General features: G+C 33.0%; 9 protein-coding genes across 12 annotated transcripts in view; 5 read left to right on the top strand and 4 right to left on the bottom strand.

The window, feature by feature from the left end:
* Positions 1-14,022: 14,022 nt before the first annotated feature.
* On the top strand, positions 14,023-15,196 carry LOC105112283 (protein LURP-one-related 8-like). The gene is made up of 2 exons (XM_011007928.1): positions 14,023-14,439; positions 14,566-15,196. The coding sequence occupies exons 1-2, from the start codon at positions 14,161-14,163 to the stop codon at positions 14,932-14,934; spliced, it is 648 nt and encodes a 215-aa protein (XP_011006230.1). The 5' UTR covers positions 14,023-14,160; the 3' UTR covers positions 14,935-15,196.
* A 10,414-nt stretch (positions 15,197-25,610) lies between these two features.
* Positions 25,611-30,428, top strand: LOC105112284 (2,3-bisphosphoglycerate-independent phosphoglycerate mutase-like). Of its 4 annotated transcripts, none has more exons than XM_011007933.1 (10): positions 25,611-25,742; positions 25,837-26,021; positions 26,114-26,241; positions 26,411-26,561; positions 26,669-26,872; positions 27,591-28,015; positions 28,574-28,766; positions 28,854-28,949; positions 29,679-29,834; positions 29,970-30,428. In XM_011007933.1, exons 2-10 carry the CDS (start codon positions 25,857-25,859, stop codon positions 30,132-30,134), a joined length of 1,683 nt encoding a protein of 560 aa, XP_011006235.1. In that variant the 5' UTR covers positions 25,611-25,742; positions 25,837-25,856; the 3' UTR covers positions 30,135-30,428. The 4 variants fall into 4 exon arrangements, with proteins under 4 accessions (XP_011006235.1, XP_011006231.1, XP_011006233.1 ...); XM_011007929.1 differs by having other exon boundaries at positions 25,611-25,739; positions 25,827-26,021; XM_011007931.1 differs by having other exon boundaries at positions 25,611-25,738.
* Positions 30,429-33,212: 2,784 nt separating this feature from the next.
* On the bottom strand, positions 33,213-35,404 carry LOC105112285 (serine/threonine-protein phosphatase alpha-3 isoform-like). Its single transcript, XM_011007934.1, has 3 exons — positions 34,571-35,404; positions 33,634-34,193; positions 33,213-33,499 (listed from the first exon to the last, which is right to left on the bottom strand). The coding sequence occupies exons 1-3, from the start codon at positions 34,776-34,778 to the stop codon at positions 33,323-33,325; spliced, it is 945 nt and encodes a 314-aa protein (XP_011006236.1). The 5' UTR covers positions 34,779-35,404; the 3' UTR covers positions 33,213-33,322.
* A 2,044-nt stretch (positions 35,405-37,448) lies between these two features.
* LOC105112286 (uncharacterized) lies at positions 37,449-41,314 on the bottom strand. Its single transcript, XM_011007935.1, has 8 exons — positions 40,789-41,314; positions 40,500-40,647; positions 40,223-40,373; positions 39,985-40,110; positions 39,819-39,899; positions 39,324-39,516; positions 38,970-39,240; positions 37,449-37,938 (listed from the first exon to the last, which is right to left on the bottom strand). The coding sequence occupies exons 1-8, from the start codon at positions 40,996-40,998 to the stop codon at positions 37,694-37,696; spliced, it is 1,425 nt and encodes a 474-aa protein (XP_011006237.1). The 5' UTR covers positions 40,999-41,314; the 3' UTR covers positions 37,449-37,693.
* A 1,972-nt stretch (positions 41,315-43,286) lies between these two features.
* LOC105112287 (mediator of RNA polymerase II transcription subunit 33A-like) lies at positions 43,287-51,528 on the bottom strand. Its single transcript, XM_011007936.1, has 12 exons — positions 51,084-51,528; positions 50,882-50,992; positions 50,101-50,454; positions 48,671-48,990; positions 48,385-48,476; positions 47,912-48,299; positions 47,562-47,772; positions 47,370-47,484; positions 46,935-47,096; positions 45,765-46,434; positions 45,347-45,553; positions 43,287-44,601 (listed from the first exon to the last, which is right to left on the bottom strand). Exons 1-12 carry the CDS (start codon positions 51,404-51,406, stop codon positions 43,508-43,510), a joined length of 4,047 nt encoding a protein of 1,348 aa, XP_011006238.1. The 5' UTR covers positions 51,407-51,528; the 3' UTR covers positions 43,287-43,507.
* Positions 51,529-56,552: 5,024 nt separating this feature from the next.
* Positions 56,553-57,487, top strand: LOC105112288 (uncharacterized). Its single transcript, XM_011007937.1, has one exon. It carries the CDS (start codon positions 56,560-56,562, stop codon positions 57,241-57,243), a length of 684 nt encoding a protein of 227 aa, XP_011006239.1. The 5' UTR covers positions 56,553-56,559; the 3' UTR covers positions 57,244-57,487.
* Positions 57,488-59,205: 1,718 nt separating this feature from the next.
* Positions 59,206-60,436, top strand: LOC105112289 (uncharacterized). Its single transcript, XM_011007938.1, has one exon. It carries the CDS (start codon positions 59,484-59,486, stop codon positions 60,090-60,092), a length of 609 nt encoding a protein of 202 aa, XP_011006240.1. The 5' UTR covers positions 59,206-59,483; the 3' UTR covers positions 60,093-60,436.
* A 570-nt stretch (positions 60,437-61,006) lies between these two features.
* LOC105112290 (unknown protein 1-like) lies at positions 61,007-62,502 on the bottom strand. The gene is made up of 2 exons (XM_011007939.1): positions 62,302-62,502; positions 61,007-62,026 (listed from the first exon to the last, which is right to left on the bottom strand). The coding sequence occupies exon 2, from the start codon at positions 61,999-62,001 to the stop codon at positions 61,357-61,359; it is 645 nt and encodes a 214-aa protein (XP_011006241.1). The 5' UTR covers positions 62,002-62,026; positions 62,302-62,502; the 3' UTR covers positions 61,007-61,356.
* Positions 62,503-69,854: 7,352 nt separating this feature from the next.
* LOC105112291 (probable calcium-binding protein CML43) overlaps positions 69,855-70,629 on the top strand; it is a 1,018-nt gene continuing 243 nt past the window's right edge. The window contains exon 1 of the mRNA XM_011007941.1: positions 69,855-70,629. This exon is cut by the window's right edge and continues 243 nt beyond it. Coding sequence (XP_011006243.1) covers positions 70,128-70,629 — 502 coding nt within the window. The 5' untranslated portion in view covers positions 69,855-70,127.

Raw genomic sequence — 70,629 nt, forward strand, 5'->3', positions numbered from 1 at the left:
GATTGGTCTGAATACTACCGCAGCAACATGTTCAAAAGAACCTATCATGACTCAAATCCATATATTCTCAAATTGCAGGATGTATACGTTACACGTTTCTATCCCTTTTCTTCTCTTCCTTGAGTGGAGACAATCTCTTGTGCTTTGGATGATGGTCCTGTCTCTCGATCTGTTGGTTTCCTTACTATTTGTGTAATGATAGTACCAATCCATACACAAGAACCTGGTCTTCAGCTAATTCTTTGGTTTTTGAGATGAGTTTTTTAGAAAGTAGCATGTTAAAAGGATGGACAGTTTGATCTTCACCCTTATTAACAGACTTCAAGATGAAAACAAACTAGGAAAAGTAAGAAATCAATGTCATAAACCTAGCTTTGGAGTATATTATTTTGTAGTGCAGCTTCTGTACAGAAATGTAGCACTCCATCCTGCTAATCAACTTTAAACTTGGAAGACTGGCAACAAATCCCCTTCCACTTACCTCTTTTTTTACATCACTGCTTCTACCTTTCCTTTTACTTGGATTTTCGTGAACATCTTAGCTTTAAATTCTCTGAATTTGAGCTTTTGTCAGATTTCCTTGTCTTCATTCTCTGGCAATTGTTCTCTACAGTGGAACTTGCAATTCGATTCAACTTCACAAATTGAGCCACTGTAATATTGTTGCACAGTTATAATTCATTTTGGGGTCTTCTATGGTTACATTCTGCATTTTCACATCACTACTGGTCTCTAATTTCGACAGTCCTTTGATTTTCTTTTCCTCTTATTAACCATCTTTTTGCACCACTCTCCTCCTTCAGCATTTTCATATAAGTGTAATTTCACATTCTATTTCTTGATCATGTACCTGCCTGCCTGTACAGACTTTTGTTATTATCCTATATACCATCAAATTGTACTCAAAGGACCCTTTGTTTTGAACCCCCCCAAAAAGGAAGGATCTTACTGTCCCAACTAATTTTGTCTATCACTGTCCTCAGCTTGTGCTTCCTTAAAACTTCTAAAATGATGCTTTTCTGGAATGTGTCGATTATTATCATTTTACTCATCTATCCTGACATTCTTAGTTCTTCATTTGGCCAGTGAATATTAGAATCATTTTGTGTTTGAAGTCTTTCTCCACCTGGTCCTGCACCATTTCTCCGCCTGTGGTCGCTTGAATCATTATTGATTTTAGGCTCTTCTGTGTTTCTGAATTTTTTTCATAACTATAAATTTCTTATTTTGTCAGTGCCCATTCGGCACCACCTTTTTGCACCGCTCTCCTCCTTAGGCATTTCCATATAATTGTTATTTTAAGTTCGTACTCTATTTTTTTATTTTTTTTTATCTCATGTCAGTAGGTGCTTAGATACTTCTGTAACTATCCCATGTAATTCCGCACCAACTGGATTATACTCGAGGGATCCTCTGTATTTGTTAATTTGATGTTCTTTTTTTTTTTTTTTTCCTAATGAAATACCTGATTTTGTCAGCTAGTTTCCTCTATCACCGATCTCAACATGTACTGCTTTAAAACTTCTTAAAGGGTGCATCTTTTAGAATTTTTCAGTCGTTATCATTTTACTCGTCATCTCCTATATTCTTAGTTTTTTCATTTGACCTGTGGTCATTTGAATCATATGCTCTGTTCCAAGGCTTTCTACACCTGTGTCCCAAAATATATGCCTAGGTTGTGCACCTGGTTTGCCTGTCGTTACTTAACTTGCAATTCTTGCTTGCTATTAACTCCTAGCAAACATTGCTTAGCATTTTTCATCTTCCATACGTGGTAAACATTTTAAAACCTGTGAGTGATGTGTGTCAATCTGCATGACTGTTTATCATGTACAAACCATTGCCTTAGATGAGCTTTACTTGGCATAGAGTGAAAAGGAAAAGAAAGAAATGATATGACTACAGGCTTTCATTAAGATTAGAAGAGATTAAAAACAAAATGTCAACAAAGGTTTAGCGAAATCCAAACCGTTAGGAACTTAGAGTGTAGCTTAATGATGTGCATGTAAAGATTCTTTTGATGTCTGAGCCGTGAAAACTCCTCCATCTAAGCTTTTTGGCGCACTTTTCTTATGCTTTAGACATTTGGTCTCAGAATGTCTTTACATCTGGTACTTAGCTTTCTATTCTTTTACTTGTTCAGTTGCATGTTTTTTTAATTAATTTGGTTAATCATAGGATTTATTAGATATCGGATTCCCCATGGTTTCTCTATCCCCCAATGCCAACAGGAGAGTCTTTGATTTGTCATGTTGCTAGTGAATGCCTTTTGCATGGTGATATGGTATGGGAAACTTTGATGCGGGGGAAAAAAAAAACACTAATGAAAACTAAAAGAAAAGAAAGAAAGAAGTAAGCAAAGAATTAAAAGTAGAGAAAAAAAAAAGCTCGCAAAAAGAGAAAATTCAGATAAGAAATAGTATGTTATTTTATCAATTCATCAAAAGAAAAAAAAATGATATAAATAATAAACTCTAACTAAATCAAATAATTGTGATTATATTTCACTAAATAAAATATCAATAAATAATTAAATTAAACCCAACAAATAAAATTTTAACTAAAAAATTAAATAAATTAAACCAAAACATAAGTTAAAGCTTAATTTTTCAATAGTTTGGACAGTTTTTTATCGTCTATAATCACACGTGTTTAAAAAGTGTCTTGGGTTTGGTGTTTTCACAAACTTTCTTGAAATTTGAGAAACTCAACTTTGTTGATTGTAGTTCAAGGAGACTCCAATAATGCTCTTAACGATTACGATCAAGCTATTATGATGTCTCTCTGATAATTCAAGTATAATTTGAATCTAGTTGTATAGCTCATATATTAAGATTCATTAAAGTTCATCATTCCTAGTAAAAACTTGTATATTCAAAGTAGCATTCATTTGCAACATTTTGAATGGTGTAAGATTATTCACTTGAAATTTATGATTGGTTTTTAAAGAATATTGTTCATGGCTAATCTATATCACAAAATAATCTTCAACATTAAGTACATCATGATATTTATATATATCAGCTTGAAATTCGTATTGTTTATTACTTGCTTGAATTTATTTTATGATCTCAACATGTAAATTATAAACTCTACATGTAAAAGGCTCAATTGAATCATATATTTTAAATAGAGGAGACATGGAAAGAAATCTTCAAGTTTTAAGCTTTCTAGGTTCATAACTATGAACACTATATGATTTAGAATGTGAAGTGAAACAAACATTATTTGAAGTCTTAATAGATATAATTTAAACATGACCTACTAAATTAGGATTATCTTCGTTTTCTTCATCAAATGCCAAGGATAAAAGATTAGAGAGCTCAATATGTTGTTTTAAACCTATGATATGTTGAACATTAAGCATGGAAGGCAGAAAATCAGGTAGTTTAAGAGGACTAATATCATGAGACTTGTCTAATACCATATTTACCTTTTTAGGCAATTCCATTATAGTTTTCTAAAATTTCTTCCTCTACCACCAAACAAAAAATATTATATTCTTTATTAACCTCTTTTTCAGACCGATTTGGATTAATAGTGTTAAGCTCATTTTCTTGCATATTCTCTTTATCTAGGTCACCAAAGTTTTTAGTATTGAGTTCATACACTTACACACAGTAATTATAAATCTCAATTACTATAAAAATTAAATAAAATGATAATATAGTCAAGAGTGACTGACCATTAGGGAAAAGAAAGAGAGGGAATGTTTTTGCCAAATTTCTTTAATTTTTCTTTAAAAATCTCAAGCAAACACTTGAAACAAAAGATAAAAAAAGGGTTAGAAAGAGATTTAGCTAGGAAAGTGAAGGAAAAACTATGAAAATGGTTGCTTCAAAGAAAATGGTTTGGAGAAGAAAAGGAAGGGAGAGAGAAGGAAAGGGAAAAACTTGTTTTCTTGCCATTTTCTTCCTAAGAAATTGTGGTTAAGAGGTGAGGAATCTTAATCAAAGCTTAATTTAAAGTTTTAGTATGTATTTTATTGGATTATGTATTGTTTAGCATTATAAAAAATTGAATTAGAGGAATTAATTGTTTTAATGACTAGTTTAATGCTTGAAACATGTTTATTAAACAATGGGTAAAGTATCAATTTAAGGCAAAATCAAGAAAAATCTTGCCTCTTTTATTAGCCATAGGTTCAGTCAAGTAGTCATGATAGGAGGGAGAGAATAGTTTTTTAAATTGGCATATAAATTGTATTGTAGGTTGTTCTAGTACCTAACGATGACAAATTAATGCAGAAAATTAAAGGAAAATGAAAAGGAACTCATTGTTCCTTTTATGGCATATTTCCATCATATTAGGCCATAAAAGGAGAGGGAGGAAAATTATTTAAAATGCGTGTGAAATGAAAATGTGACTTGAAGTTAAATTATGTTAAGTAGATATTGAATTACCAAAAAAAAAAGGAATGAAAATTGGAAAGTGTAACCTAGGGAATTCTGTGTAAAGGTTCAAAGATTTTGAAAAATGAAAAATAATTAATAAAGATAAAACTATCCTATGTTGGTAGAGGATACCATTAATATTGACATTACCTAAACTTAATTAGTCGTTTCCGGAATTAGAAGATTAATGATAGGAATGAGAGTCATTGATGTTAGCATTCTTTGAACTTGATTAGTCATTTTTAGAATTGATAGACTAATAATATCAATAATAGTCGTTGATATCGTCATTAACTGAATTTGATTAGTCGTTCTCGAAGAATGAAAGACTAATTATATCAATGATAGTCATTGATATTAGCATTAATTGAACTTGATTAGTTATTTCTGTAAATGAAAAACTAATGATACAATGATAGTCATTGATATCAGCATGAGCTAAATTTAATTACACTATTAGAAAATTGATAAATACAAATAAAAATACTTTTTTTCTATTGGTAAATTTTAGAGGGATTTTATTGACAAAACAATTTTCTCGATATATATTGAGGGAATTACAATGGAAAAAAAATTAAAACAAAGCAAAAAAAATGATGATTTACCAATAGAATTACTAATGAAATTTATTCTATCGGTAAATTTATTGGTAAATTGTGAATACTGTTCATTATGTCAATTACAAATAGAATCACCAATAAAATTTTCTGTCGATATTTTCCAGAGAGCTCTAGAACTGTTCACTTTCCAATTGCACTATTAATTGTTGTTCTTTACGAATAAAATCACTGACTGATTGAAAAATCATCAGTGTTATTTGAAGTTTTTCTGAAAAAATTCAATTAATTTAAATTTTTTGTTTAAATATTACAGACAGAATCACCAACAGATTAAAAAATATCGGTGATTGTTGGAGATTTCTGAAATTTTTTTATGAAATTAAAAATTAAAATTAAATATTATAGACATAATAATTAAAAAAAAATTAATATTTAATTATCCATTAGTAAAACCATCGCTAATGCACTACAATAAAAAGCATGAATCTCCTAATTTCACAAGAGATAGACTTATTTCTTATTATTCTTTTACTTCTTTTCTTCTTCTTCTTCTTCTTCTCTATATTTAAAAAACATCAATATCTATTTCTTTCTCTTCTCTTCTTACCCCATCTCCTTCTCTTCTCCTCCATGCTCGGATATTTCTTCTTCTTCTTTCTTCTTTTATCCTCTTAGTTTTTTTAATTAATATGTTTTATGGAATTATTTTTTCTCTACTTAGCTTCACTTGCAACTACATTTATGTAAGATTTTTTTTCATGATTTTTTTCACTACATTTGTTTTTTATTTTATTTTTAATTGTTTTTGTTCTTAATAATTGTATAAATGTTGTTGTGAGATTTTTTTCATGTAAGATCAATTCTTTGTTGATTTATTTATAGGATTTTTAAATTTTTAGCAATTGCAACTTCATTTCTTTCGTATGAATTTTTTTAGTTGACTTTATTTTTCATTTTATTTATTTGTTGCAAATTTGTTTGAGTTGATTTTCTTATTCTTTTTTCCAAGCATTTTGAGTATATATTATAGAGTGTTGATTTATGTTGATTTAACTGTTTTATAATTTTATAAAATAGATTTTTTTAAAATATTTTTAAATAATTATTGACTGAATTAACGATGGAATTTTCAAGGGATATACCTACAAAATGGTAGGTATTTTTTTATGCTTCTCTTCTATCAGTAAATTTGTCAGTAATAATTGTTTTTATTACCAATGGATTTATCGACGAACAAAAAATTACCGATGAAAGATTCACCGACGGAGCATTTTCATCGGAGATTTCATTGATAAATTAATTACCGATGAAATATGTGTCTTGCACCGATGAAAAAATTTCATCGGTGAAATTGTTAAATGTTGTAGTGTTAATCGTTTCTAGAATGGAAAACTAATGATATCAATGATAATCATTGGTATCAACATGTTCTAATTGAATCATGTTTCAAATAATGATTAGAAATATCAATTTAGAATTGATATTAGCCTTGCTTAGTAAGCCTAAGTCATTTATTGATTTATGATATTGTGATGATTGATGTAATTGTTAGAAATAAGAATGAACATGAAATACAAAGGAATTTATTTATAATCTTAAATGTTTTTAACTACTCATTTGATTATTTCCTAGATGTTGTATTAAATATTGCTTTTTGTTTCAAGATAATTACAATCACATCGAAAGTAGATTCACTTTAGATCTTTTAATTATATATACTAAGCATAATATTAGCATTTTGAATTTTGAATTGTAATATTATTTTGTTTTAGCATGTAAACATAAATGATTATCTTTTGTTGTTGTAGTTACTTAAACTAAATATTCTCTAATATCTATACAGGATGGATTTTATATTGAATTCTTAAGGATTGAAATTATTGCATTATATAACCTTATTTGATGTTGCTTGAATAGATATAAATGATTACAAAACATTGATTCATGTGGTTTATGATCCAAGAAAGATGGATTAAGGATTTAGTTTGTGTATGGATTTGAAATAGGTTTAAGTTGATAACTTAAGTCTTTTCGTTATAAAGAAAATTTTGCTAAAATTTTGGTAGAACCATAATTTTTAAATTGAGATTTAAAAAGGGTATTACAAGGATCTTGACATTTTATCCCTTACTCATTATAAGTAACTCATAATCTTGCACTATAAGTCTAACCTCTTTTCTAAAATCATCTTTCAAACATTTACAAAAACTATATAAAGTCATGACTTCATTTTCTTTTCTGGCACATCTCATCAGATAAACATCAAATAATGTTAGATACTCATTGACATATTTGTTCCCATACCTTATATTGTTTTATTGGTCTAATAATTTATTCCTATAAGACTGAGGAAAATACTTCTCCTGTAGTTTTTGTTTTATTTTGGTTCAATTAGTTATGAGAAGTTTACCTCTTTTCTCTAAATAATCCCTAACATCTCCCTAATAAAATTGAGTTTCACCAATGGAAATCATCTTAGAAAATCTAACTCTCATATTATTAAACAAGTTGTGTCACTAAAAAAATTGATCTATATCACGAATCTATATATAAAAAATCCATGAGTCATGATGATTGTAAAAAATAGGGGCTTTTATTTTGTTAAGGCTCATGACTAACTCATCAAGGTCATCATGTTTAGAGTAACCTAAATGATAGTCAAATCGATGACTCTCATAGTGAACTTGTCTATAATGGTTATTCATGTAATATTTATTGTTCTTCAGATGCCTTATTTAAGAATTCTCTTGGGGTTCAATTCTTTTAAATATATTAATCATCTAGGTATACAGTTCCCCTTAAATAACTTTATGAGTATCACTAAGGATCGCGTCTACGATAAGTGTAGACTTAAACTTGGATACTAGATGATCTAGACACAAATACATGTAACACCAACTTAAAAATGAAATTGAGATCATGTACAAAAATAAAGTTAGTTTTATGTATTTTTTTATTTTTTTAAATGTAGAGATTAATCACGAACAAAAATCACTAGAAAAATTTTAAACATGCAATGTTAGACACTTGAATATAAGTGAATAATCAAATAAATTTTGTAAATCTTTACTAGTTTTGATAAGCTCTATAGTTATTAAAAAGAATTAATGAAAAAAATGAATGACGATATATAAAATGAGCAAATAATATAATGCAAAATGAGAACAAAAGAATACTATAAATTATAAATTGAATAACAAGTATATTGTAAGAAAAAAATAAAAAATAAACTTCAATAAATCAAATCAAATCAAATTTGAGTAATTTACTAACCAAATTACTTAATATTAACGATAGACTACATGGAATATGTGAGGTATCATTGATGTTATAAAGCTATCACCGTGATGTCTCTAATAATGTCACTTTATTGCTTTCACTTATTCTTTTTTTATTTATTTATTATTTTCTAACTATTTTTTAATCAAGACAGAAAAATTGCAAATAAAAGTTACAAAGAAAGACATTGTGGAATTGGACAGAAGGTGAAAAGAAAAAAAATAAATAAAGAAGAGATTCCTATTTGTATTTTTTAAAAAAATATTTTTGAAAAAATTTAAAATTTTTTTTATTTAAAATTAATAATTTTTTTTTAAAATTATTTTAAATATATTAATATTAAAAATCATTTTTTTTTAAAAAAATATTTTTTTAACATTTTTAAATAAAAAATACTTTTAAAAATAACTCCATCCATCCTCCAAACATGCACATAATAATGATGCGGTTGAAACCATCTAAGTGGTGGCTAAGTGGTAAAGACTTGGGATTAAGGGGTTTGCTCCCTCTGTGGTCTCAGGTTCGAATCCTTGGTTGCTTATATGATGGCCACTGGAGGCTTACATGGTCGTTAACTTTAGGACCCGTGGAATTAGTCGTGGTGCGCGCAAGCTAACCCGGACACCCACATTAATCTAAAAAAATAATAATAATGCGGTTGGTGTCCGATTGCTGGTTGTTGAACATGACTCTTTGTTTATTATTATTATTATTATTATTATTAGTGGTTGGTGTCCGATTGCTGGTTGTTGAACATGACTCTTTGTTTATTATTATTATTATTATTATTATTATTATTATTATTTTCACAAAAACAAATTGCTCCACCGCTTTTATTTCGCCTCCCACTTGTTAGCATCAAGAACAAAAAACGCTTAAAACATACCCCATCAATGTCTCTCTTTCAAGACGTGAGTATCAAAGAAATCAGCCCCTTGCATTTATTTCTCTGCAAGACAAATTGATGTCTCTGTACTTTTTCTCTAATGGTACTCTTGTTATTGCGTGTCTGGCCAAAGATTTTAGGTGGGCAAGTGGGTCGGCTAGAGGTGGTTGATCCACTGGTGTGGGGTGGCAGAAACCATGGTGGATAGCTGGCGCCGGAGAGGATGGATGATGGCTAGGGTTTGGGGGAAAATTAATAAACATGAGTGTGTTTAGCTGAGTGTGATTTTTTTTTCCAGCTATGGATTGCAAATAAAAAGATTAATTTCTTTTTAAGTGTTGATCATGATTCTATATAATTTCTAGGGTTTAGAAAGTGTGTGGATTGAATTTTAAAAATTTTCGCAATCACTGAGAGATTGATTAATTGAAAGAATAATTAAATGCTTGTGTCATGATATCAAAGCTGATGCAGAACCATAAAAACAAAATCTAAAAGCAAAGAAAGAAGGAAGGAAGCCAATAATTGAGAGTAGGGAAAGAAAAACTAGGAAGAAGAGACAATTCAAATGAGAAATAATATATTATTTTATTGATTAATCTAAATTGTCTAATATTTTAAAAAATGTTATATAAATATCAAAATCTTAAATAGAGAAAATAATTAAGCTTATATCTGCTGGATAAAATATTCCACAATAATTAAATCAAGCACAACAAATAAAATTTAATTTATAAAATCTTAACTAAAAATTCAAATAAATTAAACAAAAAAATATAAGTTACAACTTAACCATTTAAGTTATTTTCCAATTATTATTTATGATGATACAAGGTGCATAAATAAATAGTATTTCAGGTCAGTGTGCCCCCAAACTTCCATCCTACTGGCTGTCGTAATCCATGCTTCTTTAATTTTTCCTTAAAGATACGATGTTGGTAATTTCTCCTCCAAGGAGTCAAACATGCATGCTAGCTTTCATCCAGTTTTGAAATCTTCCTTTTCCCGATTGACTTGATCAGTAACAACTATTGCTGGTCATATGACAACATATACATGCATGTGTGGAAGATGTATATATACCCCTGTATGTTTCATGGGCATGGTTCGAATGCTGGTTGTGGTTGTGATATAATTATTCGGTTGTAGCTAGGAACTTGAAGCGCATGGAAAATGAGGAAGGATGTCCTCCCTCCGCGTAAAATCTTGTCATGGTGTATATATAGACAGGGGCGGAACATTTGCACCCGATCGACTGAGAAGTATACACTAGGACCTCGAAAAAGACTAGTCTAAATTAAGCGCGTATCTTTCAGGGTTTTTTTAGAATCTTCATCGTGCATTCTGCTTGTTTTATTGCAGCTGTTGGAATTGCGTCCCTGTATTTCCTCACAACTTTGGAATAGGATGGGAATCAAGAGATCAATATCAGCTTAATTTCGGTGGGTTAGTTGGTTGGTGGAAAACTGAGGAGATCAGCCAGCAAAAAAGTAGTCGGAGTACTAGCTAGCTAGTTGGGACGTCGGTGTGATTTTTTTATGTGCAGTGCATCCATTGGTGCCGGGGGGGCATCAAGAAAGAAAGTAGATGTCGAAGAATCATCTTACAGGTGTCAAAGTTAACGCGGTCCTTGAGCATCAATGAAAAAAAGATTTCACGGCAGCTTGGTCCTTCAACAACAAGGAAATAAATCTGAATGTTGTGAACCATCGAGATCCCGTCATATATGTTGTTTCGCAGCTGATCGTTGAAAGCATTAATTATGCCATGCTCTTATTGTCAGAAGTTGGTGAACGTCGCCACCGCAAGGATGCGTGTCAACATGTATTTACCTCTTGGGTTAATTAGGGTTTAGTTAGAAAAGTAGGAATGGCATGCATGGGGTGATTGGTAGGGGAGAGAGAGAGAATAGAAAAGTAGATGGGAATCCTAGATAGGAAGAGGAGATAAAAAGAAAGGCGTTGCTTATTTGATTATGAAATGGTAGCCATAATTAATTAAGAATCTCTTCATCTCTCTACACAGTGTGGTGTCTGTCACTGGTGGCTGGCTGGGGTGCTAATATTATATAATTACCACGTGTACATCTCTGATCAGGAATGCAATGGTGGAATCAATGGTCCTCCTTCCTTCCCACTAAAACGAAAGCTCGTGTTTATTATTGTTAATAATAATGGACGTTCTCTAAAGCTTTGATGCCCATCACCATCGAAGCATAGGCCATGAGCAGCGCGTCTTCTCCTCTTTCCTCCATTTTCATTGCATCGAGGACCCTTTTTCTTCCTTGCTTTTTAGATGGCCATCAAAGTCAGGGACAGCCCCTGTTCCTCAGTACCCAGGAGCTGCAAATAAAGTATGAACTGATTGATATTCTGAGTGCAGGAGGCCATCTGAATATAAGAAATATTATGCTTTTTAGCTTGATTTGACATGTATCTCGTCATGGCCCTCACACTCTCTCGCACTGTATTAATTGTTGTTGGTTGAACAGTGCCACCCTCGCTCTTGGCTTTTCTGTCATTGAGTTTTTGACTCCTTTTTTCTTCCATTGATGGCTATGATTTGGCCGCACCTTCTCAGCCTTGAGCATGTGAATTGGAATCAAAGTCAGCTGAGATAGATCCTCTAATATTTGATGGGTCACTTGACTACGCCTCTTGTCGATTTTCAACTGCAGCATTGATAATAAATAATATCATGAAGCCACCCACACACATATTCTTTTCAACAAAGACAAGCTTCCAAAATACCTCTAAAAAATAAATTATAAATTTTTTAAATAAAATATTTTTTTTCTAGAATATCTCTTTATAGTATTATTATATTTTTTCTTAAAATATCATTAACTTAACTACTAAAGATTCTCTAAACTAATCAATATATTTCAAGTAATAGCCACTTGCTATCTTAATCTAAAAAAATAAATTAAAATTTTAAAACCAAGAAATTAACTGTCTATCAAAGACATGAATATTGACATGAAACTAGTTAGGACAGGATAAGAGAGAGATTAAAAAGGAAAATGAGAAACATTTTGGACTTTAGTAGCAACTCCTGTAACTTTCAGAATAATTTCCTCTCAATGCGACAGACAATGTATGATCATTTAGAATGTAAAACTCCAATTAAGTTGGAGAGATCGTCAAGTTTGAATGAATTACCCCATCACATACATATATTTAATCGGTAGAGTTTTTTAATGCTATCAGTTCTATCTAATTGGACCCCGATAAATGTAGAAATCAAATAAATAAATAAAAAGCAGAAGGTCAGAGGTGGTGCTCATAGAAAATGGCTGGGGGGGGTGACGACGTCGCACAAACCGCCCCGTTTTTTAATGCTATCAGTTCTATCTAATTGGACCCCGATAAATGTAGAAATCAAATAAATAAATAAAAAGCAGAAGGTCAGAGGTGGTGCTCATAGAAAATGGCTGGGGGGGTTGACGACGTCGCACAAACCGCCCCAGCCAACGCCAAGGGGATAACAAGTATCATGATTGTGATGTAGATTTTTTATTATTATCATCATCACAAAGGAGAGCTTGATTCGATTGTACATGTCAAACACGCCATAACAGGTGTTCGTGTCCCTCCTCCCACCGCTAATCAGTCTTCTCCCACCGCTAATTAGTCCTCAGCCACAAGTTCCCTGTATAATATAGCAATATTTGTATTTGTTTGCTTGCTAATTAATAAAGGTTTTATATATAATTAATTGGCTTAGAAGCAAGGACTGCAATAATTAAATAAGGAAATCTTATCATTGTTGTTGATCTGCATTTAGTTAGTGATTTCCATCAAATTCCATTAATTATATTTTATTTCGAAGAGGTAAATAGCTTTGTAGTAATCGCCTGTGCTAATAATAATCCAGTCTAAGTAATAAAAAACAGAGAGAGACATTGAGGGGTGTGGTGTGGTGCAATAGTTATTTAAATGGGTAATTGTGATTATTTTTTAAAATATTTTTATTTAAAAATATATTAAAATAATATTTTTTTATTTTTTAAAATTATTTTTAATATTAATACATTAAAATAATATAAAAATATTAAATAAAATATTAATTTTAAATAAAAATTAAAAATTAAAAAAATATTGTTTAACCGCATTCCAAACACTTTTTAGGAGGTGTGTCTCTTATCGTCCGTTTATTTATCTTTAATTTTTATATTTATGATGCAAAAAACACAATAAAATATTTGATAACACATTAAATAACATTTTATATTGAAGGACCTATTAAAAAATTAAATTTAAAACACAATTTTTATGAAGTGGTTTTTACATGTTTTTTTAACTAAGTTTCATAAAATGTTATTTGTTTTTGCATTTTAAAAGTACTTTTAAAAAAAATTAATATTTTTATTTATTTTAAATTAATATTTTTTTATGTTTTTAAATCAATTAGATACGTGGATATTAAAAATAATTTTTTTTAAATAAAAAATTATTATAATATATTTTCAAATAAAAACTATTTTAAAAAATAATTATAATTATATTTTCAAACACAATTAACTAAATATTTTATATATATTTTGTTGCTATGTATAAAACTCAATTATAATTTTTATCATATATATATATATATATATATATATATATAAAAAAAACCCCACCTAACCATAACTTTTTCAAAGTTTATTTTTTAAAACACACAAGTACAAAAACTCAAAAACAAATACAATCTAAATTAGTCCGTGTCAACGCATCCTCTGTTTTTTTTCCTTCTCCTTTTTTGAATTCTTGATTTGTCTGGACCGCCCATAGATAGCCGCAGGAATATTAGCCACACTCCATCCATTAGCCTTTCACCCCATTACCCCCATTGGCTAAACCTGCTGCTGCTGCTGCCGCTGTGTGTGTGTATATATATATATATGTTGGTGAGTGTTGAACCATTCACAGCTCAAATTAAGAAGAGAAACTACAGCCCCCGGCCCCTTCTGATCTCCTCTTCCTATCATCTCCTGATCCATCTCCTTTGCCGGGCAGTTAGCTAGCAAGGTTAATTTTGTCCCTGGATAAGTACTGGAATGATAAAGGTATACCCCAACGTCGCTCCCACCACTACTAATAAGAAGCAGCAGCTGTTCAATCCCAAGCCCGCTAATAACGCCTTGGATGTAGATCATGCGGTTGTCCTAACCGTGTGGAAGAAGTCTTTGCTGTTCAATTGCCATGGCTTCACGGTCTATGACGGCAGGGGCAACCTTGTGTTTAGGGTTGACAACTACATGGCCACTTCCGGTAATAATGGTGAGATCGTTCTCATGGATGCTGCTGGCAAGCCTCTCCTCACCATCCGTCGCAAGGTATACATGTAAAATAATAATAATAATAATCTCATTTAGTTGTAAATTTCTATACTTATTTTGATTACTTACTAGACAAATATTAATGGTCTTACTAATTTATATCTATATGTAATTAATTTGCAGAGGTTGAGCCTTGGAGATAACTGGCTAGTGTATGAAGGGGAAACAACCACCAACCCCCGGTTTTTGGTGAAGAAGCATGTTAACATCCTCAACACAAAGTGTTTGGCTCACGTTAGTCCGGCCTCAGGCAGTAATAAGAACGTTGTGTACGAGATAGAGGGATCGTATGCACAAAGATGTTGTGCCGTATACGATGAGAAGAAGAGAAGAGTGGCTGAGATCAAGCAGAAAGAGTCGGTGGGTGGGGTGGCTTTTGGTGTTGACGTCTTCCGCCTCATTGTTGGGCCAGAAATGGGAACCTCTGTGGCCATGGCCCTGGTCATCCTCCTCGACCAGATGTTTGGCTCAACGAGACGATTCTCTACCTAAGCACTAGCTATGACACTTGCCACAAACATGGAATCAAAGGCCAGGGTATATTAATTTATAGTACAGCACATAATTAATCTGGAAAGAATGGATGATAATCCCATTCTGATTTTGAATTTTGATCTGCTAGCTTTATCCAGCCTGAACACTGTGGGAACTGGAAAGTTAATTGTAACACCACCATCACCATCTCGTCCCCGAGGGCCTTTACCTTCTTGGATACGACTTTTTTACTTGCAAACCCCCACCTTTTCTTCTTTAATTCTTCTTCTTCTTGTTTTTAAGACCTTTTTACATGCAAATCCCCACCTTTTCTTCTTTAGTTCTTCTTCTTCTTGTTTTCTTTTTTTTTTTTACTGGCAATCAGAGCTAGCTTGGTTTTTTCCTTTTAAATAAAAAACCAAAGCTCCATGTGGGAGATATATCATGTATATACGCATGTATTTCAATAGAAAAAACCAAACCACAATAGTTTGATGTCTCATCTCTTCTTCTTCTTCTTTTTTGTGGGGCCAATGTTGCAGGATAAGTGGGGTGATGGTGATCTGCTATGATTTATTTTCCTTGTAATGATAGTTTTCCTTAATGGGAAATAAAAGTGTACATGAGAACAACCAAATAAAAACGAGTTATTGCATTTTCAAAAATCAGATTTGTGTGTTATGTACCAACTATGTCGTTGTTTTGATGCTTGACGTTGGGGCAAACTCTAAATTTGATACGTGATTAACCATCTACCTGTGATTTGTGAAGATCGATTGCCTTCTGATCTTATTCTATTCTCAGAATAACATGCTGTGTTTTCTCTTCTTTTTTTTCCATAAGACATTACGGAGCCTGCGTTAATGCTATAGCATGGATTTTACATCGATCTTTCAACCCGCATGCAGCTTCGCATAGGATACCTCATTCTTGTCTTCTCAGAATAGGAAGTGATGGTGTTTTCAGAAGATAATTTTGCCATATCGATCTGATGCATGGGGAATCCAACTTGATATGGTTCCAATTTATGATTTGATGAACTAGCACTTTTGAGATTTTAAAGCTCATATATATATATATATATGCTCATTAGAGCATGGCATCCGACGCCCCATGATCACTCCCTGCAAACTAATATATGTAAAGTGCTGAATGGTATAAATAAATATCTTACGCTGTTTGTTACTTTTATCAATGAATTCAATAATGGATGCCTTTCAGACTCTTTTATCTTTTAGCTTAATTTATCCTTAAGCTAGCGTTGTGAGCATGCATGCATGGCACGTTTTGACCCTACCATAGGTTTCTCTGTTTTTTTATTTATTTAAAAAAACCAGTTTATTTTCAACAAATTCTACCTCACTGTGTATGATGTTTTTACTAAACTCAACTTTAGCCATTAATTTTTAATTTAATTTTATGAGGTTTAAAATATAAAATTAAAATATCATAATTTTATTTTAATGAAAAATATAATTTATCAGTTTGTATGAAAATTACAAATTACAATGTGATTTTATTATTTTATTCTTATATTTAAGATAATTTTTACCTTTAAAATAATTCTTATCTTCAAGATAATGATAATTATCTGTTTTTGAATTCAATTTTAATTTGAACATAAAAATTATCTGTTTTCGAATTCAATTTTAATTTGAACATAAAAATAAATAAATTTAATTAAGACTTTACTTAAATTTTGCATTATAAATATTAATTTCAGTATTTTTTAAGAAAAAAATCCTAAAAAAATTATTATTAAAAACTCTAAAAAAAAATATTTATATAAAAAAAATCTCAATCAGCTGCCCCCACCCCAACTTTTTCCTTTTTTATTTCCCTGGTCTCTTGAACCAGCCGTTTCCCCCTCACGACCAGCCACCACAACAAGGTTCTTTGGCATAGTTTTTTCTCCTCCAGCGGTGCAACTTCTTCATACACCAGAACCATGAGACTCCAGCATTCCGACCCCAGCTGCTCTTCCACACCATTGAAGCAGCTGCACTGATCACAACCTTCAAAAGCCACCATACAGGTTTTCATCTGGTGTTGTAGAATACGCATTTGTCTCCTCTATCCCCCATAGTTCGGCAATGACAACAAACCGTCAACCAGCAGTAGCAGAGTATCCTTTCTTGAACAATAACTAAGTCTCCAGCCATGGCATAACTAGGTCTCCAGCCATGGCAGCCGAAAGGAAGTAATCCATCACCGTGCGTCTTCTCCCTTGCATCAGCTGCCCGTCCTGCCCTCGCCACAGGTTGTACCTTCATCAAATGATCTTCTCTGTACAGCACCATGGGCAAGCAACAGCAGTTGTCTCTTCTCAACCACAGTTTGCCCAGGACCAAAAATATAGAATAAACACCAGGGACGAACAACACGAGGGGAAGATAGAGGGCAACACGGATGCAAACACAAGGGAATAACAATGAAGAATAGAGGGGACACGAAGGAGAAAACGAGAATAAACACAGGAGATTAAGAAAACAGGTGATGAGAACAAGTGAAAATAAGAAGAAACAGGAGAGAGTATCCGGTCAACAAGTAACCCTCTCTCCCCACCATGCTCCTAAGGCCAATAGCCCCTGCTGACCAACCACTAGGCTGGCTGGCACAGCCCGTACGGCTGGGTTAGGTGTAGCTAAAAAAAAAGTTTTGAGATTAGTCTATATAAATAAAAATAAAAAAAAAAAATTAATTTTTGTTTCATTTAAAATATAAAATTTTATAAATTTATTTATTGGTATTAGAGTCAGACAAAACGCTTAAGGAGGGATAATATATTTCCTTTCGCGTAATCAGTCTCATATCAAAGAATCTTTATTGACCAGTTAGGGTTTCTAGTGACTATAATATTAGGTATCGATTTTTTGAACTAGACTGTTTTTTTTTAAAGAATAAAATGTTAGATATCTGTTTTTTTTTTTTTTCAATTGAGTGGTCATTTTTAATCGATCGCCATGATTTTCGGGTGTGATAGAATGACGACTCTGCTAGGAACCTCCAAAACTAAACTTTTCTTTTTGTATTTTTATTGTTAAAAATATATGTTGTACTATGTTTTGTTGTTGTGTTGTTTGTGTTTATCAAGTTTTATTTTTTGCTTTTTTTATTGTTTTAGCATGCATAGTTATTCATTGTTTATTATACATATATATTGAATATGGACCTATGGCCTTCATACATCACTTATCCCATTTTCAAAATACATGTGGTATCAACTTTAAGATAAATAGAGGAGTAATGGCCCCCCAATGGTTTTAGCCTAGTTAAGTCTCGTGAAACTATCCAACTCTCACATGATTGTTTACTTAACAATGGTCAATATGCAGAATTGATATTACTCAAGGTCTATATCTTCACGCTACTTGTAAACCTTATATCAACTTTTCGAGAACGATCACTGAGCATGTGAAAGACCTTTGAGGTTAAATATCAAAATCATCCTGATGCATTTAAATATGAGAACCTATCATTTAGGTTAATCTTGCTGTAATTCCACTGAGATAAGCTTAAACATGTAAGCATCTTTATTACAGGGGTTTCGGGTGATAAAATGATAGTTATTCCTAAGATAATAATTTATGAGTATAGACTCGAGTCTGAATCCTTGCATATGATTGAGAGAGACTCTCTTAGACTAAATGCCACTACTCAAAAACATTAGATGCATAATAAAAGACATCAAAAATATGGTTGAAAGTTCAAATGATAAAAGACTAAACAGATCTTCTTTTAATACTGCAATGAATATCGGATTCGAATCTAACCACATATCCAAAGAATAGTGATCGTTATGTCACCCTAAAAGGCAAATCCATACCCAATATGTTGCATTCATTTTCATGCATTTTTTAATATATATACTTATGAATTGTTATAATGTCACACATCAGGTGAAATATAGGTCCTCCATTAAAACACACCTATAACACTCAACTAAAAAAAACAAAGACAAATGAAAAACGAAGAACAAGCCTAATTGAAAGCCCAACATCAAAAAGAGATGAAAAGTTGTAGAGAAGAAGTCGCAAGGCTTACTAACCTCCTCAAACAAGCCTTGAGATCTAAACTTGAAGAAGCAAAAATTTACAGCATATCCTAAACCTATGCTCGTAAATCCACATAATATGGGGGCAAATAAAGTGTCTCAACATGCTATGTATTCTCAATTTTCTCAACTAGTATATCCTATAAGAATGTCATTTATCATTGACCTTATAATAAAGGAATATTAAACAAGCAAGATGGTAAAAGAAGATAGCCTAGACAAATAGGCTGCTCTGGAATAAAGGCTAAGGGCATTCGAGGGAACTATTCTCCATGACCATATAAAAGCTGTCGAGATGTGTTTGGTATTTAACATAGTCATTCCTAAGAAATTTAGGGTGCTAAAATTTGTCAAATATGGTTGAGGTAGTCTATAATGAAAAATTATTAATTCATTTCTATTAAGACAGTTTGAGTGATGTTGCCCTTACTTGGTAGATATAGTTAGATAATACTAAGATAACAAAGTGATAGGACTTAGTTGATGCCTTTATTACGAAATATAAGTTCAATATGGATGCAGGTCCTAATAGGTCAAGCTTGCAAGCTATGGAAAAAAGATAACAATAAGTCTATAAGAGAATATACTCAAAGGTGGCGTGAGACTGCCGTACAAGTTAATTCTCTTTAATTAGAGAAGGAGATAACCAGTCTGTTTGCCAACACTTTCAAGGCCCCATACTTTGAATATGTGGTTGGAAGTTCTGCACAATATTTTTCTGACCTTGTTGTTATAGTTAAGAGGATCAAACAAGTTATCTGTTTAGGAAAGGTTGTTGACTCAACTGAGAAGAAAATGTTTTCTTTCTTTGATTTACAATCAAAATATCCTAAAAGAGATTCTCTCTAAGCACTCATAAATACACTTCACTTTTGAAGCCTCATGCAATCTGATAGATTCAATTCATCTTTTTTTTTATCAAAATCAATTTTCCCATTAGAATTTTGAAAATTAAACTTGTATTTGATTTCAAAAATAATTTGGTGTTTATTTAAAATAATATTTATGATATTCTACTTGTAGAATGACACATAAATCAAGCAACTCCTTCATTGAGATGACTAAACTTTAAACTAAAATGCAAAAATAGAAAATGAATTGTCATCCTTATACCATGACTCTTGAGACATGTTGTTTTAAATATATGAATAATGGTATGAAGTGAACTCATTGCTCATAGACTCATGAAATACATCTCTTTATAAAGACCAAACCATCACATTGGACAAGGCTAAAGTTTATTGATTTTAATTGTTTGCGTTTGAAATAAGAAAAGACTATCTTTGTTCTTCCATTCATGTTCTAAAAAGTATATTGCAGTCCTTTTTTATGCCTGAATAATTTTTCTTTTATAAGAAATCTTGACTAGGATCACACCCCACATTTGGGGCAACATTATGTTTAGAAGGAAAAATCAATCCCTTCTAGAAAAAAAGATGAACATTTCCTATAATAAGACAATGGAGCATTATAAAAGGCAGTTTAATCCTTTCAGCAAGTGACAATGAATGTTTTTAAAAGTGAGATGGGGATTAATGAATGATCCTCTCAAATTATTTGACGAGACGAAAAATCTCTAGCAAGCATGTGAGTCACGATGGGCACCATGAAAGCTAAACTATGTAAACGAATCTTGAAAGAAACTTACATGAGCCAACTTGAATAGACTAGAAGCTCCATGATGAAGATGACCTAAATTAAAGATAGCAAGTCATCATCAATCAAGCAAACAAGAAGATTAAGAAAAAATAAAGGTTTATATTTCAAATCAGGTAAAAATGCATGCATATCATATAAACTTTGAGACATTTAACGAGTTTTACAAACTTCACAAGAGAAATCTCTGACGAGATCCATCAACTGAAAGGCCACCTTGAAATGACCAAATTTGAAATTGCTTTTAGACAATTTTCACATTTGAGAAATTTTAACATAGGTAGGCCGCCCGTGAGAATTAGGCTACAAATAAAAAATCTTTGTATTTTTCCACCACTCTTTCTCAACCATCCAAAGTAATGCATTTCCTAACCCTACCTCCTTTCGAGCGCACCTTTGAGCCCTCGCCTTCTTCCGAGTGTGCTTTCGAGCCCTTACCTCCTTTTGCGTGCGCCTTCGAGCCCTCATTTTCCTTTCTCTTTTTACTTGGGTAGGTCACCTGTCACAGTATGACAACTTCTAAAAAAAATAGCAAAATAAAACAAAAGGAAAGAAAAACAGGAAGGATTTTTACAATTACTCTTATTTACAAAACTTACTATACAAAGTTAAAAGAAAATAAGTTTTCTAATGCCTTTACACCGTAAACATTGTAAATAGGGGGCAACTGTTGTAACCCAATTTTGGCCCATTGGTTTTTAATTAATTTTACAGTGTTTAAAATATAAAATTAAAATATCAGAGATTTATTTATATAAAAAATATGATTTGTTAGCTTACACGAAAACTAGGGACTATAATGTGCTTTTGCTATTTTATCCTTATCTTTAAGATAATCCTTACCTTCAAAATAATAATAGTTATCTGTTTTTGAATTCGATTATAATTCGAACTTTAAAAAAATAATAAGTTTAATTGAAACTTTATTTCTTGCAAGTGATGAGATTTTTACACTATAAATACTGATCTCAGTGTTTACAAAAAAAAAATTAGGAGAAGGCTATTACCTGAAACCTAAAAAAATAAAAAATGACATTTACAAAAAAAAAAAAAAAGATCGTGGTCGAATCCTAAATTAGCTGCCATTACCCCTCTCCTAGTTTTTTCCTCTTTTCTTCCTTAGTCTCTTAAACCAGCCATTTTCCCCTCATGATCAGTCACCACAACAAAGTTCCGTGGCATAGTTTTTTCTCCTCTAGCGGTGCAACTTCTTCGTACACCAAAACCGTGAGACTCCAGCATTCTGACCCCAGCTACTCTTCCATCGCACAATCCTTTCCCTCCCTGAGCACAAGCCCTATCTTTACACCAAGTAAGCTTTTCTTGCCTTGCATGCATAATTCCCTTCGTTACTATGCAGGTGAAAATTAATTCACCAATCACTGTTCATGTATGTATACCTCCTACTGGCCAATCGCTGGGCTTTTTGGATTTAGCACAACCCGTACGGCTGGGTTGATCGAGCCTAAAAAAAAGTTTTAAAACAAGGCTACATAAATAATAAATAAAAAGAAAAAAAATATATTTTTTGTTTATTTTAAAATATAAAATTTTAAGGATTTATTTACTCATACCGGAGTCAAGAATACTATATTTTTTGGGTTGCGCTATATTTATCAATATCAAAATTATAAATATTCATAGGTAAATATTCATTGACGCTATAGTCAGGAATATTATAGAAAAATCATAAGACCATAACAAAAACAAATCTCTAGCAGTTTAAGACAAAATCAACAATATAACCTACCTCATGTAGGATACTCAAGGAATGATAATATCTTTTCTTTCACGTAACCAGTCCCGTATCAAAAATCTCTATTAACTAATTAGGATTTCTAGTGACCATAATACTAGATAATGATTTCTTGAACTAAACTGTTTCTCTAAAATAATAAGATGCTATATATCTGTTCTTTTTTTTAATTGAGTGATATATTTTTAATCTGTCACCTCGATATCCGGTGTAATAATTTAATTAAACATCTATAATTCTCAAGAATTAAGAAGGGAAATAAGGTTAACGTGTATAGGGTCTCTATATATATTGTTGATTTTATGGTAGGAAATAAGGTTAACGGTCTCTATATATATTGTTGATTTTATGGTTAAAATGTTGTTTTTTAACTCTTTCTTACTGGGATAATACTTCATTATTACAAATAAACCTTAATATACAAGCATGAGTCCAATAAAATTATTAAAAAAAACTAAAAAAAAATACATAACTTAAAAAAAAAAAACACAACTAAATAACAATGCCAGATAAAACCTACGAGTGCCACCCCGAAACACAGGCATTAACCCAAGGGAGATAGATAGATGGGGATTTAGGCATCAACTTGCCTGTATATGTTATGTGGGTTTAGGCTATGTTTTGTGGTTTGAAGGGTGTGGCCCAAGATTTATGTTCTTATGTAAGACATGGTTGGTGCATGCAAGCCATGCTTAGAAAATATATTAATATAATATATTTTTTATCTATTTTATTTTTAATATTAAAAATATTAATTTAAAGTTTTTTTAAAAAGAAATACGGTTCCAAACAGTACCCGGTAACATAAAGCTAGAGACAGGAGAGAGATGAATTTATTTTCTATTGTTAGTTCCTAGGCATCATGCTGCCTGCCTAATTAGGAATTTAGGCAAATAATTAGCACTCGGTAGCGGTACTTGTCAATTGTGGGAGTCATCTCTCTCTCTCTCTCTCCCCGCAGGCGTATAAACAATGGGTATTAGCTATCTAAATGATGGTCAAGAGGTAAGGATTTGAGATTAAGGGATTTGTTCCTTAACTTCAAGGCCTGTAAAATTAGTCGTAATGCGCGCAAGCTGACCCACACATCCACATTAATCTAAAAAAAACAATGAGTGTACTCATAGTTTTTAGATTCAGCCCGGTTCAATATTCAGGTTTTAGATTTTAATTACATTACTAGATTATTTGGATTAATTTTTTTAATTAAAATAATATTGGTTTAATAAAAAATAAAAATTAAATCACATCAAGTTTTTTTATTTTTTTTTTAATACAATCTAGGTCTAACCCTACATTGACCCGCCAGACCAGACTGATCGCAAAACTATGGGTGTAGGGGTCTACATGCAGGCGCGCCTGCCCTCTTCGGCGATCACACGCTGGTGGATTTAACAAGCTATTTATATTAATTAATAATAAAAAGTACATTTATATTCAAATATTATTTCCCCTAGCAATTTATCCCAAAACCTATTTCCTCTATGTATATTTAAATTCACAAGTTCTCTTCAGCGAGATAGAATGATTACGTGTTATGCACGTGTTCTTCGAATTCAAGCAAGTCGATTTTAAATATTCTATTTTTTTGTCAAGAATTATTTTCATTTACTGTTTTTTCTGTTATTTTTGTATTAATTATAATTTGAATGTTTTTTTTTAATATTACAAGTGAGTTTTATTTTATTTACTGTGTTTGACTTGCTTGTAAGAGTTCATTTCTTACTTTTTAAACAAATACATGGTGCCAACAGGTCAAGAGCCCGTTGTTTTTTACTTCTAAAATTATTTTTGAAAAAAAGTTATTTTTTTTAATTATTTTAATAAACTGAAATTAAAAAATAATATTATTTCAATCAATTTAAAATGCAAAAAACTCTCTTAAAAATATCATTAAAACCTTAATTATGTCTTCAATAAAAATCTATTAAACTTTTTTAAAAAATTACATTCTGTTTTTAAAATATATTGTATAAAAAATATTATTTGAATATATTTTTAATTAAAAAATAATTAAAAATAAAAAACATGTGCTCTGAAAGACACTTATTAGGATTGAAAAGAAATAAAATTAAGGTAAGGGCTGGGGCATGCGTTGAACGGCATAAAAGCAGCCATAAGGGATATTCCGTTACTTGACAACAGAGCCGAAATGGTTTAAATTAAATTAGAAGGAAAAAAAAACAAACTTCGAGAAGAATCGCGTGGCTGCCTGATGCACGTGGGGAAGTCGAGAGCGATCGGTTACTGCTTTTGAGTAAAGTGTTCTTCGGTCCCTCATGTTTCAATGTGTTTGTAGCATAGGTCTTCGTATTTGAAAATACATAAATTATCTCCTCCACCATTATTTTAGTAAAAAGCGTCATTGATCTTTCCTTTTAAGAACAATGGATAGTAAAAAGGGACTAATTGATAATATATCAAACAAAAAGGATTAAGTTACAACCAGTCCTAAGAATAAGATACTAAAATTAACCTACTCAATCCATCCCTGCTCTTTCGGTAATTTTGTATGGAAAAAAATCACGCGATAGGAGAGGAGACCAATGGCGAAATGCTACGTGTATAGGTGGTTGGTATTATGGTAATACTTATTTTTTAAATTTAAATGGCTTTGCTGCGAAAACAGTGATGTAAACAGCGTCTAAGTAGATGTTTGTTATTGTGGTTGCTGGTAAGGTTATAAATAGTATTTTTTTTTTTTTATGGAATCCATTAATAATTCTGATGAGCCACAGGTTTTTGAGAAGTAGTATTTTACTGCTTTTCGTATGGATATTAACACCAACAATGAAGTATGATTCAACTGTTTAGTGAAATGTTTAACCATGCTCTGCTGTATTACTATTTACTAACATAAATATTAATTTTTTAAAAAATTTTGAAAATTAGCAAATGAATTAATTCAGTATACTGTTCATGTGAAAAAAAAAAAATTCTTCTAAAAAGCAGTGTAATTAATTAAATATAAATAATTTTTTTTTATTTTTTTAAAATATAGTTTAAACTGAATTAAATTTACTCGTATTATAATTTAAATTTTATTTATAATAATATTTTATCTAATTTTATTATATACTTAACAAATCTTAAAAATTATAATTCTTGTAAAATAAATTTTATATGTAATTAAATTATAAATTTTTAAAAAAAATTAAATTTTATTAAAAAAACTAATATTTAATATTATTTATAATATAAAATATCACGTAATAACGTATCATCTGGTGAGGAGCACAAGTGTTTTGTAAATCAAACGGCCAGAGACGTGGTTTCTGAGTATCAGATCCAAGTTCGGTTCGAATAAAGAGAGAAGAAAAGGAGAGCGTGGGAGTCTTCTCCTCCGAGATTGTCTGGTATCTTCCTCTATTCACCATAGCCATAGCATAGCATAGCTTAATCGCTGTGGTTCTTCGTCTATTCGTTATTTAATTGGTTTCTTTTATTGAATCAGAAAGAAGTTAGAAATAAGAAATGGGGAGCCCAGCACAGAACGCATGGAAATTGGCGGATCATCCTAAGCTTCCGAAGGGGAAGACTATTGCTATGGTGGTTTTGGATGGTTGGGGCGAGGCTAAACCTGATCAGTATAACTGCATCCACGTCGCCCACACTCCTACCATGGATTCCTTCAAAACTGTACCTTTCTTCTCCCTCCTTTTCTATCAATTATTCTTAATAACTACATCCATCAATTTCAGTGATAATGATTGTTGTTTGGAATTGGATAGACTGCCCCTGAGAAATGGAGATTGATTAAGGCCCATGGTACTGCTGGTGGGCTTCCAACTGAGGATGACATGGGCAACAGTGAAGCTGGTCACAACGCTCTTGGTGCTGGTCGCATTTTTGCTCAAGGGTATCTGACTTAACTAATCTCTTCACTTCACTTATCTTCTATTTTTTTCATTCTTCCTATGCGGATACTTGTCTCCCCCAATGGTGCCTTACGTAGTTGCTTCATTCTCTTAAGAGCTCACAGATAAAAAAAAAGCAATCTTTTTATATATATATACTTGTGAATGTAGAGCCAAGCTTGTTGATCTTGCTCTTGCCTCGGGAAAAATCTACGACGGAGAGGGATTTAAGTACGTTAAGGAATGTTTTGACAATGGCACCTTGCATCTCATTGGGTTATTGAGTGACGGTGGTGTTCACTCAAGGCTTGATCAGTTGCAGGTGAGTTTTGTTTTTGATCTCTTTCCTTATCTTGCTTGTCTTGTTCTCTCGAAATCATATTAGTATTCTTCCTAACGCTTTTTCTCCTCCTTTTTTTCTTTCTGCAGTTGTTGCTAAAAGGTTCTGTTGAAAATGGTGCGAAAAGAATCCGTGTTCACATTCTCACTGATGGCCGTGATGTTTTAGATGGGTCAAGCATTGGCTATGTGGAGACTCTTGAGAAGGACCTGTCAAATTTACGTGAGAAAGGTATTGATGCACAAATTGCATCTGGTGGTGGTCGCATGCGTGTTACAATGGATCGCTATGAGGTATGCTTGTAAATTCTGTTCTTTCTTGAGGAGAAGAATGCCTGTGATGCTTCTCATTTTATGGTCTATTCTTGTATGAATCTGTGTTTTTTTTTTCCCGCTCTATATTTTTGTTACTTAATTTCTATAGAAACTCAACACTTGCTTGATATCTTCACACCATTGGGGGCTTAAAAACATCTATTTCTTAATGGGTGGTAAAAAAAAAAGGATCTAGTCAAGCTGAGATTTTGGGGAGGAATGGATCACTCTTATCCGATCTGGTCTTTATGGGTGGTAACTAGTGGCATGTAGTTCGTATATTAATGATGTTCCTGCGAACCAATATGATGCAAATTAAGACTTTCTTTTAATAAGGTAAGGGTGAAAGAGGTAGGGGGAGTCTAAAAATTTACGTGGATGGAAGAGGCATCAACTACCAAATGATTTAAACTATCTTTTTTTATCAAGGAGGATTTAGTTTATGGTCTTGTTGAATGGTGTAAAAGTATAGCCTATGCTAAATAGTTTGAAACTAAGGCTTTGTTTCTGATGATGATAAGATGAAGTCTAAATGGATGTCTTTCCTTTGGAAGTTGGGAAGTAGCTTGCATGTTTTTCAAAAATGATCTTTTCTTTAAATGATGTTATAGATATCAGTCTGTGTGCCTCTTTAGAGTTATAGATTTAGCATCATTTCTTTGTGCATGTCTAAACATTTTCTGTAATCCTTCTGCAGAATGATTGGGATGTGGTGAAACGAGGATGGGATGCCCAAGTTCTTGGTGAAGCCCCATACAAGTTTAAAAATGCAGTAGAAGCTGTCAAGAAACTGAGGGAAGAACCCAAGGCAAATGACCAGTACTTACCTCCTTTTGTCATTGTTGATGAGATTGGAAATCCTGTGGGACCGATCAAGGATGGTGATGCTGTTGTCACATTCAACTTCCGAGCAGATCGCATGATTATGCTTGCTAAGGCACTTGAATTCGAGGATTTTGACAAATTTGATCGGGTTCGAGTTCCTAAAATCCATTATGCTGGAATGCTTCAATATGATGGCGAGTTGAAGCTTCCAAGCCACTACCTTGTTTCTCCTCCTGAGATAGATAGGACATCTGGTGAATACTTGGTGCACAACGGCATTCGCACCTTTGCTTGCAGGTGAGCTAGAACCATTGATAGAATGGTCTTTGCCTTCATCAAACTGTTTAAATTCTTTTTCTTGTTTCTATGTGTGTGCATCCCCAGCTATTTTAGCTGATTTGGTTTGCAAATAACTCGATTATAAATCAACAAGCAAACTCATTTTGTGACCATATTTTGGCAGAGTGATTAAACACGAGTCATTGGGGGGCTTTACTGTAGGCCTGCATCTTATAGTCTAGTAAATTCTGTCGATAATCATATGCTGCTTTCTATCAAGTAATGTTTGTTTGGATAATGCATTTATTCCATCTCATGACTCTTTGATTCCTTGGTCCAGCCTTGTGGCTTATCTAACTTTGGCATAGGAAAGTTGCATATTTATGAAGGTATAACAGATTCTTTAGGTGGCTAATTATCTGTGATGGAACATTTGACGCTTTTGCTACTTTTACTAGTTTTATAAATTTTCCTTTCAAGTATGTTGAGCATAAATCTATTTCTCCTCGTTGCTGTCTTCTGGAAAGTTTAAGTCCTAGCTATTTTCTTACATATGTTTGGGTTTTTGTACAACAGTGAGACTGTCAAATTTGGCCATGTCACTTTCTTCTGGAATGGAAATCGTTCTGGTTATTTTAATCAAGAAATGGAGGAATATGTGGAAATTCCAAGTGATGTTGGAATTACCTTCAATGTCCAACCTAAGATGAAGGCAATAGAGATTGCTGAGAAGGCAAGGGACGCCATCCTTAGTGGCAAATTTGACCAGGTAATCAATGCCTTATATAATGTGATGAATGAACTCTCATTTCTTGTTGAACAGGTGACTGATATGTTGTTTCACATGATTGTTCAGGTTCGTGTCAATCTACCAAATGGCGACATGGTGGGACATACAGGAGACATTGAGGCCACAGTTGTGGCATGCAAGGTTGCTGATGATGCTGTCAAGGTACAACTTCCTTGCTGTTAGATCTTTTTTTCTTTTCTTTTTCTTTGGACTTGATTATTGTATGGTCTATGCTACCATTATTTCTGGCTAACTTGTGTGCTGGTCCATCTGGTATCACAAATTCTAATGAGCAGTGAAGTTCTTAATTAGGTATTGAGATTTGCTGTTGATTGGGGTATGGTGTCATCCATCTGTGTGGATGCTTTTATTCTTATTAATTTCATTCGCTCATCATTTGGACAGCGACAATGAATTATTAGTTCTCGGGAAATCCCACCAGGGAATTTATTTCTCTTCAGAATAAAGCTAACACAATTAAATGAATTACAAGAGCCAGCCCACGTAGCAAAGCATTAGAGTACTTGGAAAGTGGTTAATAGTAACTGTGTTGCTGCCATTTTTTTTCATTTAAGACTTGATAGTGAAGGTCAAATAAAAAAGTAGTCCTCCAGTGCAATTTATGGGAATATGAAAGCTGCCCCCAACTTTGGACATATAAGCGGTAACTAGGGGCTGATGGAGGGGAAAAAATTAGTAAAAAGGTTTATGCACATCGCCTAGATAGAGATGTGAACATGAAATTAGTAACTGCATTTTCAATGAGCGAGTTGTATAATTTCTGTTTGACTCGCTGTCCCCTCTCTATCCCTTTTATTCCTGGCATGCTGTGTTTTCTTTGCCCTGCCATTTTGTTACCTTCTTGTTGACTGGAGATATGCTTTACCACAGATGATCATTGATGCAATAGAGCGAGTTGGTGGAATCTTTGTAATTACTGCTGATCATGGTAATGCTGAAGACATGGTCAAGAGGGATAAGTCTGGCAAACCTCTTTTAGATAAGAATGGCAACCTTCAGATACTCACTTCCCACACTCTTCAACCAGTAAGTAACAAACAGTGTCTATTATCCCCATTGGATTTAGTAACATGGTGGTTTCAGTGCTTATTGTTCTCCGTTTGCTTGATTTGATATAGAGATATAGAGTTAACCGATTAAATATGCCCCCTTCCTGTGTAGGTGCCTATTGCAATCGGAGGGCCTGGACTGGCCCCTGGTGCCAGGTTCCGCAATGATGTTCCCACCGGTGGACTTGCCAATGTAGCTGCAACCGTGATGAATCTGCATGGATTCGAGGCTCCTAGCGACTACGAGCCCACTCTGATTGAAGTTGCTGATAACTAAGCTTAATTAAAACACATCAGTAATCTCATAAATTTTGATTATAAGCAACTATAATTGCAGAAGCCCCTCGAGAACTATGTATTATCCGGTAAAAGAAGTTGTAATTTTGATTGAGACTTGAGAGAGAACATTGTAATTTCTGCCCCCTCGGTGGATGACAGAATTGTATTTCAAATGGCGGTCTTATTAGTGATTGTGCTCTTGTTTGTGATGATATCATGACATGCAGTTGCCTGTGAGCTGTGAAAGAGCACTACTGTCTGTTTTGGGAAGAATGCCATGTTTTCTTGTTTATGCCATGAAGATTTATTAGCAATACAATCTGTCTACTAAGAAAGTTTATGTAGTCTCTTGAATGCATTAATGTTGAAGGCATGAAAATTAATCGCGGCGTTATCATCTAGGCAAACGAGGCTTTACTTGTTGCAGCCCGTGGGTGATCTTGATCATTGACTCTGTTTGGTGCTTTGATAGTGTCAGCCAAAAAAGTGCTTGTTTTTTTTTTAAAAAAAAAAATATTAAAATCTTTTATATTAGATTTCCTTTAATTTTTAATATTATTATATTAAAATCATTAAAGAAATTTAAAAAATATTAATTTTATATTTTTAAAAAATAAACACTTTTAAATACAATCTTACACACAAAAATAAACAACTCGGACATCCGCCGAATGGGTCCCCACTTGGAACTCCATAATTAATTAGTTAAGGTGTCTTGCTTTTATTTTATTTTATTTTATTCGTGGATCGCTAGCCAACCATGGTGATGAATAATATATAAATAAAGTTGTTGGAAAATTAAAATAAAATAAAATATTTTGACCTCAACGTTATCCAACCGGAGGACGCCCACACGCACGCTCCGACCCTATGCGTTGGATTGGACCCGACGCAACCCTCCCTCCTTCCCTACCTTATTTGAATTTCAACTCAACCGGAGGGGATAGACGCCCACACACGCTCCTACCCTATCCGTTGGATTGGACCGGACGCAACCCTCCCTCCTTCCCTACCTTATTTGAATTTCAAAATAAAGCAGCAACGCTAATATGTAAGTGCATTCTCATACTTGACTCTTGATATACCAAGACCATATAAGAAGTATTTCTGGTGTGAAAGATCTATTAATAATGGCAATCACAGGGCATCCTCAACTCTTAGAATAGTAGCTCTGATACCAGGTTGAATTTAAGTGAAGGGAGTGAGACGGTACAAGGAGAATTGTAATGTGAAAGATCTATTAATAATGGCAGTCACAGGGCATCCCCAACTCTTAGAATAGTAGTTCTGATACCAGGTTGAATTTAAGCGAGGGAGTGAGACGGTACAAGGAGAATTGTATTGAATGGTATGATTTGTTTACGAGAGGGGTATCCTATTTATAGTCTAGTCTAAGGGGAGTGTTTCTCATTCTAACTGATGTGGACTAAACATACACATTGACATATAATGTAATAGTGTATATAATGTGTACATTAGCAACAGCATTATATACAACCTTGGCAATCCTTCAGCAAAGAAGTTCTTATCCTTTTCAAGCCAAGGTATATAATGTATATGTTCGTCCCGCACCGGTTGGAATGAGAATGTCTATAATATTGTTGCTAATGTATATGCATCCTCGTGTTATCTTGAACTGATTTTCAGAATATAGGGTGTGAATCAAGTCAGCTCGATGTTTGTTGATTATGAAAGTATATAGTTCACAATATAGGTGACACGACTGAAATTTGGCCAAGAAATAGTATAGGCTGATTTAAATATTTTTTAACAAATGGTTGATTTTGTCATATTACTGATATGCTCACACTGACAAATGACAACGTAGATCGTACTGTTTTTGAATATTGTCAGGATTTATGTATGTTCTTTAATCACTATTTTGCTCAAAAGAGCCGGATTATGACAATAATGTGGATGGGAACATGAAATCAAATTTTACAAGTGATGTGAGTAGGAGGAATATGCAAATTCGACGTTTCCATGATACTCTAATAAATTTCTTTACTGAATAGGTTGAGTCCTGCAACTACGGTTTCCAAGCTGGCTACTGATCCATCACTTTGGCTCTTCTTCCTTTGCCAATATCACCTTTATATTGGGATACTAATATCATGTTTTGTTGGATAATGCAGAAGATGCTCAAGTACGATCCAGCTGAAAGAATCTCGGCCAGAGCAGCTATGGATCATCCCTATTTCCACAGCCTTGACAAGTCGCAGTTCTGAAGCTACAAGGTTTTGGGAGATTTTGCTTTCTGCTTCCATCATGCATTTTCTAGGATTAGATACCTTTATGTAAAAGATGTTTGGTTCATCGTCTTGGTGATGTAACTTCTAAACTTTGTCACAACTTGTATGATTTTATTTTTTATTTTTTGCAATATATGCGTACAATTAATCTTTGCGCGCCAAATTTGCAAGATTTCATCCATTGTTCTTTGAAGAATGAAATTAATCTCTGGATAACTGCTGATCAAGTGTAAAATATCGCATGTATATGTGAATGGCGATTCAGTTGTTCACTGTTCATGCCTCTTTCGATGTTTTAAATGATAATTAAATGTTCATTGTTGAAGGAATGCGTCCAGGTGCTGTAAGGTCTTCTATATTGTAGACTTTCGTTAGTAAAATGAAGTGTGATGGACAATAAAATCGCTCATGCACTCAACTTTGTGTTCCCTGTCATATCTTGACTGTATGTAAATGCATTGCTAAGTTCTGATCACTATGTCTTCCAAGAACTTGGCAATGGAAAGGTCTGAGTAAATATATCTGTTGCAGTGAAATAAAACATGTCACTGAACATTACTTCTAGAAGCTAATTTGGTGCGTTCACATAGCATTATTTTTCAGGGAAGCTTATAATGTCTTAAAAGAAAGTATTTGGCTGGTTATGAATATAGCAGTAACTAGACTAGAGGTTTCCTGAGGAGTGAAGTTTGCTAGATTTAGTTGCACTGTTGCTGCATGCATACGCTTTCATGTGTTGTTTATATTGCAGCTAGTATTGCAATGCAAAATGTGGGAAAACATCTCCCACTTTTTCTTTTTTTTTTGGTTTTTTCGAAGCAGAATTTGTACATGAGAAGAAGCAGCAGAGTACTAGATAGAATATTGTTTGTGGTGGATGGTAGATGTCTTTCCTTTATTGGGCATCCAACGTTTTTCTCCCTTCACCTGGAAACTATTCAGGATGCCCTTCTCTCCCCCTCCATGGCTTGAGAATCTGAAATGAGCAGAGCAAACTAGCGTCAACACACATAAGGGCACCTGCATTGTTGAACTCTCCACAGTAGTTCGGTGCCGAGAATATGGTAACCAGCTGTCTGTCTGCGAAGAATTCATAGCCATCCTCGACTACCTGTCAATCATTTCCCATCGAAGAACACCTTGGGTTATTTATCACATTCTTATTCCTAGTACAAGTATTAGGGCAGGAAATGGAAGGTAATGGACTTTGATCTGATGAAAGGGGGAGAGCAATCAAGGAAATACCTGGTGAGCTCGGCATACGAGATCGAGATCATGTTTCTTTAAGAACTCGGTGACCCTATCGGCTCCGAAGGTATAGGAGACACCCCTATCATTATCACCCCAACCCTTGGTGTCTCTATCAGGATCAGACCAAAGGAGGTCACACAGAAGGCCCTGGTCTGGCACGTCTACTGGCCTCTCTATAGCTCTGATCTGATCCAAGCTATCCATTTCCGGTGAGAGTCCACCATGCATGCATAGGATCTTGTCATCGACCACTGCAGCCACCGGTAAACAATTGAAGCAGTCCGTGAAAGTTTTCCATAGACGGACACTGAAACGAGGCTTGCACTCATCATAGAATCCATATATTCTGTTGATAGAAGCACATTCATGGTTCCCTCGAAGAAGGAAAAAGTTGTCAGGGAACTTGATCTTGTAAGCAAGGAGAAGGCATATTGTCTCTATACTTTGTTTTCCTCTATCTACGTAGTCTCCAAGGAATAGATAATTGGAATCTGGTGGAAACCCGCCATACTCAAACAATCGCAAGAGATCTGGATATTGCCCGTGTATATCACCTGCATACAACCAGAATACAAACAGCAATATGTATCAAGTATTAAACAGGATCGGCATGTAATTCTTCTGCAGGGATATGCGAGTCCAAAAGGGTGTCATTTTTGCAAAATGTTGCCTTACTAATCAGCTCTATGAAATAACTCTAACATCTATCTAACATTGCAAATGGAAGTTGAGAGTTGCAGATAAAGATGGAATGCTTATTATAGTCAATGGCCAACATAAAGATGGAACAAGATCAAACAAAAAGGCAAGCAAATTGATATATAGATTGCATAAAAAAGAAGATAGGCCATTGATTGTGGAATTCCGATTGAACAGGCAGAAGAACAAGATGGGAGAGGGGGTGGATGAAGGAAGGAAGAAAAGGATGTACCGCAGATGTTGATGGGAGCTTCTAATGCAAGAAGAACAGGTTGAGCAAGAAAGACTTGCTTGGCGGTGACACAAAGCTGGTGGATTTCAGGTTCAGTCAGCTGGATGCGTTTCCCTCTATTATTCCTTCCTTCCAGCAACCTTTGTATCAGCCCTTCCAATCCCTCCATCCCAACCCTTCCCTTCTTCCTCCTTTTATCCACCGACATTCTGCTCCAACGTAGATTTGATCTCTCTCTCTCTCTTTTCTCTCTTTGTAATCAGTCTGGCATCCTAACTAATACTAAGATAAAATAAATAGATAGATGTACAATATCTAGGCAAGGCAATGAAATGAGGACGCAAACAAGTATCCCTTCATTCGTGATTAAGTTAAAACGTACATGAAAAGAGAAAGATGACCTGTTGGATGATATAGAGAGAGAAAGGGAGAGGGAGAGGGAGTTGGCGAAAGAAGCGCAAGAGTTGAAGATATATTTAGGGTGAAGAATTAGCTTCTCCCGACATCCATGCCAGCTGCGGACTGCTTCCATCCATTTTGTTCTCTTCCTTGAGAAGCCACCTTCCGCCTGTCTCTCTGCCTGCTGCCAAACCCAAATGCAATCCACTCATTAGATTAGGCAGCTTTCTTCTTCTTCTTCTTCTAATTAACACCTACTACTACTACTCGTAATAATCTTGCAAGGCATGATCATGTAGCCCTGTCTTCTTCTTCTTCTTCTTCTTTTTTTTAAAAAAAAACAGTTAATTCCCTAATTTATGGACAACGTGGGTATCCACTATTATACGCAAGCAGCACCAGTTAAAAAATGGCTAGACTTTTTTTGGTTTCGAATGAAACGTGATTCATCCGTTTCCTCAAAAAATCAGAAACAACAAAGCATGTTGTTCTTGACTTTCTTGGGAACGCGGACGGTACCGCGTTACCAGAGCCACTTCCACGTTTAAAGTATTCTTGAAGATGGATTTTGAGTAGCAAAATAAATTATAAATAAATGTCATGGTTTGCGAATTTGTGAGCTTGTACGTTAACAAAGCTTGTATATATATACATACACTATTTCATTGTTGGTTTTTTTTCAATCAAATTTAATATATTTTTTTATTTTGACAAGTTTTTAAAATTAATATTTTTTTACAATTTTATTTTTTAAATTTAAATTAATTATGAATTGAGCTTTTTGATTAAACTTTAATTTAGAATTTCATAGTGAGTTTTAAAAATTAGACTATATTTACACAATTCATCAAGATTTTATTTTTTTTGAAAGTTAATGTTTTTTTTTTCATCTTATTTTAGAGTTTTGTTTTGTTATTTTTTATTATTTATCTTTTATAAAACTAGTTTTGAATTCATAATCAAAGTCATGAGCTTGAAAATTTTTATTATTATTTTAATAAATTTTTTATCTTTAAATATTAAATTATTTAATAATCAAGTTTTACTTAGTGTTAAAACTAGAAAAAAAAATATAACCTAAACCTTATTGGGCTTGGATGAGTATTTTAATTTTTTTTTTATTTTGATGTATTTTAAATGTAGTTATCTTAGTGTTAACACTAGAAAAAAAAATATAACCTAAACCTGATTGGGCTTGGATGAGTATTTTAATTTTTTTAAAATAATTTTTTTAATTTTTATTTTTTAATATTTTATTTATTTAAAATTAAGCATTAATTAGATTTTTTTTTCCTGCTTTTATTCCTATAAGATCATCTTATTTTTATGTTTATAATTGTGAAGTTTGTGATTTAACTTGGTTAAATAGGGATTTGTTTTCTTGCTGCTTTATTTATTTATTTTAATTTAGTTTTTTAGACTTCAATTGTTTAATAATTTAGACTAGATAGATGGGGTTTTTTTATATTTTTTATTATTTTTTACCATTTGATTTAATATTTTTATATTTTATTATTTAAATTATTAATTAAAAGTTTTGATTTTTTCTAATATTATTTATTTATGAAAAAAACAAAAAGAATTGATCATCCGCAACAACTGTAGTAGATGTAATCTATAAATGAAAGATTATCATGACAGGTGATGCTTTATGCTCCAACAAATGGTGTGTAAACACGTACGTCCGTGACGAGGTTGTTTCAAGGTGGTCTGCTGGAGCTTTCGTAAATTTCAGTCCATCCCCCTTCCTTCCTTTCCTCTGGTGCTTGCTTCAGAACGCAAGTTAGTTTCGACAAGACATTTTCTTTTCAATTTGTCGGAGAAACATATGCTCAACACTTGTTTGTACTCTTTATATATATATATATATATATATATATAGAGAGAGAGAGAGAGAGAGAGATATTTTAAAATATATTTTATTAAAAAAATAAAAAAACTTATTTTAATATATTTTAAATAACTATTTTTAAAAAATATCCTAACATTGATACAAACACACACGTTCACTTGTGAATAAACACTTTATGAGAAGTTATATATATATATATATATATATATATATATACATATATATATAAGTTTTTCATTTTTCTGCAGAGTATTTAAATAAAAACCTCACACATGGATGCACCTTAACAAATTTTCTCCTTGCGTGTGCTTGTATTTGTAAAAACTAACAGGTATGATATTATTTAATATTATGATCTAATTATCAAAATTATATCTTTCTCGCGGTCCACGAGAGGATGTCAAAGAACAATGTGCACTTCAACACCTAGGCCAGGTATAGCCTGACCCCGGGTTAGTTTTCTTTTTATTTCCATGATGATTTAATTTTTTGGGCATTCCAAGAATTATTATCATTTATGTTCCATACAACCTCACAATATTATTTGTCATTTATTGCGAGTGACAACTTAAAATTATGTTTTTTTTTAAATAAAATAAAATAAAATCAAAACACAATTAGACACTGGAATTTAGAAAGGTACAATCTAGTATAATACATGGAGACAATATCAAGATTTAAACCTCCTCTTAAACTCAATCAAGAAGCCTATATACTAATGTACAAACAGCTACACGGCAGTCCAAGAATATCTACTGACACAAATAATTCCGATGCAATCTAATGATACAGTGCACTCAAGTTATGTAGTGCAGGCATGACACAACATCCCCTCCTTGCAGTTTCAAGATCAAAATAATGAAAACTCTTCTTTAGTTAGACCACACATGAACCAGACCATGCCTATTACCAGTGTAGATTTCATTGCGCTCTTCATCGTAAAAAAGGGCGGTTATGTCTTTCAAAGCCGCTGCCACTGTACTTCTCATCATCAAGCGGCTCTGCTTTGAGCTTCCAGCACTGCTGCTGCATTCCTCGTCCTTGGGACTGCCATTGGTGGCATTTATTTTAGCTAGGCATTTTCCTGTCAGGATATTGCTGATATTGATAGAACCAGCTGCATCCAGAATCAGACAGTGAGATTTGATAATTTCCCAACAAGAAGTTTTCTTCACTGCATCACAATTAAGGCAACTCCCAAAAGATCTTATACAAACAAAGGCCCGACAACTTATTGGTCTTTCCTCAAAAGCAATTCATGCAGGAACACTATCAGAGGGGTTGTCCTCGTGGACACCAACCAGAGAGACGAGAAAATCTACATTAACAAAGTGTCAGGAACACAGATGTTCCAAATTCTCCATTGATTATCTGTTCCTCTTGCCAACAATGTCTAATAGTTTTCATGCTAGACAAAAAAATCAAAAGTTGATACAGCATTGTGGCATCCAGACATGCTTTTAGGATCAACATTTATTCTTCTGAGTAGATCTAGAGCTCTAGATGAGAACAGATCTAACTCTAGACCATGTCACTTAAATTGGGTAGTTAATATGGACTGGTAAAAGTATCAAGTCACTTAAAAAAAGTGTCTGAAATAATAACATATACTGGATGATTGGAAACAAGACAGAAGTTCTAAAAAGTTACTGGATTACAACAAGCTAACAGCCTGACTCAAACAAAGTTTGTCAAATTAGATGATAAAGTTTCGCATAATTTCTTGGGTCAGTTCTAAGCAGCTTATTTATTAAGACAAACCGAAGCACAGAATTCACAAGGGATTCAAAATTATAGTAAGCTCATTTGGATCATAGGGGACCATCAGTGTACGAGAACAAGTTTTATTCTTGCTGGACAACCTGAAAGTATCTGACAATGTTCCAGCTGTTAATAGGCAGTGTGGCTAGAATTGACAGAAAGAAAATGTAAACTATCTGCTTAAAATTAAACAATTAAAAACTCAGACACGCTACAGTATAATAATAAGTTCATTTTTATGTTTAATAATTGCATTCTATAGAATTAAGATAATTTTTCTCCAAAAATGAGAAGAGAACAAAGGATTCTATACCTCATCTGGTATCGACCATGAGTATTTAAGCATTAGTATTTGCCAACCAAAAAGATGATAAAAAAAAAAATTACCATTGCCTTCCATCCATTGATCGTCAGAATCAGCCTTGCAGTACGAAATGATAAGATCCTGATCACTTGTTATGTAAATGTTATTTGTGTTACAGTCAGGATGCCATAAGAGATGATCCTCGAATGACGTAACAAGCTCTCCACGAAAATTCCAAACAGCAACAGTTCTATTTCTGAATGTTAAGAACAACTGGTTTTCGTACAGGAAGATAAATGCTGATGGTGTCATGAAGTCGGTTCTGCTAACTTCCCTAATACCAGTATGTCGAACCTGCATAAAGAAGATACAACTGCTGGAGCAGACAACAAGCCAAGCTGAAAGGTAGATACTGAAAAAGAAAGGAGGTATCTCACATCAAGAATCTGGAGATTCTCATTTTCTTGTTTGACAAGAAGCTTTTCATTAAATTGTTCAATGAAGTCCACCTTCTTATTTCGATGAAGAAGATGCTTGAAGTCTTTGAGAATTGTACCATCTTCTATTGACAAAATCTTAAGAGGAACATAGCCACTTGATCTATTTAAAATCAATAACATGATGCCTGGACTGATTCAGATGAAGCCAGACATAGGCGAAGTTAGAAGACATTTACGATGCAGAACAAACAAATCAAGGGCCAATCAAGCAAGACACGTTCCAGAAGAGAAAACGAGATGCATAGTGTTGTATGTGAAAGATGAATGAATGACAGTACAAATTGACTACCATGATTAGTAAAATTTACTGCCATGCATCTACACTAACAAAAGGTAAAAAGGCATAAGCCTCTATCATATTAACAGCATCTTATAATTAATAAGATAACGACGCATCTTAAACATTTACAGAGAGAGAGAAAGAGAGAGTACCTGATCTTGATTTCTTGCACATCTGTATCTGATATGGAGTATAGCATGGTGTAGTTCTTTAGGTCAAAAACCTTGTATATACTGATCACAGATACCAATAACAAAATATTAGAGGTAGGATAGCTGGGACATGTAATTGATGTATCAGATGGACTGTAAACGGTACCTATCTTGTGCTGAGTACGTTAGCACCTTTCCATTGACATCATCAAACTCCACAAAACCTGGCCACTTCAATGACTCGGACTCAAAAAGAGGAAAACCTGCATCTGGCTTACCCCGTCGAATGTACCTAAACATTTAAAATACAAGGCATCATCATCATCACACAACTAGGACACACACAAGTCATGTACGACAGAAGTTGACAAGAGAAGTGAAAGGTTGGGGAAGCGCAGTCGCACTCAATTCTCGTCGATCTGCATTTCAAGGAGCTGAAGTTATCCGAGGCATAGACCGAAACAGTGATGAGAGAATCATTGTTTTTATTGTAGAACAAACTCCGAATGACTTCATCAGGACTCACATTCAAAAAACATATCCTCTGATTTGTCTCTGCGTTTCAAATAGTGAACAGCAGATAAGATAAGATGCAGTCATAGTCTTTCACATTCACAAAGAAAACATTTGTAGTATATTTCTATGTAACATGACATGAGAATTAAGACAGAATGGGAGTACCTCTACTAAAAGCAGCACAAACACCAGAATGTGCAAGGGCAAAGACAATGTCCCGGGCGGCCACAATCTCAATAACTTTAGTTCTCTTCATCAAAAAGGGCAGCACCATCGAACAATGGCCCTTGGGGTCATGAGTATCGTATTCTTCCTGGAAAAAGAATATAAATCAAAGGTTTCAAGAACCCTTTCCAGCAGAAACAAAAGCTGTAGAAGCACATAAGTCTCGATGGTTAAAAAAAAAAGCGACAGAATTAGGTTGTGAAGAGGAGCGGTAGATTGAGGAGGGTACCATCAAGCGCATATTGCGAAATCTCTCCTGGGCATTGGTGATACTGAAAGAACGATCTGACTTAGAGGAAATCTCTCTTCTTTGAAGCTTTTTAACACTGTTCAAGAACCCATCAGATCGACCCCGTTTCTTCGCTGCTAATATCCTTCTCCCGGAACACGGCCTTGGATTCGCTGCTGATATCCTCCTCCCTGACCCTTCCATCATCATCTTCCCTCTCTTTCTCTATTTTATCTCCTACAATTCTCTCTCTCTTACTTTCAAAATTTGAATTGATTGTAATAAATAAAAAAAAAAGAGGAGGAGGAAAAAGCCCTAATTTACAGAAACTAATTAGCCAGCTAGTAGTCTGTCTTCCTCTTCCTCCTCCTTCAGTGTTTTGAATATGCTACCGAGCTTGGAACACCAAACCCTAGAGAATAGAAATTGATCTCTCTGTCTCTCTTTTCAGAAGAGTCGTAGTAATGGTAATAATAAAAATAATAATATCTTGAGAGAGGGAGGAGGCGAAAGAGAGGTGAGATGGTGTGCGATGATGATGTGAGGAAACAGGAAGGAAGGGGACATGTAAATCTAAATTTAATTTCTATTATTTGAAAAGTATTTTTGAATTTAAAATAATTTAAATTTTTTTATTTTTTATTTAAAATTAATTCTTTTGATCTAAATTATTTTGATATACCATACTAAAAATAAATTTTTAAAATTAAAAAATACATTAAAAATAATATGACATCAAACAAGTTCTAAAATTAAATATTTATTTTTATAATTCTAATATATTAATAAATAATATTTTAATATATTTTTAAATTTAAAACACTCTTAAAAATAATATAGATAGCACTACCGAACAGATACTTAAACCCCACTACTTACCATGCCTTCCCTGTAATTTAATAATAATAATAATAATGTCGGTTATTATTATATTTTGTTGTTTATTCTTGTGGCCAAAAAGCATCTTTATTTTAAACCTATCCACTTGATAGTATTATAAGTGTTTTTAATTTTTTTCTCTAAGTGAATTAAGTTTTTTTTCTGTAATTCATTAAATAAGAAATTATAGTTGTTTTTTAAAGTATTTTTACCTTTAAAATATATTAAAATAATATTTTTTTATTTTTAAAAAATTATTTTTGATATTATCATATAAAAAAATCTAAAAATTAAAATATTTTTAAAATACAAGAATAACCAGACAATTGTACAGGTGTTTTTTTTTTCAAGAATAATAGAAGGGTAGGTGAGTAATGTGAATGCCTTATTTTTTATGATTATTAGTATTATTATTATTATTATTTTATAGAGTTGTGGATTGTAAAGTTAAGCGTTATAACCACACAAAAAACTAAGCAAGCTTGTTTGCCCATCACCCACCTGGGCCCCTGTGTTTGTAGAGATGAGGATCATGCCTGCCTTTTTCCTTGGTGCCTCTCATCATCTACCAGAGTCTTTGGATTGTGTGAATAAGATAGGTTAATTTTTCCACCCCAAGGTGAAGTAATTATGAGATGATTCCATTAGCATTATCCTCGATTTTTACCTCATTTATCTTTTTGTATTGTTTTTTATTTGAGCCTGATCTCCATTGAAATCACACGGAGCACGAAACAACCTAATAAATGGAATGGAATGGAATGATTGAAATGGCATGACATAACATAAATGAATGAGTATTTTGGAAATATGATTAAGATTTTTTTATTTAGAAATATATTAAAATAATATATTTTTTATTTATTAAAATTTATTTTTGATATTAGCATATAAAAACAATCCAAAAACACTAAAACATAATTTAATTTGAATAAAAAAAACATAATTTAATGAAAAGTCGTTTCAACCATAACTCCAAACTTGACTGAAATAGAATGACTGTTTGTTTTGTGTTATAATATGCTTTTTATTTAGAAAAATATTAAATTGATATATTTTGAGATGTTTTTGATGATTTTAATATATTAATATCAAAAATAAAAAAATCTTAAATTTATTTTAATATATTTTCAATTTCATAAATTGCAGCTGATTTGAAGACTCCATCAAGTAGATTTTTAGTATTATTATTATTAATGCAAATGATTCAAATTAGATGTGCTTAAAGATTAAGAAGATTATTTTAATTAAAAAGAATAACATTAGATGGGTACCTTCATCTCAATTCCACCCCACGGGAGCAGACCTCCTTTCATGGGAAAAAGCAAAATCTGATGTACTAAGCTGCTCATATTGTTTTTTTTTTTCGTTGGACGATATCTTTCTTCAACATGAGACCAGGACAGATGACCGCCCCGCGCCGTTTGGTATCACTCCTGGCTTCTTTTATGGGACTTCGGCCCGCCTAGTACCCAATACAGGAAACACATGATAGCATTTGCAGAGATTGTTAGAAGGTTTCTTACATCAAGATAATTAGACCCCAAAACTATTTGCTTACAGAAAAAAAAAAAAAAAAAAAAAAAAAAAAAAAAAAAAAAAAAAAAATAAAAATCTCCTGGAGGTAGCTGCCACCACTCAACTACTAACAGGTTACTCTCTAAAAGGTCATAGGTCAGCCTGCCCCGGAGGTCTCTCTGGCATTCTGAGCTACGGCCTTCAAATATTGCTATAACGGCGGTGTAAAGACACCAATTTCTGACGACATTTGATGGACCTTACGAATCTCATTCAGAACTCAAATGACTGCTGATGGACACTGCATTTCTGCATTCAAAACTCATCTAATTACATTTAGCAGCTCAGCTACAGAGCCCATGGCTGCAACCCCACCTCTTTCAAGCAGAGAGAGAGCCAGCTCACTTTCATGCCACCCTCTCAATCCACTTGCCAATTTCCTCAATGTTTCCAGCTTCACGACTTGAATCCACGCTGGAGCAAAACTCACTACTAGACCCACTACACAAGATACATAAGCTTTCCATGTGGCTGGATGGCAGCCAAGTGAAATACTTCCTTCCAACACTCGAACCAAGAAGTCCATGTGGACGCTGACCACTCGCGCTCTTCTAGACAACGCCCATGCTGGAGGAGTGGGCCCTATCCCCCATAAAGCTGAGCCCGACAGAACCACCATGTATGCCAATGCATACCCTTCCAATATACGGGACACGGCACTGGCCTCACCAAGTTTCTCTTTTTTGGATGAGAGCAGCCATGTTGGGATAGTCTCCAGGTAAAGCTCTTGAATCAGATTCATCCCACCTGACAAGCATAACAGGCTCGCGCCCAGTATGGCAACTTCCCTTGCCTTGGCAGCTGCATGGGATAGGGATGCCTGGCTAGACTTCAAGCGAGAGGAGTCCATCCCAGTCCATCTGGAGGCTAATTCCCTTGCATACTCTGTTACAAGACCTATGACCACACCATTTACGTATTGAATGTCCTCTATAGTTCGACAAGAGCGAAGGTACAGGAATCCAGGTGCGAGGGAAGGAGAAACACCAGGAACTGCAATAGTGGTGCCCAATAGACGACTTACACTGCTCTGATTGGTCAGCAAAGATGCGGAATCGTTAAGTGATCCAAGGAATGATGAGAAGCAACTCCTCAGTAGCTGGGCAACGGCTACTTTATTTCGTTTCAAGACAGAACGAGCACATGATACAACTATGAAGTGATGCCAGCGACGGACCTTTTGGGCCCACAGAGAGCCAATTATAGGAATACTAGGCCAAGGGCAACCTGACGAACAATTTTCCAGGGCAGGCCCAACTACGGCATGTATGTATTCATGGCTCTTGTTGAGTTTGAAAGTGATGGTTAAACTGACCAGAGCTGCCATTGGCAATGGAAGCATGGGAGGTGATTGCCCTGCAAGAGATTATACAGGATTTAGCAAGCAAAACACTAGCATTCTCCTTTTCAAATGACAATTTCATATGTGTCATTGTTAATCTATAATGTGCATCCAAATATGACAAACAATTGCATCACTAGCTGAGTTGCCCATTATAAGAAGGCCATGAACAAGAGAAGGTAAACCAGAACAGAAGCAATATAAGCATTCAAACACTCCACGAAAGTCTGCACCGTGTAAAATCCCCATAAAGGCAAGGTTAACTGACAAAGCTAATTACCTTACAGTAAACACAATGATCATACAAGAAGGACCTGTTTAATCATTAGGAAGTTATTTCTACATACAAAGACATGGTGAAGGAGATGAATGCCTGGTGAAGTACTAATTTTTGGGGCTTGAATGTAGATAGGGTGCAAGAGTCTTAACCAGAGAGCATAGCTGAATCATGAGTATAATCACTTCTTGCAAAAAGGTTGAAAGCAGGATAAGACCCTTCTCACGAGTCAGCAAAGATCCTAACTAGGTGATATCCCTTAACAAAAAAAAATTCAAATGCCCACAAGTTCGGAAACAGGTCCGCATATCCTCACGCAAGATACAGTGCAGCTTTGTTGCTATTTTAGGTGCATGTCTTTGCATGAGCAGTTCCATGCAAGTATTTCTTTATAAAACAGCAGATATGAAATGCATTAAAAATTTATCATGCAATAGTAAATCAGTATAAATAAATCAAAAGAATTTGCTGCTGAAATGTACCGGAGGAAGCACATGGAAAATCAACTCCTGCAGCAGCAAGTATTTCTTTTATTTCAGAATCAACAGCTGAAAGGATCGCTGCTGGACTAGGCCAATCAGTTCCATTCATTGGAACTGGTTTCCATATACCTCGAGTGATTTCTGCAGCAAAGTAACTGACAATGGTTCCAAGAGTTGCCGGAAGAAAGTCAATGAGGTCCCTTAGGCCTGCAAGGATTCAAGAGTTCTCAAGTCTATGCATGCCAGAGGGGAACACATTAGAGAGACTCAATTATAATTATAAATCTTGATAGCACAGCTGTTATTCTTCTAATAACAAGACAGGAGTTTTAGAGATCAAGGAGATAGTTTGAACCCTAACCAGAACAAATAAAACGAAAACCAAAGCACAAACTAAAAAGCTAGACTTGTGATTAACCTGTGGTCAAGTCCCGAGATGAAAGTCGTCCATGAGCACAAGCTGTTAAAATTGCCTCAAGAACAAAAGGGATGGCTTCCAACACATCCCATGCAGGAAGCCTGGGCCTCTGGTAAGGATCTTCAGCAGTACTTGGAGGGGACCCACATAAACTATTGCTTGTAACTGTTGAAGAATTCCCGGATGAGGACCCACTTTTAGTCATTTTCCGGTAAATCATGTTTAAGATTTTATTAGCAACCTCATGAACAGGATTTCCAGTGGAAATGCCAGAAAGCGGAGAGGCTATACATGACTTGTTCTGGCAATACCAAGCTCGCAGTTTTGGATAAAAATCAACATATTCGGGTTTATCTGATGAATATTCATGCTGAACCTGATTGCTATTAATTTCATCCTGGACAGAATAATTGTGCGATGCAATGCGACCATTGCGCAATAATAATAAATACTGCAAAGTGAGTTCACCTCCAATGGCTCCTCCTCCTGTTAAGCACTGCTCGATGGGGGGTCTGTAGAATTTCCATAGACGCAGAAGAAAGAGAAAGGCAGAAGAAAAAACCATGTAAATGGAGGGCTCATCATCTTTGCTTGATATGTTACTTGATGTAGGCATAAGTGACCCAAACACCTCACAAAGAGGCATTAAAGAAGCTGCAACTTCAGGGATCTACATGAACATAAACAAAGATCCATCAGAACTCAAAGAAGATCCAACTTGCAATACTTTATGAGTGTCTAAGAGGTGGCGATAGAAATTCGAAACAGATTTCAGCAGTTCAAGAACAATGGGTGTGTAAGAACAGCATATTCATGAAGAGTGGTTAAGGCACTGGTTGGTGCAGCTTCAGCATATGCATTTGATTTCATATTGGCCTTAGGCTAACACAAATGAGATGATCCTGCTAAAACCTGCTTTGACTAGCCAAGCAGCCCACATAGCTCTTTAATAGTTCATTATTCTTACGATTAAGAAAAGCCCACATCAATGTGACACAAAGTCACCTGAAAAACAGCAAATAGATTCAAGACAAATAGCGGCCTGGATGGCAAGGTATTAAGCCTATAATAGCCAGCATGGATAAATAAATGGCTTTGTTTGAGAAAGAGTCTAAAGTCATTGCATACTCGAGGAGTAAATACCATAAAAAGGAACAGTACTTCACCTACCAAACCATGCAAAGAAAGCACATGGACAGTATCAACTGAAGAAGCTCCAGAAAGGATGGCACTTAACATAGGCATATAATCAATTAAGTGACTCCTTTGTCCAGTATGTGTAGAAGGCTTAGGAGGAGAAAGAAGCTTCACCACGTAGTGCAGCACATGTTCCTGACAAACATTAATAAAAAAAAGATAGAAAAAAACATCTTCAATTAAGAAACACTAGTAAACGCACCCCCTTCCCTAGTCCACAGTCAACAAATCTAAAAATGCATGTTCATCTTCCTTTAGCAGGCATTGATCAGAGCAAACAGTACACTCAAGAATTGAAACGTATGAATAAAGCACTAAAATATATTGGCTAAGAACTACTATCTTCTAGAATGGTCACCAAACAAACAACTTGGGAATTTTTGGCATCAATATAGTACACATACAAACCTGAATGTTCCATCCACGGCTTAGGGATGCACCGCAAAGAATTTTTGCAGCTGCTGACCTCTCCTCCACTGACCCATTTAATGCAATATCATATAGCTTCTCTATCTCTGCTAAACTTTAACAGAAGAGCAATGAAGGAGATCAGTTACAAGTATGTCAACTAGAGGTTATTTGGAAAAATTTCTATTCTACCTTGGAGCAGGTGTTGCAAGTAGAAAATTCACAAGAGAATTACTGAATGGCGTTCCTTCCATAAATATTACCCAAGGAGATTTTTGAGCTGGTGGTGAATCTATAAATGAGATGACTGAAGCAGACACATAACCAGGCCAATAGTATACAGATGTGTCTATTAATTTTCTTGCAATGCAAGCTTCGATAATGAGATGCCTCAAATTACCACCTGAAAAGGATAAATATTGCCAAGATACCGTGTAAAGCAGCAGCCAATTAAAGTACCTGTGCATTTCAATCCATAAAGTATGGATTCAGAGTCAGAATTTTCTATGATCCTAGATGTGAACTAAATACTTCTAAGATACCTGCATTTATATAAGAATCGCTGTGAGTGCCACAAACTGAACCACCCCTTGCACTCTTGGAATTAGAAATGAAGCTGGCTGCCTTTACAGCTGCAGCATTAGCTGCACCAATAACTGATGCTGGAGGGCATAAGAGCCCGGAGAATTGTCCAAGGACCTGAAGAGAGGAAATAAGCCCATTTTTTCTTGAAGTTTGGCCCTTCCCATCCACTTGATATTCATGTCCATCAATCTCTATGAACCCGGATTTTGCAGCTCCCTGAAGAGAAGAAGAGCAAAACTTGGCCTCGTAGTCCATAATATTAGCAATTGCTAAAGGTACAGTGGTCAAAAGGATACAAAGACGAGACTCAAGATGTGGAATAGGGCCTTCCAGAGGGTCACGTTCCTGCAGCGAACCATGAAATGGAATAAGCTTCAGCTACAATGCATATGTTCTGCAACAAAAAAAGTTAGGATAGATAGATCTCAACTCGTTGCACAAGCCGAAGAGCAGAAAGCCAGAGTGCTAGGAAGGTTTCTTGCCAGCTTGCCCGATTAAAAACCTGAAGCAGCATAATTGTTTCTGCAATTATAACATGCAAATCAGAAAACATGTCATTGCCACTTCCACACGGTTTTTTTTAAGTACTCAAAATATGATTTTTAGAGGGAAAAAAAGAAAAAGAAAAACCAAGCATTTTATAAAGTCAATACATGTACCTACCCAAAAGCACAAATATAGATTGAAATATGCACATATAACTTCAAGAGCATTACCTGTGAGCATAATAACTCCTGAAGTAATAAGAAGTTGCTTCCCATCCATTATGTGCTCTAGGTAAATATCAAAGGGAGCCCAACAAGCAGACTGTACAGATTCAGAATTGCAATAGGACAGCCGCTTATGTGGTTGTCTGATATCCGTAAGCATCCGAACAAGCTGGCCCTTGTTTAACTGGTATTCAAAATCACACACGTTACGGATGCTGGCTGAGAATCTTTCAAAAAACTGGCTTGCAGGCTTCATACTTGAGAATGCCAATTTATTGGCTTCAGAAAACCACAGCCTCTGTAGTAGGCCATGGAACTTTTCAGGCCTGTGAAGGAAAATATTGAAACAAATGTAGAAAAGGTGGCGTGTAGCAACTGATGTGAATGTACATGGTTCAGACATTTACAACCTTAAGAAATGGGATGACATTATACAAATTTTAATTATACTAAGTAGACTATAGATGTGAGCATAGTTCTAATAGCATGCGTAAAATAAAGAGGCAATGTTTTCTTCTTGGTCCCATGATTCTTTTCTCCAAAAAGAAAAATGAAGTATAACAGCCATTGGCTTCTTTTTTACTTATTGTTGTGGAGATGGCAATCCAACTTGTTCAGCTCCAATTCATCACAAGGTCTCTACTTAGCATTTATTGTTAAACAGTTAAAGAAAAGTGACAATGGAACTCTTTAATTTTGAGCAACATATTCAATAATAACCAGATATGCCTAGTGGGCGACCTCAGTAAAGAAAGCAACCACTGTATAACATGAACTATAAAAGAGTAACTCGCTATGCTTCAGTTTCTAGTTAGCTGGCTATGTAAGTCCTTCTCCCTCATTTTGTTCTGTCATATCATCTTTTAAGCTCTTATAAGTTATAAGAAAGTAGAAATGCAAAGACAGAAAATAATGAGGGAAATTTATTAATTATGGCATTTGGGTTGTGATCTCATTGGTGATGAGTGTTTCCTTCCACAGTCATGTGCAAATGAATGGTTCCTGTTTTCGTGTACAACTCTTACGTTTTAGAACAGTAGGACATGGATGATTACAGGCACATGTTGATCCATATATAGAAGCCATCCCCAGCATAACATACACTATCCTAAGAACATGAGCTTGAGGGTACACAAAAGAGTACCACTACCAATCAAGGCATTATGGGATTCACAATCAGAACATAAAATGAGAAAAAAACAAATATAGCAATTAGAGAACTAAAAGTGTAAAGATTGATAAAGAGCAGAAAAGATGGGTTGAAAGTATGCATTATCAAAGTAATGTCAACACAAAGTTGGCACCATCTTCGTTCACATTAGCATCAAAAGAATAGGAGTAACAAAAAAAAAAAAAAAAGATACACACAATTCAGTTGTGGAAACAACAATAGTTATTCAATGGCAAAGTAAATAGGAAATGGAAATGTATCGTACATGTTAAAGTGTACAAGGCGGAGAAGAACTATTGCTTTTCTGCTTTCCATAAGCTTTGCCAGCACTTCCATGGACATGATAGTATTTTTCTTCCTTAAAAGCTCACGATGCTCATTTCTCTCAACACTATAATCCCCTCTGGAATCCATGTCCATATCCTGGAAATTATCTGTTCCAAATGGTCCCTCTTGTATATCTGAAGATTTTATCTGTAATCCCATATCATCAAAAGTGCTATCAATCAATCCAACAAAAACAGTAAAAAAGAACAACACCAACAACTGTCCAAGCTCTGAAAGATGAACTTCATAAGTCCGCGATAGTTGAAGAGCAGCATCAACAGAATTAATTATCCTGAAAAAGCAAGCAAAGCATGATTCTTTGAGAAACGTCCATAGTTACTTGGCTAGAGTATTGAATAGTGCCACAAAACAAGGAGAAAGAAAATGACAACAAGAAATCAAAATTGCCACTGAAAACACAAACACATTACAGAAGCACAATCAGGCAGTAAAAATCATCAGACAGCCTCCTAACCACCAATATTTCCACAGACAGATACTATAGAAATTAAAATTTGGCAGCAAATACTCAACAAGTAATTTAATATTACAAAAATCCACCTCTCTCCTCTTCTTACTTTAACAATGAATACTTCTTAATTTATCAATTTAAGAAAAAAAATTGGAAAAAAAAATGTTTGATTGCTGCCTGCATCCTAACCTTCAATTCAATTCAATTGAATTAATTAAATAGGATTAGCACAGAAATAAAAACATACTTATCTCTGCAAGCATCATCAACAGCTGTATCAAGCGAAAACGCATATCTGCTAAAAAGTTCCAGAAACAATCTATAGGCCTCCGGTTGAGACCGTCGATTCGGAATCACTCTGCAATCAATCAATCACTACAATAAAAAGAAGTAATAATAATTAATTAATCAATTAATAATAAACATAAATTCTTGAAAATTAATTATACCTAGAGGAGAGGAGAGACAGGACGTGAAGCGGAGAGAGGAGGCGGGAGGAAAGAGCCTGTTGTAGAAACTTCCAGATAGAAGCGTTGTTATTATCGAAACAGAGATGAGAGACTAGGATTTCAGCTAAGTCAGGGCTTGGCATTTCCATTTTTAACGATTTTAAACATTTCACAACTTCCATCGCCCACACTAACGGCGATTCCTCTCGTCTCTGATCCTGTCTCTGTGAAAGGCATTCCTTCACTTTCTCCAGTAATAACAGTTTTCTTCTCTCTGATTCTTCACTCTCTCCTCCTCTCGCCCTCTCCATCTCCATCTCCATTGCCTTCTTCTTTGTTGTGTCGTAAATGCTGAACGGAGTGTAGTAGTAGTCAGTCAGTTACTCTGTAATCATGCGCAGTAGCATTGGCATTGGGCCTCTCAATTCAATAATAATTGACAGCAGATTTTGTGTCACGTGATGGTCGCCCACGATATTTATACTGCTTTCTGTTTCAGGATAAACTTCGTTTTTGTCCCTATAGATTCATTAAGCTTACTATTATACCTTTATACTTTAAGATTTCCAATATTACTCTTCTAGTTTCCCAAGTTCTTGTGTTAAACCATTAAATCTTTTTTTTTCCTAAAATATTCATCAATGGTTCAATTACAACACTGTAGTTTAAAATTTTGAATTTTTTTTAGTTTTTTATGCTTTTAAAAGTTTATGTGAGATAATATATAATGAAATCATGAAGAATTTTAATGAATCTTTTACATTGATGTGGATTATGTTGGTGTTACTTATAAAATAACTTTTTAATACTTAAATTAAATTAGTTTGCGAGTTTCTATTATTTAAGGATTGAAGGAGGTAAAAACAATTTTAAACAGTAAAATTTTTATGTGTAGTTAAGAGACGAGGGTCTTCACTTCTTGTAAGCAATTAAATTTTATAAAAATTTGTTTCACCTTGCATGATTGCTCCACCTAAAAAATTGTTATATTATAAAATAAAAGAGTAAGTTTTATTAGTTTAGAAAACAATGTTTGGTTGACATTTTTATTTGTCCAATAAAAATGTGGGTTTAAATATTTTATTTATTAAATTGTGTGATAAAGTTTATTACATGAGAAATACTCAAATAAAATAATATAAGAAAATAGTTAAAATAAGATAAAACATATATAAAAATACAAAAAAAAAAAACAAATTGTACGTGAACGTACATGGCCAGTTTTTCAACCCAAGATGTTTTTTTACATTACTTGCTATATATATATATAAAAAAAAAAATTGAGAGGAACAAGCTAAGAAAGAATTAAATCAAATAGAAAAAAAAATGAGTGTTTTGCTAGATATTTAGTAGTGATAATAAGTAAAAAATGCATGGGTAAAATTGAGATATACGAATTATAGAGTGAAAAGTGGAACATTGATGAATCTAAAATGCAAAAGCAAGCATGTTTTGCCTTTCATCATTAGGTTGTACGTGAACGTACATGGCCAGGCTTGTTATTTGGCGTCCGAGGCTTAAGAAAGGACAAGATATATACAAAATCGTGGTATAGGTATTAATATAGCCGAATTGTGAATCTTGAAGGACTGTATCATTATTTATCCTCCAGTTAGTTTGTTGGCCGCCTAACACACTCGTGTCATTATTATATAAAAAATCACCTAACAATCAATACACACACACACACACACACACGACCCTTGGACAATGTCATCTCCGTGGGCCCGTTGTGTGACCATGGGACGTGGCTCGATAGGTTGCGAGTCAAGTAAAAGAAAAAATAAAAATGATTTGATTTTTTATAATTTAAATTTGAAGTTTTTCCGTGGGTACCTGGACGTGTTTTGTGGCCGCCCCTGAACCAGAAGACCAACCCCCTTAATGCCATTGTTAGGCATCTTAAAACGGGTTTCATTACATGAGGATGATTCAAACGGTGTTCATCCAACTAGCTCCTTGTTGCAAGACCCAACTCTTGTTTAGGTTAAAAATATATGGTTATATTATAATGAGTTCATCAAGTATTTTTTTTTTTTTTTTGAGAAGAGTGGTTGAAACCTCAAGTAATAAGTTAAAGAACTCACATATAGGAATATGCACCATGTTAAAAAAATGTATTAGTATATAAAAAAAAAAATCCAATGAAGAAATTCATACTTAAAAAAATTCTTAGAAAAATAAAGTGATATTATAAAACTCCATAATTAGAATAATTTTTTAAAAAATCGGGAGAAATTTATTGGAAAGAATGTCATAATTTTTTAAAAGAGGATGAGTTTATATTTAAAAAATATTTTGAAGAGCCGGGAGGAATCCAAGAAGAGTGATCTCTCATGATACCTCTTCTTGAAAAATAATTTAAACAAGAGTTCATGAACTTTGCTTGCTTAGTGTTGTTGTGAAGTTCATGTAAGTATTAATCTAGGTTGATATTAAATGAAGAAGCTACCAGTGGCACCCAAATAGGATTTAATATTTCTTGATGTGTGATCAAAGGCATTCTAGAGCCCATCATAATTAACTAGATTGATGAACTATGACATCATCAATCTCTAAATAATGAGATCTCTCATGTATATTTAAATGAAATTAAGATAAATTGTGTTGTCCATTAATCTAATTTTATGTGATTGTTTTATTAATATCTGAAGATTACGGAGGATATACTGTAAAGTCTTGATTGATTCAGGCAATCGATCCTCTAGACTTTAAATATTTCCTAAGTATTTAAATTATAAAATATTTATAAAGAAATGAACGTACGAGAGTGCATATATATATATATATATGTTTGGGTGTGTTTTTTTTAGATTGACGTGGGGTATCCGGGTCACGACTAATCCTCACGGCCCACTGAATATCTTGCAAGCCTAGTGAGTAGGTAAGGCACCGCGAGAATAACAAACATGCATAATAAAACTCGAACCCAGATGCAGAGAAAAGGAACAAATCCCTCTCACCGTTGGGCTAGAACCTTACTTGTAATATATATATATATATATATGTTGCTTATACAGAAGGATGTGCCAGTGGTTCTTCTTAACTCGATGTGAATTCTTGAGGTGTACTGATATGGATCTGTGAGGATATAAAAACAATGATCGATAATGTGATTGTGTTTGATATTACAAGTTTACCTAAAATCTTTTTTTTTTTTTTTGACTGATTAATCCAAAAGAATGTGAAAGATGGATGTTCCTAAATATTATTATTATTATTGTATTTAATTTCAATCATATATTTATTTCGAACTACACTAGATTAAGATTGGATGGTACGCATGCCTGCAAATCGAGCTTATTGCCAAGCTAGCTATTTCTTCAGGGGCATTTTCTTCTCTTATACACTGTTGATTTTTTTATTATTATTATTATTAATACAAGTATTCAGATTATTTTTTTATACCTCAATTAATTTTATAAATTTTAAATGAGAGTGCTATGTATATATATATATATATATATATGTTTTTTTTGGATTGATGTGGGGTGTCCGGGCCAGCTTACGCACATCACGACTAATCATCACGACCCACTAAACATCGTGCAAGCCTAGTGAGCAGGTAAGGTACCGCGGGAGTGACAGGCGTGCATGATAAAACTCGAATCCAGGTACGAAAGAAAGGAATAAGCCCCTCCCACTACTGAGTTAGAACCTTACTTGCAATATATATATATATATATGTTGCTTATACAGAATGATGTCTGCCAGTGGTTCTTCTTAACTCGATGTGAATTCTTGAGGTGTACTGATATGGATCTGTGAGGATATAAAAACACGGATCGATAATGTGATTGTGTTTGATATTACAAGTTTACCTAAAATTTTTTTTTTTCTTTTTCTTGACTGATTAATCCAAAAGAATGTGAAAGATGGATGTTCCTAAATATTATTATTATTATTATTGTATTTAATTTCAATCATATATTTATTTCGAACTACACTAGATTAAGATTGGATGGTACGCATGCCTGCAAATCGAGCTTATTGCCAAGCTAGCTATTTCTTCAGGGGCATTTTCTTCTCTTATACACTGTTGATTTTTTTATTATTATTATTATTAATACGAGTATTCAGATTATTTTTTTATACCTTGGTTAATTTTATAAGTTTTAAAATTAATAAATATATAACTTTTTAGTGGTTCTAGAAAAGCTTGATCTCATCATCATTAAAAAATAAATACAAAATCTAATAGTTATCATTCATTATTTATACAATGTTATTTTTATTTCCATTATTTATACAATGTTATTTTTATTTCCAAACTATATATATATAAAAGTTGATGCCTTGCTTGCTTTTAACTTATTCCTTGATAACAAGATAGGAAAAAAAATATTCCCTGATAATGGTGTGTTAAATTAATTTCCCTATGTAACCTAAATTCATGAATATATGGTGTGCTTGGAACCAAAAAAAGAAGAGTGGCCAAGAAATTGCATGTCCATGCAATTAAAAATGGTCATGGAAAAAAAAATGGTCATGGAATCAGATCACAAAAAAATAATTTGATGCCAAGACAAGCAATAGTAAACCCACTAAGAGAGGAAGATGGAGATGATGACATCCTAACCACAGCCCCATCTTTGCTTTTAATTAGAGTCCTCATCTTTCGTTGTTGCCTCTTAAGATGGAAAAGATGTTTCTTTGGCAAATCCCCAAAACACCTTCCAACCCCTTTGGTTTATACCAAGTTTATCCCCAAACAAACAATTTTGATTTCTCAATTTTAGTTTTTTGTTTTATTTTAGGGTTTGTTAAAAGATAATGCTAAATTTTTTATAAGATGGGATCTTTTTAAGTATGATTTAATTAAGATTCATGCTCAAATATAAATATAATATAATATAATATTTAGATAGTATTTGGTGTTGTGGTAATTGTTGTTTTTCAAAATATGTCAAATATAAATATAATATTTAGATAGTATTTGATGTTGTGGTAATTGTTGTTTTTCAAAATATTTTTTTTTTAATATATCAAAATCATATATTTTTATTTTTTAATTTATTTTTGACACCAATACATTAAAACAATTTAAAATTATTTTAAAACAAAAAAAATCAAAGATTTTCAAAAGCACTTTTTTAAAAGAAAAAAATATGTTCTCCAAATATTAAGTATATATTTAAAAAGAAAATAGTTGAAGACATATTTAAAGGAAACAAAGAGATTTGGAAAAAGAAATTACTATGTTTTCTTCTGGTCAAGGATGAAATAATTCAGATTGATGGTTAAAGAAGGAGCTTCCCTTTAAGCCATCTTTCCAACCATCAAGTTGCTTGCTTCTATTTAGAACATATGGACACACAGAAATTCCTCAAAATTCATGACGATGCATCCATCATCAAAATATCAAATAGCTCTTCGATTTGACTAAAAAACACGCTCAAGTAATAAAATAACAACTCATTGCATATTTATTAATGTAATACATAAATAAAAGAAGCTCTAGCAACTATAAATAGGCATGCATGTGACCCCCTTGGAATTACAAATCCTAAGAAGAGACAATTTTGAAGTGAAAAAAGAAATGGATGTGGAATCGTCAAAAGTTGCTGCAATGAAAGCTGAATCTCCTAAGAAACACAAACGCAGAAACATTTGTTTGGGGGTGACCGCAGCTGTGATCCTCTTTATTTTTCTGCTTTCGTTCATCTTGGGGTTAACGGTGTTCAAGCCTAAACAACCGACAACCACCGTGGATTCCACCTCCATCAGTGACATGAAGGTTTCTTTTGACATAGCCAGGCTAAGAGTGGATGTAAACGTGAGTCTTGACGTGGACCTCTCTATCAAGAATCCGAACAAGGTGAGTGTCAAGTACAAGAACAGCTCTGCTTTTCTGAATTATAGAGGCCAAGTTGTTGGTGAAGCTCCAATTCCTGCGGGTAAGATTTTAGCAGACAAAACACAACCCATAAACGTAACTGTTACACTTATGGCAGATCGGTTGTTGTCTGATTCGCAGCTTTTTTCTGATGTCATGGCTGGTGCTATACCCTTTAATACCTTGACCAAGATTTCTGGAAAAGCTAGCATTTTTAATCTGTTTAATGTGCATATCACTTCTACCAGTAGTTGTGATCTTCTTGTTTTTGTTTCTAATAGAACTATAGGGGATCAAAAGTGCAAGTATAAGACAAAATTGTAGGAACCCTTCTGTTCTTTTCTTTCCTCTCTCTTGTTTCTTGTTTTAGATTATACTGCTAGTTTTTCTCTTTCTTTTTGTGTTACTAGTTCTTGTTGATTTTGATTGAGATGATTATGTATTAATAGAGCAACATCATATTGTGATGCTGATTGCTGTTGGATTGGCCAGATGCAGACATGATTCTTGATTGCGTTTTATGTTTGTTTATGGCAAGGTATTGAAAGCAATTACATGTCTTTTCACACTCGCACCTATTTGCAGCTTTCTGGAGAAGCCTTGTTCATGATTTTTTGTTTCTTTTCCCAATATGGTGTTTTGTATGGATTCATAATTTGCAAAGCTTCAAGACTGATCAGGTACTGCAAGTTTATGAGACTACAATTAGAGAGGTGTTTTGTTTCTCCAGCTATGTTGGGGATAAATTGCCCCGCATGATTCAATCCTGTGCTAATTGAAGCAAAAACTCTTCATCTTCAAGCTTCTTTGTGACATCAGATTTTCTGATTTCACCGACTTCTAATTTCATGTTGACTTGTTTTGCTTTTCTATTGCAAAATGTCGTCTCTTATTCTTTTATGTCGAAACAGCTTGCTACTGAGGGTTTCTGATTTAGTATTCTAGTCAAATCAGTTTTGTTGCACTTTATAGCTGTACCATGTTTATTAGACTTTCCCCATTTCTGAAGGAAAGAGTTTTAACCATCCAAGTGAATTTGAAACACTCCACAGGACATGAAAATGTCCAATCTCTCAATGTTAAGGTCATGAGAAATCTGATGGATTGTCTGGTGTCTCAAAGGCAGCAGTTGCTCAGCTCAAACTAGTTACTCCTATGTTTGTCTCTTTACAACTGAGTTGAACATTTAGCTTGTGATAGCAGGATATCAGAATCATATGCATCTACTAGTGTGATCTCCTTGGTATCTTACATTCATTGTGATTTGCTTTCAGAAAATGAAATTTGGCCAGTTGGTCTGTTTTCTTCTGAGAATTCTGATTTACTTTTATGGGCAAGATGATATCAAGATCAAAGCAGTCGTAGTAATATTCTTTTTCTATGATTGCTGGATTATGATTTACCATCGAGATAAATGGTGGCTTTGGGGGTTAAAACTAACAGATAATTCAGAAACCCAGGGGTTCCATGCTGCTATAACACTCAGCCTATGCCTATGCTTTTGCATCTCCAGACGATAAGGCGTGCAAACCTCAGCAAGTCGTGCTCTTTGCGTGTGTAATTTGTTGAGAGCAAAGCATTGACCCAATCAACATTTATTCTGGAGCCACACATGTCACAGATTTAGGAAGCCTTTGACATATTGTTCACGCCAAGCAATTGCAATTAAGAGTTAGTTGGAAGCTGAAGTGTCCATGTTCATGTGAGCATTTGATTACACAGTACGATCCAACTGCTGAAACCATGCCCACGTGTAACTGTTCATCCGTAAGACATCTTCCAGCCTTCATGGCCCAACTCTTGCTTAATTTCAGTATATGAATTGCAAAGCGGGAATCTTCATTGCTTGTTTGGTTCTTTCACTTTCACTTCATCATCAAGCAATTAACAAAGGCCTCCTCAAGGGGGGCCCTTCTTCTGAAGTCGTTTCCTGGAGGTGGCAGCGACAAACTACTTCAACAGCATGATCAACGAATAATTGTGACTTGATAAAATGGTTTTAAAAACAGAATTGTAGTGAGTGTTACGGCATCAGATTAGTGAACTTAACCCCCTTGCACGAAAGCTGCTGAGCTCATGCATCTCTTCTTTTTATTACACTACATGCAACCGATAGCCATCTCGTGAAGAGAACTACTACAAACTTTTTGGGTGTGAAGATCTCCCTTCTTGATTTGTTTGATTCTCTTAACGTTATGGATCATGGTGTGAAAACAAATCGAACTGGTAATTAAATGAGAAGATACTTCATTTAAAGGCCATATAAGGATAATTATGACCAACATTTGGTAGAGGTTAGAGGGGCAAATTTAAGCCAAACAAGTTCTTCCATTCGTAAAAGTAAGAAAAGAAAAGATTGTCTGGGACTCTGGGGCGATGATGGTGGGAAATTCTTAAAAGCCTCCAACCCCCAACACCCTGTTAGGTAGCTGGCACATCCATGCATTTATACCTCCTCCTCCCCACCTGTCCTGTTTGTGGCCTGTATATAACCCTGTGGATTCCCTATATGTCCCTCGTCCTCCTTCAGAATCTCGATGACTAACCAAACCCTATAGGCATCGATGACAGAAACCAACGACCAAGGACGTGATCCTAAGGGTAGAAGAAGGTGTTTCGTTGTTGGTGGGGTGATTCTCCTCTTGCAGTTGCTGCTATTCATTATTTTTCTTATCCTAGCATTGACAGTCTTCAAGCCTAAAGCGCCCCAAACCCAGCTGCTATCAGCTACCCTCGAAGGCATCTCTCCTCGCATCTCATTCCCTGTTGTTAATATCCAACTTAACATCACCCTCAACCTAACGCTCCTCGTCAAGAATCCTAACCATGTCAGCTTCAAGCACGGGCCCGGAAAGAGCTACCTTCTATATCGAGGCGATGAGGTGGGAGATGCTGACCTGTACCCGGGCCTGATACCCTCTAAGGGCACCGAGACACTTCCATCCCGGCTTACTATACAGGTGGATCAGATGGCAGCTGATATGTCAGCTTTAATCAGCGATGTTCTAGCCGGACAGATTGTTCTGGAAACACGCACTAGAATTCCAGGCAGGGCCACCTTCCTGAAGATATTCAAAAAGCATGCCGTCGCTACATCTGATTGTCGATTCACTATTGATATTCCTTCCCTAAAGATTCAAAGCCAGGAATGCAAGAACAAGACTAAATTTTGATTAAATCGACTAAAGCATGCATCCCCACCACGCTTCTTCAGTTTCGCCTTGCGCACCATATACGTAGGAAACAGTAAGCAAGCTGGTCGGTTAGTTCTTCTTTTCATCAGTTTCAATCGTTTCAGAGAAAGCAAATCCATTATTAGGGTGCTGCGTATATTCTGTGTTTCTCTCAGCCACTTCTAGAGAGTAGGGAGTAGAGGCTGGAAAAACATCTGTATATTGTAATCATCTGCAAACACAACTACTGCTATTTTATTTTCATTTTTGCTACTAATGGTTACGCAATTCGATGTCTCTCCACACATTGAGCAGTTTGAACTAGTATTTAGCAATTATTGTTAACATGCAAACTTTTTTCAATCACCAGTCTTATCACAACAATTCTTGGTTAGAAATAAGCATCTCATTCAATTTTAAATAGTAGTAAGTGATGCCGAGTTTCAGCGAAGTTCATTTTTTGAAGAGGCGAAACCATAAATTGGTGAAATACAAAAAGTAGAAGGATATCCTAATCACGATGGTGCTACATCGCAGCATAATAGCATTTTTGTTTCGTACTTTCTAACGTTTTGATGTAATTTTACATCTACTTCGAGAAATCAGAGAAGCTGATCAAAGACTGGATCTCAGAGGAAAGAGAAAATTAATAAAGTAGCTTATTAATGCACAGGTGCTAAAAAGTATACCAATGAGCCCGTAGTTCAGTTGTACCATTGCACAAGCAAGAGCAATGAGGATGCAGGTTGAAGTTCTATCTTTGTCAATCCAACCTTAATAAATAAAGTTCTTAAAAATGAGGCATTTCTTCATTTACTATCCCTCCTTCATTTCATATCTTGCCTAAAAAATGACCCTGAACAGGCATGTAATGCTTTTGCACCATTATCAGCAAATGTTAATTTAACTCCAAATAAGACAAGAAGGCATTCTTTTTTATTAATTTCAACAATTCACATTATGAGATACAAACATAATGAACTCCCATGGGTAGAGTCATAAGAAAAAAAAAGTACACTTGTCGCTACAGTTGCTCATTTCCAAAAGTAAGTACGCGTCAAGAATTCCTATACAATGCTACAACTACATTGTGATCTTTGTCCGGAAAATCATCCTAGTTAAATAATATCTGTATAGACCACAAGTTATGACTTAAGAGGCACATATGTCAACAGCTTTCATACAAAATACATTATGAAATCTTATAAAATTAGTTGGCAGCACTGCATCCTACTCAGATCAGATAAGCACAAGCAAATCACCTTTAGAATTCAAGCTTTCTACATAATCCCAAATCAATAATCCTAGATTTACCTTTTCGCTTCAGAGGAGCGGCGGGACAAGTATCAGGAACTCCGGTTAGAATAGGAGCTGCAGGAGGTGTTGTGCAGTCATCAGAATCCCATTCTAATTTTTTCATTTCTTCAAGCGCGCCCTCAGTCTGCTTCGAAACAATAGCTTCCAATAAACTTTCATACACCGATTCAAACATCTCTTCATCCGATAAGAACTCCACATCATCACCAAAACTCCCATTTCTCAAGGCTCTGAAAGAAGAAGTAAAATTAAGCCGGCGCACAACACTGGCCCTCGCTTCATCATTGTATTTCTTGCACTGAGGAGCCAGGATTTTGTCTTCGTGGCCAGGAGCAAAAGGGTCAAAAACACCATCCTTGGGTGTTCTTGGGCTGCTAAAGTTGTCAAAATGGTCCTCACTTCTGTTCGTTTTAGAGGCAAAGGAGAGAACTTTGGGCAGTTTTTTAACTAAAGTGACTGGAGAGAGTGGGAAATCCCCAGTCTCTTTGATAGAATCAGGGGTGATAGGACCTAGATATACCTGAACAATGGCCTTGCTAGCTTGCTCATCTAGGGTTTTGTTTGTTTGGTCCGTACAAGATTCAGAATCCATGGTAATCAAACAGCAAATGAGATATCTGTAAGAAAGAGCAAAAACAATCAATGACAACAACTACCCCTAATCAGCTAATAATCCAAAGAAAAGTTTGCTTCACAGCTACTAATGAAAACCCTAATTCACTAAAACAATAACCAGTAAACTATCTTCCAAATCCTAATTAAAACCCTAAATAAACAAGGTTTTCACAAGCACTAGCGTCAGTTATTTTCTGTGAGAGGGGAGAGAGAAATGTATGAATAGCAGCGGAACGTGTAGTAGATTAGAAATCGGAATCTTGACGTAAGGGCTTACCTGACTTGGAAAGAGAAAAATGTATGATTTTTGCAGCGGAGGGGGGGCCAGTTGAGAACGTAGAAGAAGAGAGAGGCAGGAAAACGGCAGCGTTTTTTTTCACTCAGTCACTTGTTTTCGCGTTTCGACGAGGGGAGGGCTTGTTGTAGAGAAAGAAAAATATGTTAGGGTTGGGTTGAGCTTGAGTTTTAGTTTGGAGTTGGAGTTGGAGTTGGGAGTCCAGTTATGTGCGCGTGGGAATCTAGGACTAGATGATGTTGGGTTGTAGTTATTCTGTGTTTTTTGAAAAAAATATTAAAAAAAAATTATTTATTTTTTATTTTTTAATTATTTTGTTATGCTATATTAATAATAAATTTTAAAAAGTTAAAAAAATATTATTTTAATATATTTAAAAAATACTTTAAAAAATAATTTTTATTACATTTTCAAACCCTATTCCAAGCATAGGGCTGAAAGTAGCTATAACATAAAAAATTAATTTAAAATTAATAATAATGACAAGAATTCACTTTAATTTATGATTTGTTTTTAGGAGTATAATTATTATATATAATAAAATACTAGATTTCATGTCTATGCTTTGCTACATGTTAGATAATTTTTTCTATATAAAAAAATATCTTGGTAAAAAAATCTAAAACACTGGTAATTATCTTAATTAATAATTTAAATACAATGAACAAAAAAGAATACAATAATAATAAATAAACTAATAAAAAGAAAACAAAAAAAAATCATAATCCATTTAGATTATCAAATAACTTAACGTTAAAAGGTAAAACTATAAAATAAAAATAATATAAAAAAACATAAAGAAAAGGTCTTATTAACCTTGCAAAGTTCGTGATCATAAATACAAAATTAGAATAATCTTGTAGGAAAAAAAAACTTGAATGATGAATTTAAAATAAATTAATTAAAAAAATCAATATAGGTTAAATTTTGAAACTGATTATTCTTGCCATAAACTCAAAACTTAACTTATAAAAAACAAACCATAAAAAATAACAAAGTAAAACTCTAAAAAAAAAAGAATAAAGAAATAAGAAACATCAATTGATATATATATAAATAAAACAAACCTACTAAACATTACTTAGACTTTAAAACTCGTAACCCATAAAATATGAAATTTAAGTTCAATCAAGGAACTTAATTCTAACATGATTTAATTTTGAAGAATAAAATTATAAAAAAATATCAATTAAAAAAACTTGTCATAGCAAATAAAATATAGCAACAAAAAGAATGGGGATAAAACTTGATAGAAAAAAACCCCAAGAATGATGAAATTGTAAAAAAATAATTTAAAAATGACCTCAATTAAAACAAATAATAATCCAAAGAATAAAAATCAAATGTAAAAAATTAAAAAATAATATAGGTTAGATTGAAAAACATTTGTAATTTAATAGATTATTTAGAAAAAAAAATAGTAATTATAAGGTAAAGAACCAAATGTGAATGAAAATGAAATTAAATGGGGTGATTTGAAAATTTGAAGGGTTAGTGCGGTATTTGAAAAGAAAAAAAACACAAAAATGGTCATTGAAGCCAAACTTGTGGCATGTTTGGCACACATACCTCTCAACACAAAAAGGATGCTGAGAGTTTCCAAACACTGCCTTGAAAGATATTGTTTGGTGGTTAGATGGCCCTATACTCGCTACTTGAAGAGCATTAGGGGTTATCAGCTCGCTACACGAGCTGACATGTTTTTTTAATAACATTTAATATATGATTTATTACAATTATACCATGGAATAACTTTGAAATTAATAATAAATTCAATAAAAAAAATATTGTGAGATAGTTATGTTAAATTTATCTTTAACGACATCAAAGTAATTAAAAAAATTTGAAATAACTAAAAAGACAAAAAGCCCTTGAGTGATATCCATTATATTTATTTTATTTTATAGTTAAGTTAGTAATCTTACTATATAGTAAAAATAAAATGATTCATAGAACATCATATAATTTGTAAAAAATAATTGTATCATAGTAAAAAAATTATCTTATTTTCAATGTCTATTTAAATAAATATTTTTATTATTATGTTATTATAATATATACTATTCTGAGTCTTATTATATGTTAATTTTTTTACGAGAGTTATTTTTTTAATAAATATTATATTTTAAATTGATTTGTATTTATGAATTCAATATATATATATTACCTTTTTATTTTATATTTTATGTTGACTAATAAAAAATATTCTAGTAATGAATAATCAAAATTCAATAAATAAAATATAATTTTTTTAATATTTTATTCAATAAATAATAAATAGAAAATGAATATAATAAAAAATCTATATATAAAGTCCCATTGTTATCACTACTCCGTAATGTTTTCATCCGTGTGTGTCCTATTATTATTATTATTATTAGATGTTACTTTTTCTCTCTTATTTTTTTATTTTTAAATAAAATAAAAATTAATTAATTAATTAGAGAATAACATCATAATATAATATTAAAAAAATCAACGATGGGTTAAACACATAGACAATTCTAGTGAGGTTTCGTTAAGCGGCAACAATGACACACAAATAATAAGGTTTTTATTTGTTAATACCGAACATAAAACACAAATTTATAAAATATCATTAATTAATAATATTAATAAAAAACTAAAAGTGTGCCAAAATACGTGCAATGTTCATCATCTCATATTTTATTGTTAACCCACCATTTAAAATTTTTATTTTTTAATTTTATCTTTAAATATTATTTAAAATTTTAATGTGATTACATTATTTAAATTTATTGGCTAAGAACAAAATTAAAAGACAAGAGACCAAATAAAAAAAAATGTCACAAATAGATGGTATTTTCAAAATACACACAAAAAAGTTTAATCTAGACATTAAACTATACAAACTATACATATTTAGTCTCTTAATATCTTTTTAATTCAATCTTGGTATAAAAGTATATTTTTATTATTTTTAATTCTTGGTTTGAGAGAGAAAAGAAAAGAATGTCATTGGCTCTAATTTAAACCATCAAGACAGTCAATTTTTATGATAAATGATTTTATTTGATGAGAGAAATTCAACTTAAGTATTTTTTTTAACTTGAAAGTGCCTAAAAAACATATCTAAGTTAGGAAATATTTTTTTGTTTCTTGTGTTTGTAATTGTTTTGGGGGGTTTTCAAGGGTTTTAGTGGATTTATCAAGATTCATAGAGTGTTTTTTAGGTATGTGTTAGTTAAGAATGAATTCAAAAACAAGTTTTTAGATAAAAAAAAATATTCAACCCTGAAATATGAGTTAAGTCAGGTAATGCGATAACTGACTATTTTTAAAAAAAAAACATTTTCTTCCATCCCAATTACATTAAAAAAAAAAAAAAGCTTCATTAAAGCCTACCTTATAGGCTCATATACAAGTCATCCTAAATGGATCAAGCTTAGAGGTATCTGACACCTTTCTTTTTTTTTATATATAATTTTGACTAAAAAAACATGTTTTTTTAATATTTTTTAATTTTATTTAAATTAATACCCTATTTCTTTGATTTTTTATTTATTATTTTTTAAATAGTGATTATTTTTTAAAATATTTCATATGTAGTTAAGTTTTGAATAGATTTTTTCTAATTCATTTATAATTTTTTTATACTTTATATAATTGAACTTTATTTTTAAAATAAAAAAATATTTTTTGATAGTATTTCTAATAAGTGCAACCTTGCGATATATTTTTTTTACCATTTTATTTTATTTATGTTATTTCTACTATCATTTGATTAGATAAATTAAATTATTAAATATAATCAGGTAAATAAACCATGTTGTGATACCAAATGTCTTAATTCACATTCGCTTTTTGATTTTTTCATATATGTATTTAGTTATCATGAATGACTTTTTTTTTTCATTTGTTGATATAAATAGTTTTTAATTTATTTAATTAGATGTATGTATAAAATTTATTATTTACACTTGATATTTTTATGTGAAAAAAGCTTACATGGTAAAATTTTTATTGGAAAACTTTTTTTTGGCTCATGATGCAACATGGGTGAAGTAGCTATTGATTATTTATAATGTATATCAAACCTTTTTTTTTACATGTAAAAAAAATTAAAACCTTTGGGATTTTTTTGCAATGCTATTAAACCTGGATAAAAAGATAAATTTTGAAATATCTTAAGCTGAATATTTACTTAACGCGAGTTTATAATGAAACTATAAAGAAGTTAACTTAATGTGAATTAATTTATTTCATAAATTCATAGAAAACCTAGATGATTGGTTTTTATTTAAAAAAATTAAAATTAAATGATGAAATAAATATTAATAATAAAGCAAATAATAAAAAAGAATGTTGAGCCACATAAACTTTTTAAAATCATAATTGGGCTATTAATATGGAATTGTTATACGTTAAAAGATTACAAAATTTAATCCCCAACAAATCTAATGTCGAATGATGAATTGTTATTATTGTTATTATTCTTATCATTATAATTATCACTATCATTATCACTGCTATTAATAATAATTAATAACATCATTATTATTATTGTTATAAGTTTTGTTATCATGATTAATATCACTATCATTGTTGTTGTTATTATTATTATTATTATTATTATTATTGTCATTATTATTATTGTTGTTAATACAATTATTATTGTTCTTCTTCTTTTATTATTATTATTATTATCACAACTAATATTACCATTATTTTTATTTTTGTCACTATTATTTTACTTTTATAGTGATTACTACTACTACTATTATTATTATTGTTAGTAGTATTATTATTATTATAACTATTAATACTATTATTATCACCACTATTATTATTAGTAATAATAGCAGCAGCAGCAGTAGTTAGTATTATTAACAAGTATTACTACTATTAACATTATTATTATCATTTTATTAATGCTACTGCTATTATTACTATTACAATTATTATTATTATTAGTGTTATTAACATTATTACTATCTATTGCAATCACTATTATCATTCTCACTATAACAATTATTATTATTAATATTGCTATCATTATTACTGTCTAGCAACATTAATAAATATTTTTATTTTATTTTTATTATTATTATCACGCTTATTACTACTATCACTATAATTATTAATAACATAACCAGCACAACTATCATAATAAGCTATTACTATTACTATCATTAATATCACCACCACCACCATTATTATTATTATTATTATTATTATTATTATTAACTTACTAATATTATCATTTGCTACTATTATTACTATCATTATTACCATTATGATATTACTATTACTATTACTATTATTATTACTATCACAATTATTATTATTATTACTATCATTGTCCCTATTATCATCGTAAAAAAATATTAATATCACTACAATTATCATCACTATTAGCAATATTATTAGTATTATTATTGGTTTCATTATTGCTATAACTATTATTCCTATTAATACCATCATTATTTAAATCATTGTTATTATTACCACTATCATTTTGATTGTTGTCATTGTCATCACTATTAATATCATAATTATTACTATTATTAATATAATTATCAAAATTATCACAATCATCACCATTATTACCATCATAGCAAACTATTATTATAACTATAAAGACTATTAGTAGTATTATTAATAATATTGTTAGTATTATTATCATTATATTATTGATATTATTATTACTACAATCACTGTAATTATCATCATTAGTATTATTATAACTATAAAGACTATTAGTAGTATTATCACTATTATTTTTATTGATATTGTTATTGTTGAAATAATAAAAATCATAAACTTGATTTGAAAGATAAAATTATAAATCATAAAAAATTTAACAAAAAAGCCAAGGAAAAAAATAAAAAACAAAAGTAGAAGAACTGAATCGAAGAACATTATTTATACAAATTAGAATTGAACGATTAAATTGAAAATAAATAAACTTTAGCAAAAGAGAAAAGGACCAAACTAAAAAAAATCAAAACTAAAAGGATGGATTTTGAAACACCAACAACAAATAAATCAACAAAATTAAAAATAAAATTAAAATGATGAGTTTCAAATATGATTAACAAAAAAAATTAAAGGAGTATATAACTGAAACAAAAAATAAAATTTAAGAAATGAATTAAAACAAACCAAATAGTTATAAAAAAAACCAGAGACAAAATTAAAAGAAAAGGAGCTTGAAGGGATAGTATGGGATATTGAGGAGAAAAGGAGCTTGCGGGCCAAACAAGACTTTCAAGGAGAAAAGAAAGAAAGAAAGGGATGCCGCGATTCATTGGAGGTTCGGCTAGCACAAGAAGGCGACGGAGCGACTAGGCATTTAACACGTGTCATCAGTATCTTTTAATGATTTTTTTAAATCCTACCCCTAAAACCCAAGCTTAATTACAAAAAAAAAAAATCATTATGCAATTACGAATTAGCTCCTCAAGTTAAGCCTTAAAAAATTTGAATCCATCCAAGGGTAATAGAATAATTACTTACACTACAGAAAAATTTAAAGGGCAACAAAGTTATTGAATTGTGCAAAAGATTAATAAAAAGACAAACATATCCCTTAAAAATTCGCAAATAACAAATAAATAAAATGAAAAAACTATTTTATCCAAAAAAAAAAAACAATCCACGTGAAACAAATGCCGACACGTTTGACACCCTCCCACAGCTACCATCTCGACGTTGGACCATCCATTCAAAGACCGACACCTCGAAAAGAACATTGTGACCATGAATCCTAGTCATCGCATTGGAATTTAAAATGGGTGTCCACTTCCCCCCCCCACAGCTTTTCCCGAGAAAAGCAATGTGCAGGGAGATATTTTGTTATGTCGGCACCACCACAACCCGCGTGTGGGGAAGGCAACGCGTGCTCCAACCTCTCCCGTGAATTTGATGCTATAATTCATTCGAAATTTCTCATGCCATTCATGGAGCTGTGTGCTGGCGTATAAAATTATTTATTATTTTTAAAAATTATTTTTAATATCAATCCATCCAAATAATTTAAAATTATTAAAATAATATTAATTTAAAATACAACCCACATAACAATATCAAATGCATTCTTATAATTTAGATATAATATCTCATGCCATAACATTCATGCTTTTATGACGGTCCACTGTGTTATATGCTAGGAGATAAATAAGGAAAATCTCAATTCTAATCCTATTATACTATTTAATTATTCATTGTTTTTTTTTTAATAGATTACATTAGAAATAATAACTCATCCCTTCCTTCGTCCAACTACTTTAAGCTTTCAAACAAAAATAAATATATTTTAAAAGATAATTTTAATATAGACTCCACTTCATTATTGACTTGATTATAAAAAAAACTAAATTTACTTTTAATTCAATGTTGAAATCATGATTAAGGATGGATTTAATTTTATCTCATATTGAATGAAAATGTTTAAATTATATTTGATTAATATCTCAGAAATGACATAAATATATTTAGTTAAGAGATCAATATACAAATATAAAATAAATTTAATTTTAATAATAAATTTATATACTTAGCAAGACTCTTCGTATCTTCATCATCTTTAAAGATTGATCTAAATTTTTATAACGCTGAAATCCATGGGATGGCATGGAAAAGAAACACAAGGAAAATGGTCATGAGTCATCACTGGCTGGCCAAACAAGCTCCCCGCCACCAAACGCGCTTTGTCCTTCACCGTTTTGACAACGCAATCGCCATGCAATAAATCCCTTCAACAACAAATCAGTTTAGCTACTGGTGGATCTAAGTTAGTTTGTACTGCTGCAACAGAAACAACCCAAGTACGTATAAAGCAAACTATGGAAGCAGCAGCAACCTCTGCCTCTGCCAAGAAATCCTCCTCCTTTAGTCTACGTAGCCCCAGTCTCAATTCCCTTCGCCTCCGCCGCATTTTTGATCTTTTCGACAAGAATGGCGATGGCATGATCACCATCCAGGAAATTAGTCAAGCACTCAGCCTTCTTGGCCTCGACGCTGACTTCTCTGAGCTTGAATTCACCATCAAATCCCACATTAAGCCAGACAACATTGGCCTTTCTTTCGAAGATTTCGTGTCCCTTCATCAATCATTGGACAACAGTTTCTTTGGTTACGATAATAATGCGGCCGAGGAGGAGGCGTCTGCGAATGATATTGGAGATCAAGCTTGGATGAGAATGGAGGAATCTGATTTGTCAGAGGCATTCAAGGTTTTCGACGAGGATGGGGATGGTTACATATCAGCACATGAACTGCAAGTGGTCTTGAGGAAGTTGGGATTGCCTGAAGCCAAAGAGATTGACAGAATTCAGAAGATGATCA

This window comes from Populus euphratica, unplaced genomic scaffold, assembly GCF_000495115.2.
Source record: "Populus euphratica unplaced genomic scaffold, PopEup_1.0 scaffold331.1, whole genome shotgun sequence".
Lineage (NCBI taxonomy): Eukaryota > Viridiplantae > Streptophyta > Magnoliopsida > Malpighiales > Salicaceae > Populus > Populus euphratica.

What these genes read in the sequence shown, in the direction of transcription:
- LOC105112285 (XM_011007934.1), bottom strand. Translation starts at nt 34,778, where the DNA reads ATGTCGGTGGATAAAAGGAGGAAGAAGGGAAGGGTTGGGATGGAGGGA. An exon ending in AGCTCCCATCAACATCTGCG is followed by an intron (nt 34,194 to 34,570) that starts GTACATCCTTTT and finishes GGTTGTATGCAG; the next exon opens with GTGATATACACGGGCAATAT. An exon ending in TCGTATGCCGAGCTCACCAG is followed by an intron (nt 33,500 to 33,633) that starts GTATTTCCTTGA and finishes AATGATTGACAG; the next exon opens with GTAGTCGAGGATGGCTATGA.
- LOC105112288 (XM_011007937.1), top strand. Translation starts at nt 56,560, where the DNA reads ATGCATGTGACCCCCTTGGAATTACAAATCCTAAGAAGAGACAATTTT.
- LOC105112284 (XM_011007933.1), top strand. Translation starts at nt 25,857, where the DNA reads ATGGGGAGCCCAGCACAGAACGCATGGAAATTGGCGGATCATCCTAAG. An exon ending in CCATGGATTCCTTCAAAACT is followed by an intron (nt 26,022 to 26,113) that starts GTACCTTTCTTC and finishes GGAATTGGATAG; the next exon opens with ACTGCCCCTGAGAAATGGAG. An exon ending in TTAGTGGCAAATTTGACCAG is followed by an intron (nt 28,767 to 28,853) that starts GTAATCAATGCC and finishes ATGATTGTTCAG; the next exon opens with GTTCGTGTCAATCTACCAAA.
- LOC105112290 (XM_011007939.1), bottom strand. Translation starts at nt 62,001, where the DNA reads ATGGATTCTGAATCTTGTACGGACCAAACAAACAAAACCCTAGATGAG.
- LOC105112289 (XM_011007938.1), top strand. Translation starts at nt 59,484, where the DNA reads ATGACAGAAACCAACGACCAAGGACGTGATCCTAAGGGTAGAAGAAGG.
- LOC105112283 (XM_011007928.1), top strand. Translation starts at nt 14,161, where the DNA reads ATGATAAAGGTATACCCCAACGTCGCTCCCACCACTACTAATAAGAAG. An exon ending in TCCTCACCATCCGTCGCAAG is followed by an intron (nt 14,440 to 14,565) that starts GTATACATGTAA and finishes ATTAATTTGCAG; the next exon opens with AGGTTGAGCCTTGGAGATAA.
- LOC105112287 (XM_011007936.1), bottom strand. Translation starts at nt 51,406, where the DNA reads ATGGAGATGGAGATGGAGAGGGCGAGAGGAGGAGAGAGTGAAGAATCA. An exon ending in CTTGCAACACCTGCTCCAAG is followed by an intron (nt 47,485 to 47,561) that starts GTAGAATAGAAA and finishes CTTCTGTTAAAG; the next exon opens with TTTAGCAGAGATAGAGAAGC. An exon ending in GCCGTGGATGGAACATTCAG is followed by an intron (nt 47,097 to 47,369) that starts GTTTGTATGTGT and finishes AATGTTTGTCAG; the next exon opens with GAACATGTGCTGCACTACGT.
- LOC105112286 (XM_011007935.1), bottom strand. Translation starts at nt 40,998, where the DNA reads ATGATGATGGAAGGGTCAGGGAGGAGGATATCAGCAGCGAATCCAAGG. An exon ending in TTCGCAATATGCGCTTGATG is followed by an intron (nt 40,648 to 40,788) that starts GTACCCTCCTCA and finishes TTCTTTTTCCAG; the next exon opens with GAAGAATACGATACTCATGA. An exon ending in TTGTGCTGCTTTTAGTAGAG is followed by an intron (nt 40,374 to 40,499) that starts GTACTCCCATTC and finishes TTTGAAACGCAG; the next exon opens with AGACAAATCAGAGGATATGT.